This window comes from Coenobita brevimanus, chromosome 23, assembly GCF_032717465.1.
Source record: "Coenobita brevimanus isolate Jiangsu-jjx chromosome 23, ASM3271746v2, whole genome shotgun sequence".
Classification (NCBI taxonomy): domain Eukaryota; kingdom Metazoa; phylum Arthropoda; class Malacostraca; order Decapoda; family Coenobitidae; genus Coenobita; species Coenobita brevimanus.
Genome location: NC_136976.1, coordinates 57,559,949 through 57,632,037, shown reverse-complemented (window position 1 = coordinate 57,632,037; position 72,089 = coordinate 57,559,949). Strand labels below are relative to the sequence as shown.

The 72,089-nt window shown below is 44.5% G+C and overlaps 1 long non-coding RNA gene across 1 annotated transcript; it reads right to left on the bottom strand.

Annotated features, from left to right (window-relative positions):
• Positions 1-17,704: 17,704 nt before the first annotated feature.
• LOC145392917 (uncharacterized) lies at positions 17,705-59,238 on the bottom strand. The gene is made up of 3 exons (XR_013896080.1): positions 59,115-59,238; positions 45,937-46,106; positions 17,705-17,804 (listed from the first exon to the last, which is right to left on the bottom strand). It is a non-coding gene; the product is annotated as an uncharacterized LOC145392917 (long non-coding RNA).
• Positions 59,239-72,089: the final 12,851 nt, after the last annotated feature.

The following is a 72,089-nucleotide window of genomic DNA, read 5'->3' as shown; positions in this document are numbered from 1 at the left end:
AAAGAATGGGACTGAGGGCAGAAAAGATGTGAGAATGAAAAGTGGCGGGATGGTAAAGAGAAATGGCGGGAGAAGGAAAAGGCGTGGGAGGGAAAGGTGACGAGATGGGAAAAGGAATGTGTTCAGGCATCTCGAAATGAAAGGACCTTGTATCTGAGTGCGTTTTGTTCACTTTTTTGTGGAAAGAACACTTTTCAGGCTTCTAGCCCCTGGTTCTTTGTTCTGTGAATAAAAAGGGTTCGAGTCCTAGTGCAGGCAGCTGGCACCATCAGTGCAGCAGTTCATCCACCCATTATGGACCGACAGGTATAAATAGCGCGTGGGGTACCACCAAGGGGAGATAACTGTGGCAATCTTGATGATGCAGTGGCGGCCTTGTGTCTCAAATTTTAATGGATGAATAACCCCCCACAGGCTCAATGGCCTAAATTATGGGGATCAGACAGGCGACCTCATGATATCTGCCCTCACCTTTACCTTTCAAAGCAAAGCAATTAAACCACTTCCATGGCGAGGATTTAATATACTGTTTATAGACCATAGCGTGGCTTGGTGTGAGGGGATGAACCACAACTGTGCCACCTGGAGATGATGTGGCGGTAAACAAAAGTGGTTGAGCGACAGGAACAAGGCCGCCTAGTGGCAGAAACGGAAACCAGAAATATATGGTGACAACTAGCGGATCAACAGACCTGCTCGTAAATGATAATACCTGATGTCAAAAATATTAACGTCATTATTCTTATTTTAAGGCAAAGACTGTAAGTCATATTACCTGCGTAATGATATGTATGATATGTAAGAGCGATGCCTGTTCACTTTTTTAAAGCTGTTCTTGTTCTTCGAGAGAGTTTTGCAGTAAACCATATCTGTAATGCAACCGGCCACTTTTCAGTGCCCATCTTCACAGGGCGTCTTACTTCTACCTTACTCCATCACTCATCACCATCCCCGTCCATCGTCCCTAAATCCTTCACCTGTCCAACAGTTTTGTCCTACTCCCGCTGCATTGACCTCCTTCGAGAAATTTCATCCCATCGCCCGATGTCACGCCTTCTACAATGTCCACATGCACGTAGCGTACTCCTCCCGCTCTACCCCATCACCGAACACCATCCTAGTCCATCGCACCTACTCGTTTCCTCCCAAGCTACCAATTTTGTCTTATCTCAGCCGTATTTATAACCCTCTCCCCCACACCCAAACCAGCAACCTACATTCCCCATCATCAAAGGAGCTCTTGCTTCCACTTCGCCCCGTCCTTACAATCCTCCTTGCCCATGCCACACAATCTTTTCCACCTACCCCCTCCTTTTTGTAGCCCAACAGAGCCGAACTTTTAAGAAAAATCTATTTCCACCCCTGATGCTATTCCTTCTAAAACGTACGTCTTTACTCTGTGCAGCCAACTTATCCCTCTCTGCCCTGCAGCCCAGGAGCATTTTAACTCATCCCACTCTCTCCTCTCTGTCCACGTCTCCTATTTTCTTTCCTCCCCTACCTTTGACTTGAACCTTACATGGCAACTAGACAACACACATCTTCACAGCATACGCTTCCCAAGCATGCTTCACCAATCACTGCCATCCCAGACCATCATGCCCACCCCTTTCCACCAACCCCACCTATTTCTGCTCTGAAGCGGTGAAAAGCATAGCAACATACACAGTGTCGGTTATACATCTCCCATCATCCTTCACCATCTCGGCCCATCTCATCCAGTGCTGAAAGACCTGCATTGTCATATCTCAAAACCCATTGCACCAACTGGTTTGATAATTATTGACACGCGCATTTACAGACATGACCTGAATCAATTTTTATTAACGTCAGTGTACTTGGTGGACCAGAAGTGACCCGAAAGGATCTAAACTCCTTGAACGCTTCCTCATTTGATTGTATATACTTGGGCACGAACATAGATAAAGTGAACTATAGCGACTAGAATGGATCTAAATTGACTTTTATGAACGTGACTAACCCTGAATTGATCCAGTTCAATCCGACTGGATATACAGACCATGAATGGACCTAGCTGAACCTGGATGACCCTGAAAGAACCACAGTTGGCTTAACTTAGTCTGAGTGGATGTGAAAGACCTGAACAGAACTAGATTACATGCATGAACCACAATGGATTTGAACTGATCAAAGTGGACCTGAATGGTTCTGAACCGACATGACAGCCAAAACGGATGAGAACAGTCCAGTTTAACCTAAATGACTTGTATGGATAAAAATGGGCCTGAGTTGCCATGGGCAGGCCTAAAGGATCGTATTTTGCCTAAGTATACCTGAAAATCCATAATCAAACCTAAATTGACCGCACTGGCCCTGAACGAATCTGAGGATGTGGCCTTCTCCTAGCCGCAAGACAGCACACGTTGCCAGGATCTTCAGTTCACTCGGGACTTCATGCAAGGGCTTCAGAATCAGAGATGATTAATTTTGAAGCTGATCCCTGAAGGAATTAAAGGCATCACAGGCCACAGGCCATGTGGAGAGGATGGAGAGCGAGAGACTGGCGAGGAGACTGTATGTTAGTGAGGTGGAGGGGAGAAGAGGGAGGGGGAGGCCAAGGATGAGATGGAAGGATGGAGTGGAGAGGTATATGAGAAAGGGTGTACTGTAGTTACAAATCATAATAGATAGATAGATAAATAGATAGATAGACAGCCCTATGCGAGCCTGGGAAAAGGAAATGAGCTTGCAAATTACATTGAGGAAAGCTGACGACAGCGGCCAGTAAGGAGATGATGCAGTTAGTTGTCAGCAAACCACCCGGGAACAAAGCCCTGGTGACCATACACACACATACACACATACTCACACACAGGCTTCTTAAACTTTCCTTCCACGAGGAACACATGTGATACGTCTCCTGTTTCACCAGAATTTAGGAAAGAGAGCTCAGAAGGAGACAAGCGATACAAGAGGCAGGTCGAGGGAGAAGGGCTTGGCAGATAAAGAGAGAGACAGAGAGAGCGAGACAGAGAGATAGCTAGCGGGACTGGACTCTATACTCCGCTCTGTGTGAGAGACTTGTTAATATTTCCAAGACAAATAAAAATAGTCCCATACTATTCTTTACCTCTCCAAGATATAAAAACCACTCGTCCACAAGTCTAATATATATATAAATCAACCACAAAGGAACCACAAAGTCATTTTATGACATTTGGTAGCAGCGAATCTACGGACATCGTCTCCGAATCAAAAGCAAATTTCTACAAAAGCAGGTGAAACTCTACAAGATTAGCTTCAGTTCTACAAGTGGATTCCTACAAAATACAGCCTACAATGCAAATAGCCTACAAGTCTACAAAACAACTCTATAATCTTCACGTAACTTCAAGCAGCAACAAGCAGAATATAAAACAAAGCAAGTAAAGAAGAGGAAAGACCGAAGCAACAAGCACACAAGCCCCCACCACTCTCCCGCCTATGCTGACGCAGAGGTCAAGACACGCAGCAAAACACCAAGTCCATATTCACAACTCATCTTACTCACCCGTCTTCACTCAAGTTACTCATCGCTACTCATTCACTCACCACAGCTACCAGTGTGGGAAGCCGACGTCACCATGTGCTGAGATGACATCACAACGCGAGTCTGTCATGCCAAGCAACGTGTGACTGACACCAGGCACTTCTCACCCACTACTCATTACTCATTATTCACATAGCTCCTACTCATACTCATTTATTTTCACAGTTAAGTTGGAAATTCGACGTTCTATGCTGAGGTTTGCCTGGGACAACTGTTAACCACCACAAGCACCAGGCCATGGAATTTCCTGAGTAATATCGTCCATCAACACACCACTAGAATTATCAAGAGATCTTCAACCAAACCTGTATTTTTCTTCCGAGATCGACTTTTGTATCGACACACCTCTACGATCTGTATCAAGTGGGTAAAATTATACTTACTCATTTCTTCTCAGTGCTAAAATTAGCTATATTCAACTTATTTACTCATCTATTTTGCTAGGACATAAATACACAAGAGGCGTATTTCATAACACCATATCTTAATGACAGGAATATTTTCGCCACCCCCCACGTTAATACCAGATGACACACAATTTGCCACAACAACAGACTCACAATTAAGAGAGCCCCAAGGCAACACACCAGATAACACACAAATTGCCACAACATCAGACTCACAATTAAGAGAGCCTCAAGGCAGCCTACCCCTTGTACAAACCTCACCACACACTAAATATCGAGAAACAAATACGGCAGTTTCAGATGATGAGTGGGAAACCACCTCTGACGTAGGAAGTGCGGACCTTGCCGCTGCCTTGCACACGTATGCCAATACACTTAACAGGGTTCACCGGTCCGGTCGTACATATTCCACCATTCCCTCACACAACGATAAATACGTCCAAGTTGAATTAACAGGGCAAACAGTAAAAATGGATCAAGAAACAAATACCGCGGATCTAACAACCACACCTCACGTGTTTGTGTATCACGAGGGTAAAACTGCCCCAAAATTCTCTGGCACAGACAAAGATCGCATTGATGTCATTTCATTAGTCAGTCAGTGCAAACAAATGTTCATCAAGCGCCACATACTAGATGAACAAGAGAAAATTGCTATTTTTTCATCTTGCATAAGCCAGGAAAGATGTCCAGCAAGCAATTTATTGCGCTCAGATAAGCTCCATCGTGCTAGGACATATGATGAATTTAAAACTGAATTTCTGAAGAAATTTTCTGGAGGTATGAACTTCTTGCCAGGTATAATTCCAGAATTACATAAAATTGTAGATCTTGTAAGGGAGCACACTACAAACCATGTGCTCAGTGAAATAACTGCTGATGTCTCCACAATCAAGAGAACTTTATTAGCTACATTGGAGAATTCTAATTGGATAACAGATGATGGAAAGATGTCCCCAGACCTCGTCGTGGACATCATTGGTTATGTAGCTGCCTTGTGTAAATTACCTGATAGGACCCTTAAGATCGCCAAGACGATCGCGTACACCCCAGGAATGTGCTTGCTAGACTTAATGAACGAGGTAGAGATGCAGTGCAGTAAAGCAGGTGTGGTCGACACACATGCACATTCTGGTAGAATCAGGGTACCTGAGACAGTATCAGCTGTGAAAACATCTACACCGACCCCAAACAGAGAACAAAATCGATCGCGACCAGAAATCAGGCAGGCCAAACAAACAAAAACGCCTAGACCTCGTTCCCAGACGCCTTCCTACAGGCAGTTTCATAAGTTTTCGCGCAGCCCGAGAAGGTCTCGCGCCATAAACAACACTTCTTATGGGAAATCACCTCGTAGGTCACAGTCAAGGAATAGGTCCATTCTATGTCATTATTGTGCAAAACCAGGACACACAAGGTATGAATGCTTTATCAAGGCAAAAGAGGACAAACAAAAGATAAGGATTTGGTCCTTACTGTAGGCATCATAGATACCAAGGGCACTGGACTAGTGATTGCAAAACAGTAGAAAAAATTGTGTCTATGTTCAAATCGGGGGAACACCAAGTCATGACAAAAAACGAACAAACGTAAAGAAGAACAAGGCTAAACTTCACATAGGAGGCATGTTGGGAAATGAGTGTATCTTGATACCAGCTGTATGTGAGGATCAAAACGTTTCCTTATTTTTAGATACAGGCTCTCCAGTGAACTTAATAACACATGAAGAACTAAATAGAATTCTTAAAAATAAAAAGAAAGTAACTTTTCTGGATGAAGCTGATTTAGATTTATACACAGTAGATGGACAAGAGATTACAGTGAAGGGTATGATACGATTAAATCTCAGTTTCACAGAAACTACAAGACCATTCTCTGCATTTTTCTATATCGTTGAAAACTTAGCAATTAAAGCTCATATGTTACTGGGCTTAAGATCCATGAGAGCTGAGAACATAACTATACTCCCACAAATGAATGGAATAGACTTTGATAATGAATTCATAGAGGAAATAACTTCAGAGCCCTCACCGATTGGTAGAAGAGAGCCAAAAAGAATTGGTAATATTAAAGGCTTAAACAAATATACACAAACAGATGAGTGTATAGATCCACTCCCACCACCAACCCCATCCTCCAGAATTAGTGACCCAGATAACAGTACTGATTTATCAATTTTTCCAGCCCATCTCACTAATGATTTAGTTATACCACCTAATTCATACATGAAGGTTACCATAAAGAGCAAATTACGGAATAGTACTGTTCTTATCTTAGGGAGAATTATGTAAAGGGATTGTCAGTAGAAAACGCATTATGTCATACGAACGACGAAGGGCAAACTCAGATATTCATAATTAATCACATGAATGGGGAAGTTCAGTTGAAAAAGGGAACTTGCATAGTTAATATTGAAAAATGTCCCGCCCCTGTGAAGGAAATAGTTATAGCTGGAGTAACAAGTGAGATAAAATCTACGGATAGAGAAAGAATAAAAGAGAATTTAATTCACTCAGGTGAATTTGATGAAGAAAATGATTTGTTAACCCTGCTGGAAACACACAGGGACACCGTAGCATTGCCCGGAGAACAATTAGGGTGTACTAACTTGATTAATCACATGATTAATGTGCACCCAGAAACACCACCAATTTTCGTACCAGCTTACCGCATACCACACTCCCAACGTACACTTGCAAATCAGTATGTTGATGAAATGTTAAAACTTGGAATCATTGAGCCTTCAGTTTCCCCGTGGAATGCCCCCCTATTCTTCGTGCCCAAACGAAATGGAGAAATGCGTGCGGTAGTAGATTACCGTAAACTAAATAATCACACAATCCCAGACAGATTTCCCATGCCATTGCTAAGCGATGTTCTACAGAATATTGGTCCTGAGAATAATATATTCTCGACCATCGATCTCCTAAACGGCTACTATCAGATTCCGGTATCTAAGGAGTCACGTAAATACACTGCCTTTTCAACAAACAGAGGCCATTATCAATATACAAGAATGCCAATGGGACTGAGGACAGCCCCAGGCACATTCCAGCGTCTTATGAATTAAGTATTGTCCGGAATTTTAGGACAAGGAATATTTGTTTATCGACGATATTATAATCGCAACGAAGAATATTAAGGATCATCTCAGGAAATTAGACTTACTCTTCAAAAGCTTAGTGATGCTGGATTAAAAATTAAACTTTCTAAATGCAAATTTTGCTTTAAGGAAATAAATTTCTTAGGCCACAAATTAAGTTCTGATGGTATTCACACCACTGATGACAAAATACAGGCAGTGAGAGATTTTCCTGAACCCACTACGACTGACGAAGTTAGACAATTTTTAGGTCTGGCTGGGTACTATAGGTCATTCGTACCACAGTTCTCTCATATAGCCTTTCCTCTATTCCAACTACTCAAAAAAGATGCTGTATTCCAATGGGAAGAACAAAAAAGGGCATTTAACAATCTAAAAATTAAACTAACAAATGCACCTTGTTTAGCATATCAGGATTACACAAAATCATTTCTTATTTGTACAGACGCATCAGTTAAAGGATTAGGGGCTGTACTGATGCAGGAAGATAAAAGAGGAAAGAATCAACCAATTGCATTTGCCAGCAGACAAACAAGAGGTGCGGAGAAAAATTATTGCACTACAGACTTAGAGGCACTTGCAGTGGTTTTTGCATTACAAAAGTTTCGAGATTTGGTATATGGTTACGAAATCCACTTATTCACCGACCATAAACCACTGGTGGGTATGTTTAAAGAAAAACTCCTTTCTGGGAGGAGAGCAAGATGGAAGTGTACAGTTGAAAACTACAATGTACAAAATCATTATATACAAGGTAAAATGAACATAGTAGCTGACGCATTATCTAGGAACCCGAACACAATTCAGGTCGCGGCGTTAGATCTCAAAGGAAATATCCCAAACCACGAGGATATCGCAAAGGCACAAAGACTTGACCCAATATGGTCTAAAGTAATATACAAGTTAGAAAGTGGAGATGACATACAGTTACCCAAACTGCATATCCCACTTGAACAATTCACAGTGGTCAATAATACGTTATACAAAATTAAATCTAAACAACCAAAACGCCAAAGAAATACTAACCAGTTGGTAGTACCTAATGACATGATACCCCAAGTATTACGATTTATACACGACAGCCCACATGCAGGACATCCTGGAAAGGATAAGACATTCAACCAAGCCCAGCTATTATATTACTGGCCTTCATTACGAAAAGATATAAACAATCATATAGACAGATGCGAATCATGTGCGAAACACAAAGGATACCCAATCACACCTGCACCGATGGGTAATTACCCTGTACCACATCAACCATGGGACGTTGTCGCTGTTGATTTACTCAAGATGCCATTATCATACAATAATAACCTATACTTATTCGTTGCAACGGATCATTTTTCCCGTTATGTCATTTTAGCTCCAATTAAAGGTAAGACAGCAGAGACAGTAGCAAAGGCAATAACAGATAATGTAATATGTCGCTTTACTACCCCAAAGGTATTAATAAGTGATAATGGAGGAGAATTTAATTCTGAGATCTTACAAGAAATATGTAAACAATACAACATCAAAAAGGTTAACGTTTTGGCCTGTCACCCAGCATCGAATGGGTTGGTAGAGAGACAAAATAAAAAGGTATTAGATGTGCTACGACACATTCTCAGTGAAAATTATGCAAGCTGGGATGATTGGATTCCCAGAGTAGAGGCCTCAATTAATGGGTCTATAAATAAATCCATCGGTGACACCACATTTCATTATATATGGCACAGATAAAAAATTACCATATGAGCTCCTAGAAGGTGACAGCATGCCTATATACAATTACGATGATTACTCTAAACTCCGTTTACGTGAATTCTAGGACATTCACAAGAGTCAAAAAACAATTAACGATGTCCAAGGAAGAAATGACGGAGGCATTTAACAAGAAGGCAAAAGATTCACCTATCAGCTTAGGAGACACTGTTTACGGTGTCATTCATACGAGAGACAATAAATTATCCCCAAAATTTGAGGGCCCATACAGAGTAATTAATATAAAAGCAAACAAAGTTTTAATTAAGTCACTTTCAAGTGGTGAGGAGAAACAAGTTCATATTGACCATTTAAAACGAGTTTCAAGGGAATTATCACATAATTATTCAGCCTCGGATACAACCGAACAGGTGAACGTACCTCAAGAAACCAAGCAAGAACACAACAATGATTACAAAAAGAAATTAAGGTCATATACCAAACAATCGAACATAGGTGCAACTGTTCCAATCAAATCTACAGTACATCATTTACGAGAATTAAATATCGATTTAAACTCCTTCTATAAATGAAATAACAATCAACTGTAACGCACATCATCACTATCATCGACCACAGCATTATAGGAAATTAATAGATTTTTTTTTTTTCGGTAGGTTACGATGAAGGGACTTATGCTATGGATTCTCCTCTACATAGCAAGAGGATATGCGCACTTAGACCCCAAACATATAGTACGACAAGGATGCCTCATAGCTCCAACGGCCACGACTACAATCGTTAAGGACGTCATGAGTACTGAAATAAGTCTAGATTACTTGTATGACTTACCTACTTATCTAGACAGACTTGCGACGCCGATGCGAACTCTGGACTTCATGATAGGAAATTATGTTTCACAAGCACATAACACCAAGGAAGTGAATGAAATGGTGAAGTTAGCGAAATGGAAACTAGAACAGGCGAAGTCAGCTATGCTCGTCATGATCCAAGATCTCCCATCTTATGGAACGGAGGTACTGAGCGACAGGAACAACATCACACGTACTCGCCAAAAGCGCAGTTTGTTCCACCTGGGTGGCGCAGTTCTTGGGAACATCTTTGGATTGGCTACAGAGGATGACCTTAAAGAAATAAACAACAAATTTAATAAGATAGCTCAGGTACTAACATACCAAGATAAATTCATCACAGGACAGAACTCAGCAATGAAGACAATTGTGAAAAATCTGAAACAAGCAGAAAACGTAGCTCTCGAGAGTGTAGATAAAATAAATGAATTGGAGGGCAACGTTACCCTTTTCCAGCACTTCTCCATCATCACAGAACATATTGACACGATTCTACTACAATTAGAGAACACTAGAGATCGTTTCAGGGCACTTATGCAAGGAATTTCGAATGCTGGTGATGGCAAGATCACAATTGACTTACTCCCAGTTCATGAGCTACGTCAGATAGTCAAGGCATCCATAAACATAAATTGAAACCGTTGTTCCGCAGTAGGGAATTTATGCAATATTACCCGTATTTAGAAGCAACACTAACACCAACATCAGTGGTAGTTCATGTACCATTCATCACTGAAGACCTGTTCACAGTATACCAAATACACCCCTTCCCCTATAGAAATAACACTACTTTGGTCATCATCAACATCAACACAGACACCGAACTCATCATGGTCTCCAAGAGACGGGACACTGTCACTTTCGCAAGTGAGTCAACAATTGAACGAAAGTGCCGCACATCCTTACATGCTGTTCATCTTTGTCCTGCGTACATTTTCACGTTTCAGCCTACTGATACAGTCCCTTGTGAAATGGCTATCATCAGAAATGACAATATTCATCATCATTGCAACTTCACTTTTGCTCCAGATAAACTTGTACACCATCAACGCATTGGACACTCACAGTTTTTTTTATTTTCCTCATAACACATCAGTTTACATAGTCTGTCCAGATATACCACCATCTCATACATCAGCATCAGGATTATACATAGCACCAGACTACTGTGCGGTATTTACACCAGCCATGTCTACTTTATCCACCATCAGTCACTACGCCATTCTCAATCATACACACAAACATTTCCACCCACTGCCTGATATGAACTTAAACATGAGCACAAGTATTAAGCTGACTTCACCTAAGTTTGAAACTATGCAGCTGATCAATGAAACAATGAAGCCCTGGGAAGATTTGAGTTTGAGTATGTTCAACCCATATTATGTGTATAGCCCAGCACCTACTGTCTTTATAATCGTCTGCATTGTAGTTGCAGTACTGCTGTTCGCAATGCACAGAATGCATGCAAGAATTGCTAATTTGGAGTCATTATTTAGTGGGGGGAGAGTTAACATCACAGTTAACCACCCTGAATGAAGTGTATATATTTTGTATATAGTATTAATTATATATATATATATATATATATATATATATATATATATATATATATATATAGATAGATAGATATAATATATATATAAAGAAGAATGACCCATATATGGCAGACCAGTACCATTATCTTTAAATGAAATATTAATAACTCTTACCATAATCTTAATTTTAAACTATTTTTTATTCTTGCATGTATGCATTTCACTATAATAACCCAAGTACATACTGTATTACAGTTAAATAATTTACTTTAATGCATTTATTCAAATATGTATACAACTTGTTTAAAATGTAATATTACTGAATAATCACTATTTACTATGAATATTATATGTATACAATATTCATACAATTATGTTACTTTTACAATATTATATATTTCACTTAATTAGCTTATAAGTTCATTATAATGTATATATAATGTGTATTAATATGTTAGAACTATTAACTGTCGATGGTACGCCATTTTCGCGTGACCGAGCAATGTATTGTAGTTACAAATCATAACAGATAGATAGATAAATAGATAGATAGACAGCCCTATGCGAGCCTGGGAAAAGGAAATGAGCTTGCAAATTACATTGAGGAAAGCTGACGACAGCGGCCAGTAAGGAGATGATGCAGTTAGTTGTCAGCAAACCACCCGGGAACAAAGCCCTGGTGACCATACACACACATACACACATACTCACACACAGGCTTCTTAAACTTTCCATCCACGAGGAACACATGTGATACGTCTCCTGTTTCACCAGAATTTAGGAAAGAGAGCTCAGAAGGAGACAAGCGATACAAGAGGCAGGTCGAGGGAGAAGGGCTTGGCAGATAGAGAGAGAGACAGAGAGAGCGAGACAGAGAGATAGCTAGCGGGACTGGACTCTATACTCCGCTCTGTGTGAGAGACTTGTTAATATTACCAAGACAAATAAAAATAGTCCCATACTATTCTTTACCTCTCCAAGATATAAAAACCGCTCGTCCACAAGTCTAATATATATATAACTCAACCACAAAGGAACCACAAAGTCATTTTATGACAAGGGGGGGGGTGATCTGGGAGCAGGGCAGTGAAATGGCGGGAGAGAGGGCGACATGGAGGGGATTTCTTTGCGGCCACCCCTTACAGAATTAGGGCGTCTGCCAATAGGTAGATAGACTTAAATACTGGTATGCAAATATTACTTAATTCTTGTGGATTTTAGTCAGCAGCATGGCAAGACAGTTCTTTTAATTGATGAAATAGGAAGTGTTTTTCTTTGCTTTAATTGCTTGATCAAAGCTGTTTGATTTTGGTAGTTACAAAAACTATTTACTGTGCATGTTATTCCTTCTCTATATGTGAAGAAACAGTACCGGGTAATCATATAGCGACAAAACTGTATTATTTAATAAGTGGCGTATAATAACTTCGTCTTTGGTATGTGCTTAAAATGCTCCAAGGCGAATGAAATAGCCGAATAAGGCTTTAGAGATAACTGAAAATATAAGCCCATAGCTTTGTCTTGTCCCCCGATAAGCCACACATCCACCCACAAAGTCCACCAGGCCAACCTGGTCACTCACCTGTGCGCTCTGCCAACCCTGTCTACTGTACATCGAACACCCTGGCCACTCCACCCATCCACACCACACCATTCACTCTCCCCACCCCACCTGTCCACATACTCACCAGCCCACTTGGCTCCTCCGCTCACCAACCTATCCATCCACCCACCAAGTTTCACCAGTAGGATGACTTACTAATTTACACACACACACACACACACACACACACACACACACACACACACACACAATTTCATAGTATGAGATCTACTTCACAGTGGTATTTGAATTTATATAACATTATATTGTTTCAAAAGCAATGACAGTCATTACACTGCTTCGAAGGCAGTGGTTATCATTTCCTTCGAAAATATAAACGCACAACAAAATAAATTTACACAACTTAGAGTGACCTAACATTTAAACCGCATCCGACTGTAGTATCCGTCGGGAATTTCCATCAACAAAACTATTATCCAACTGTTCAGAAATAAGATACTAGAGACTATTTGATTGATCTGTGCACCTGAGATGTATGGGGCAAGTGGGGTGTGTTTGTTTCGCGGCTGCTGATTGGCCGCCGATGATGTCACTGAAGGATATGCTGGCGTGCATTGTAATGCAACATACGGACGTAGGTGTACACCGTGAGTGTATATTATACTGCAACATGTGGTCGTAGGTGTACACCGTGGGTGGATGCAGTGCGACATGCAGACGTGGGTGTACGCCATGGCTGGATAATTTCCTTCAAACATCACTCATCGTTATATAAAACTTTAAAATCAGCTTGAATTATCTTTGATATCAGTAAACTCTTAAAGCTAATTTTGACCTCTTCAGCTTCGGAAATTATTCCGTATTTAATTTGACTGCTTGTATTGAAAGCAATTAAAACATATACATATACATGTGTGTTAAAATAAAATGAGATGTAGATTTAAATCATCGGCGGCCAATCAGCAGCCGCAGTTCAAACACACCTTACTCGCCCCATACATCTCAGCTGCACAGGTCAATCATATAGACAATAGTAAACGTGTTATTACAGATATCAAACAATGATGTAATAGCAAATGCAGTAACTAATTAAAAAAATATATAAAATACAGATATCAAGCAATGAAGTAATAGCAAATGCAGTAACTAACTAAAAATATATATATATAAAAGAGTAATAGCATTTTACCATCTTTGCAAATAAACGAGAGATCATTTGAAATTCTTAATTCCTTGCATGATGTCCTGGGTAAATAGAAAATCCTGAAAACATGTGATGTCGCACGACAAGAAGAGAAAGTTGTGGCTGCCTTCCCATTCCTATTCCCCCTTCCTTTCCCAGCCCCCCCACCCCTCCCCTGGTGCGTGGGTTGCCACATCTAGTTCACAACTGGAAGAGCTCAAGTTCGATTCTCGGGCAAGTCAGATTCCTGGACAAAGTTAATCCCTTTGTCTACAGTATATTCACCCAGCATTATGACCTGGGACCTGGATATAACATCGACTGCTGCCGGTCATGTTCTGGGGGAAGACATAGACTGAGCAACTGATTCTCTGCCTTAATGACCTTCATGTAAATGACAGGCATTAATGACAGCCTTTTCTTCTTCCCTCTCATCTTTCCTCCCCTACTTTCCCCTCCCCTCTACTTCCGACCCTCCTTCTTCCCTCCATCTCTCCTTTTCCTTTTCTCCTCTTTTAAACTCCACTCTCCCTCGTACTCCTCTCTTCTTTTCTACTTCCCCCTCCTCTCCCCTACTCCCATTTCCCTCATGTATTTCGCCCTCTTCTGTTCTCCCCTTCTATTTTTTCCCTGCTCTCGCCTCTCAACCTCCCTGCCGCTTTACCTTCCTCTCAGTCTTCCCCTCCAGTACTCCCTTTCTTTGTTCCGCTCCTACTCCCCTTCCTCTCTCCTTCCAACTCTCCGTCTTCTCTCCTCCCTTCACGTTTTCTGTTGATCTCTTTTTCCTAGTTTATTCCCTTATCTTTTCCCTTGTTCCTACCTGTCCAACCCTCCCCATCTTCCCCTTCTCATATACTCCTACCTCCTCTTCCTCTATTCTACTGTCTCATCCCCTTCCCTTCAATCTCCCAATTCCCGTTTTCTCCTCCTCTCCTCTACTCTCCTTTCCTTCTCCCCTTCTGTGCTTTCTCATCCCCTTCCTTTTGTCCCACCTCCCTCATCTCTTCTCCCCTCCCTTTCACTCCGTCATCCCTCCCTTCTCCAACTCTTTCTCCCCCCCCCACCCTTTCCTTCCCCTCCCCTTCCCTCTACCACTCCCCTACTCCCCCTTCCCCTTCCCTCTACCACTCCCCTACTCCCCCTTCCCCTTCCCTCTACCACTCCCGTACTCCCCCTTCCCTCTACCACTCCCCTACTCCCCCTTCCCCTTCCCTCTACCACTCCCCTACTCCCCCTTCCCCTTCCCTCTACCACTCCCCTACTCCCCCTTCCCCTTCCCTCTACCACTCCCCTACTCCCCCTTCCCCTTCCCCCTACCCTCCCTTCCCCTACGTCCCTCCCTCGTCCCCCACCCGCACGTCCTAATGAGCTTAACATGCAAATCTTACCTGCATATTTGCACTATTTTTTTTTTTTTTTTTTTTTTTTTTAGGCAGCGGCCAGGGATTTCAAAGTTTTGCCTTATCTTTTTATCATTTGTTCATCCTTTGCGTGTTCGTTGACCAGGGTAGCCTATTTCATCACATGTTAATATTTACCATTTCTCCTTCACCTGATGGGAAGCATTTTTCTTCTAGTTTCTTTCTTTCTTCTTCTTCTTGTTTTACATTTTCACTGACATTCTGATTCACTCCTCATGCACACATAAGCTGACATATGCAATATCTAACCATGTGACTGCGTATACTTTTTCTCTGATGAATTAAATCATTAGTAGTAAACCAAAATATAATACTTAACAAAATATACAATCCTAATTCAACTGCTGGATGTATCGTAGTGTCTGTCTGTTGAATAAAAATGCTTAAAGATACAATGTCTCGCGAGATATGTGAAAAGCTTTATTGAGTAATTCTTGGATTAATTTCCGGTAAATATTCTATACCAACATGAGTCTCATTGATAGCCAATAAGGAGCTAGGCCTATAGTTACTGATGACTTATGAATGACCTGTAGACCATTTTTCGCCCATAACGCCATCAATAACTCTAGCTTCGTAACAGTTGAGAATTGGACCCATCCTGAGAAAGTATCTTTTACTCAGAATCAACTGAAGTTTCCCACATACCTCGCGGGACATTTTGTATACAGTTCTTACCTTCTTAAAGTAATGTTTCTCAGAAATGAATAAAATCGTCAAGGGTTAACCATAATACCTAAAATATAAAGCACTTGTCCCTTGACTACGTCGGATTTCTGTCAAAAAAAAAAAAAAAAAAAAAAAAGTTTAATCAGAGCATAATACCTGAGTTCTATTTAGCAGGCAGTGACAGCTTTATGTACTGAATTTTGATCGCTTTCCTTCCTCCCCTGATATGTATGGTTTATTTATTTGTTTATTTATTTATATGTGTTTATTTACTGACAGTGTTATCTTGTTTTGGAGATGGTTTCAAACAAGGGGAGTTAAATGTGTCCTCCATGAACCCCTTCGGTACGAGAGTATTTCGCAAGTCCAATAAAATCAAGAGGCAGCGAGAATGAACAAGAGCATGTGTTACCAGACTGGAGTTCGTATAAATAACTTCATCCTTATGGTCGGGACAACTCCGTTACTGCATGGCAACTAGCGCTAGACGAGCTTATTCTTGTGTAAGTGAGTCATAGGAGCATGAGTTACGCATACCATTAACTCTCACATGGTAGGGACAACTATAGTAAAGTCTTCCAGGTAACGCCTGACGATTTTCTTCAACTGAGTAAGTTATAGGAGTCTGAGAATGCTTTGTAAATACGGTAAAATTATTGCATTGAAAGGGATAAAGGATTTCGGCCTGATTTTAGTCCTCGATAGTTTAGCTGCAAACAGTATCAAACTAACACAAATCAGGAAGTCTTTGGTACTGTTTTAGCTCCTTCAGCATGAGAGGTTTTCCAAGCAGATTAAAATCGCTTGGAGGCTGCAAAAAATATTTTGAAAAAGACATCGTGCTACTGTGAAGACTTAGAGATGCTGGTAACTTTGAGCAACAAACTTCTTTCCTAAGCCGAATACACTAATGTGACGGAAACAAGACAGAAATATACGTGGCTCCTTCGATAAGTTTCATATATATATATATATATATATATATATATATATATATATATATATATATATATATATATATATATATTGCTACTACCTGACATTTTACTGATCTTAGGAGTGTCTTACTAGTGAGGACATTAATGCAGGCCATATCTAACCCTTACAGTTCCAAAAATCTCTTCTAAACTGGATAATATCGCATGAAAATAGCAAGATAATACAAAATACTTCGCCGTGCTGAAGGAGTTAATCACACTAAACATTATAAGCCAGGGCACAAAACATTTTATTCTAAAATTGGTGATAAGTTGTAGGGATAAACTGCAGATACAAGATGAAAAAAAAAAAAAAAAAAAAAAAAATCAGACAAGATGGCATTTGGGATGGGAAGAGATTCAGAGTTTATATCCATCACTACATTCTACCAGCTAGAAGTGTTTTGTGAGTACAGCGTGGAATGTGATAATGAGTACTGAACTCTGAAATTCCTCCCATCCCAAATGCTTTCTTGTTTCTGTTTTTTCCACCTCTTGTTTCTCCACTTTTTCCATCCGAGTTTTTCTTTTTCATAACTCATTGCCAACGGCAAAAACTCAGTGATGGTACACTGGCGTCCACCCACCACCTAAAAACTGGCTAGCTAGTGATTCTATAACAATTCCGGCGTCATATTACGAGTACGAGTAATTCCTTATTCGAGACTCACTCACTCTCTCTCTCTCTCTCTCTCTCTCTCTCTCTCTCTCTCTCTCTCTCTCTCTTTTAACCACAATATCCGAGGTGTGTGCAGACCTCCAGCAGTTGGAGTCACGGCGGCCGTTTCCAGGGATAGAATTTGACTGCTCCAGGGCCACCGAAGATGCAAATTTCTGCAAATGTAAGAAAAATAATTATACGAATTTCCTACATTGCATACACAAGGCTTAACTTACTTGAGGCTTTTGAGAGTAATACTTAAATCATTGTATTCGTATTATCTCCTATCAATATTTTTTTTTTTCAGCTAAGGAAAGGGATTTAGCGGGCCTATATGGCAACTATGGCCATATAGGCCCGCTAGGTTACAGGAGCGCGCTACCACTCCCGGCACGGCAGTCCTGGGCGAGGCTCAAACTCACGACCCCCGCGGCCACGAGCTCGATGCTCTATTTCTGAGCCACCGTGTCCTCACCTAAGGAAAGCCTTTTCCAGTTTTAGGGGTTAGATACAGCCTCCATTTAGGGAGGGGGTGGCTCAATCGGTTAAGAGGTAATCCCCGCTGGGGCAGGGAACGGTTTAAGGATTTGAATTTCATGTAAAGCAGACTTTACCAATCTACCAGAAGACCCGCCGACATGTCGTAAAAATACCCCCGCTAATACCAATACACCAGTCCTGTATGATACAGCCCTAGCATGTATTCAATATGGACGATGGGTGTTAGCGCCGAAGTGGTGACATGTAGAGGTGTATGATATGTAGGTGGACTACTGGGCCTGGAGAGCCGAAATGGTGACATGTAGAGGTGTATGATATGTAGGAGGACTACTGGGCCTGGAGAGCAGGCTGTGAAGCCTATGCCCAGAGTCGAGCACACACACACACACACACACACACACACACACACACACACATATATATATATATATATATATATATATATATATATATATATATATATATATATATATATATATATATATATATATATATATATGTATGTATATTGTTACGGAACAGAGAAAGATAATGTACACTTTAAGTGAGAATACTAATAATCACTACTGTCCCGTAACGTTCCAGGTTCAAAACAAAAGAGGTAAAATTACAAGTTAAAGTTTAATGCTCAAACTAACAAAACATTCAGGACTCATAAAGATAATGTAATGGCAAAAAACAGGTTAAATATATGGTTAACTGCAATAGCCTCTATTAACACGAAATTAGCATGAGTAAATTTACCTAAGTCAGCCCTGATAAAATGAAAAATACACTGGGTAATGCTCAGTTAATGCAAGATAAATTATTACAGATACAAAATATTATCAAAAATGACTGACAAAAAGAACCTTTACATAAATCACAAAAAACCTCACTAGGCCTAAGAATTAACCCTATGCTACACAGCACAAGAAAAAATGCAACAACAGTTATACTCAAATTACACAGCTGCTAGATGGTTGGAGACTTCCTGAACACTCACAAGAATAATAACTGTACAGGGGAGGACAGAGATGTGAACGAAATGAGGAGTAGATCTAAGTGGCCATGATACAGAGACTGAGCTCATTATATAGGGGCACGCAGAGCTTGATACAACTTGTAAGAAGGACGCGCAAATGAAGCCATGGGGACAAAGAGCTGACAATCCCGCTCTGAACAACAGAAAGGACGACTTACTCTACTATAACGGTAGAAGGGGGGGACTGAGGCAGAACACGCTCGTGATCAAACATGCAGCATACTGTGCGTTAAAATTACACAAAGGATGATGAAATCATAGGCTATGTAACACCTCCCCACAAAGAAAAAGAAATTTACAAAGGAAATTTCTTATTACTCTAAAATAATCTGTCTAAAGTCTAGATAAGCAATCTGCAATAACATTTTCTTTCCCCTTGACATGTTGTATGTCTAATGAATACTCCTGAAGAAGTAGACTCCATCTTGTCAATCTCTGATTTTTATCTTTAAACTTACTAAGGAATTTCAGTGGGTTATGATCGGTATAAATGACTATGGGGTCAAAACCAGAACACAAATAAAATGAAAAATGCTGTAAACCCAAAATCAAGGCCAAAAGCTCTTTCTCAATAGTTGAGTAGTTCTTTTGAGGTGGAGTGAACTTCTTACTGTAATAAGATACAGGGTGTTCAATACCCTGATCATCCTCTTGCAGCAAAACAGCCCCAGCTCCTGTATCACTTGCATCAACAGCCATCTTAAAAGGCTTAGCAAAATTTGGAGTAGCGAGCACTGGCTAACTTAATAGGATAGCTTTAAGTTTGCTGAAAGAGGATTCACAGTTATCGGTCCAGACAAATTTAACTCCCTTTTTCAGTAGGTCTGTAAGTGGTGACACAAGAATTGAAAAGTTAAGAACAAATCTCCGGTAATAACCTACCATTCCCAAAAATCTTTGTAGCTCTTTCCTACTTTTAGGTCTGGGAAGATCACTTATAACCTGAACCTTAGCTGCTGCTGGTGCAACATGTCCATCACCAATTACGTACCCAAGGTACTGACCTTTAGCTTGACCAAACTCACATTTGACAAATTAGCTACAAGATTAGCCTGAACCAAACGCTCAAGAAATTTACTGACATGGCATAGGTGATCTTTCCAGTTGTCACTGAAGATTAATACATCATCAATATAAACAACACACCCTGCCAAACCCTCTGTTACAACATTCATGAGTTTCTGAAATGTGGCTGGTGCATTCTTCATACCATACGGCATTACAGAACATGCAAAAGCCTTTCCTAGTGTTACAAAACATGAGATCTCCCTAGCACGTTCAGTCATAGGTATTTGCCAGTATCCCTTTAACAAATCAAACTTACTTATGTACCTAGCCTTTCCGATCTTGTCTATGCAATCTTCCACGCGAGGGAGAGGGTAAGTGTCTGTTTTGGTTATCTGATTAACACGTCTGTAGTCAATGCAAAGCCGCTGTGACCCACCTGGCTTAGGGACTAGAGTGACAGGAGAACTCCACTCGCTCTGACAGGGCTCAATCATCTTGTGGTCCAACAGGTAGCCAAGCTCCTTCTGGATGAGAGGAACTTTCACTGGGTTCACACGGTAAGGAGGCAATTTAATTGGCTTTGCGTCTGCAACATCGACATCATGCATCAACACAGTGGTTCTTCCTGGAGTGGCACGGAACACTTGCGGGTACTCCTGCAGTAATGCCGAAAACTCCTGCCTTTCCTCGGGAGGTAGATGAGAAAGCTTAGTCTGGAGATCATTCATGATATCAGGATTCTTCCCCAAACTATCACTCAGGCTCATACTGCACAGGAGAGCTTCACTTGCAGACTCGGGTGGAACAGCTACAGTGCAGACTGGTTTATTTTCGTCCCGCCTGTGATATAACTTTAGCATGTTGATGTGACAAAGTTGCTTGCTCTTTCTACGATCTGGTGTGGCGATGACATAGCTGACATCACTGAGTTTCTTCTCCACGAAATAAGGACCACTAAACTTGGCTTGAAGAGGTTGCCCATGAACCGGTAGCAGAATCAAAACCTGATCTCCTGGCTGAAAGTGGCGTAACCTGGACTTCTTATCATACCAAGTCTTCATCTTCTCCTGAGCAGCTCCTAAATTCTCTCTCGCCAGCTGTAAAGCAATGGACAGCCGTTCTTTGAACTTCATCACATACTCCAGCAGGTTGACGTCATCTTCCTCCGACAGCCAGCATTCCTTGAGTAACTTAAGGGGTCCTCTTACTTCATGGCCAAACAGTAGTTCAAAAGGTGAGAAGCCCAGTGATTCATTTGGAGATTCTCTTGCAGCAAATACAACGAATGGAAGACCTTTATCCCAGTCTTTCTGATGTTCCAAACAGTATTTCTTGAGCATCGATTTGAGTGTTTGATGATATCTCTCCAACGCTCCTTGAGTCTGGGGATGGTAAGCTGAAGACGTGATCTGGGTGATGCCCAAATCTTTCAGAGACTGCTTGAAAACATTTGACACGAAATTACTTCCCCGGTCGGACTGTACCTCCTTGGGCAGACCAAACTTTGTGAAGAACCCTAGCATTTCCTTAACCACGTTCTTTGCTGAGATATTTCTAAGTGGAATGGCTTCAGGATAACGAGTAGCCATATCAATCAGGGTCAACACATAAGAAAATCCTGAAGAAGTCTTAGGAAAAGGGCCCACAATATCCACCAACACATGGGTGAAAGGCGCCTCAAAAGGAGGAATGGGAACTAGAGGTGCAACCTTTTCGGTCTGATTACACTTCCCCACAACTTGACAGGTGTGACAAGACTTACAATACTAGGAAACATCCCTGAAGATACCTGGCCAGTAGAAGTGTTTCAAAATGCATGCCACAGTCTTCCTCACTCCAAGGTGTCCTGCCAAACTGGAATCATGAGCCACTCTAATGATATCCTGCCTACAAACACGAGGGATGACAACTTGATGTACAACCTCCCATTCACAGTCGGCTGATGCTGTTGGGGGTCTCCACTTCCTCATAAGTACTCCTGACTTTATATAATAACAAGTAGAAGCACCAGCTGACTCTTCCTCACTGCAAGCAGAGTTAGCTAGACCTTTCAACTCAGGGTCAGCAACCTGCAACTCAACCAACTCTTGACGAGACAAATTATCAACACTACGGGGTACTGCCTCATCTGGTGAGTGGTCCAAATTAGTAAGAAAAGTGTCAGCTAGGATAACATCATCATCATCATTATCCTCTAAATCACTAGTAACTTTAGACTTAGCCCTAGTGACAGCACATGCAGGGAACACATCAGGGACATCACAATCCTGGGACGCAGTCACTGGCTCACTAGACAACTGAGGAGCTGGACACACTTGACTTCCACCAATATCATTTCCAAGTAAGAAAGTTACACCTGACATTGGGAGTGTCTCAACCAACCCAACCATAACGGAACCATTAACAAAACCAGACTCTAAATTCACTCTGCACAGAGGGACAGAGAAGTAATTATTCCCTACACCTTGTAAGATTACAGTTTCATCAGAGGAATTAACATTAGAGCCTAGAACACTGGTCAGCATAAGGGATTGGCAAGCACCTGTATCACGATATATTTTAACTGATTTCCTATCATTATTGTCCAGAGGACTGACAAAACCATCAGACAGGAAATTAGCACATGAACTCTTGAGAGTGTCACCCACGTTACTGCTCAAAAGAGGAGCTCCATCATGAGAATTTAAGTTACCCCTCAAAGCAGGTTCAGTTAACTCAGTTAAAGAATTCTGGGAACTCTCAAGGGTGGACACTAGACCAATTGACTGAATATTTAAAGACTCCTTTTTGATCACATCACGCTGTCTCCTGAAACATTTCTCCGTAGTATGACCAAGCTTACTACAATAAGTACATTTACTTTTCTGAAATCTAGAGGTGAAGCTGGTATTTACTTCCTGAGAAACATCATCCTTATTCTCTTTCCCGTTACCTGTACTCTGAGTAGAGGCAACGTACTTACTCTCAGCTTTCCCTTTTTCTTTAGAATATCTCTTGTGAGTGAGAACATATTCATCAGCTAAAACTGCAGCATCAGACAAATTATCTATTTTTTTCTCATCAAGATATAGGCTTACATCTTTATAAATACACCTCTTGAAGTCCTCCAGCAAAATCATCTGCTTAAATTTACCAAAATCAGAATCCACATTCTTAGAATTTAACCACTGCTCTAACAGATCTTCTTTGATTTTTGCATACTCAACATGGGATTGCTTATCTTGCTTATAGGTTGTCCTAAATTTTACTCTATAGGCTTCAGGAACAAGCTCATAGGCCTTAAGAATCAAGCTCTTAACTACATCATAATTATCAGATTGATCCTGAGACAAAGATGCATAAGTTACTTGAGCTTTACCGGTGAGAACAGTTTGAAGGAGTACTGGCCAATACTCCTTGGGCCAACTAAAACCTGTAGCTACCCTCTCAAACAACTGAAAATACTTTGTTAAATCAGATTCATTAAAAGGAGGGACAAGTTTAACATTTTTAGCCACATCAAAATCATCAGAGCTAGATGATCCAGTTCCACCTTGTTTCATGCGATACTCATGGTCTGCCTGAATCCTAGCAAGTTCAATTTGTACCTGTGCCTCTTGAATACGAGCATTTCCCTGAAATTCAGCCTCCTTAACACAAGCCTCCTTAGCCTGAGACTCAGCCTCCTTAGCACGTGCTTGAAATTCAGCTTCCTTCACACGAGACTCCGCCTCCTTAGCACGAGCCTCCTGCAGGGCTAGCTGTAACTTAGCTAATTCAATCTGCGTTTGCTCATTTGGAGGAGTTACATTAAACAAGCTCTTATTAATCATGCCAACAATTTGATCTTTAGAATGATGAGAGTGAACTGCAATTCCCAATTGTTGAGCAACAAGCTTAAGTTCATTCTTTGTTCTGTTTTCTACATCACACACTGTTTGCACATTTGACAAAAAATCTTTGGCTTCATCAAGTGTAGTAATAGTAGACATCATGAATAAGTAACAGTCACAAAATATCAAGCAATATCCTTATGATAATATCCTGAATATCCTGATAAGAGGTCGCCAAATTTATGTTACGGAACAGAGAAAGATAATGTACACTTTAAGTGAGAATACTAATAATCACTACTGTCCCGTAACGTTCCAGGTTCAAAACAAAAGAGTTAGGTAAAATTACAAGTTAAAGTTTAATGCTCAAACTAACAACAAAACATTCAGGACTCATAAAGATAATGTAATGGCAAAAAACAGGTTAAATATATGGTTAACTGCAATAGCCTCTATTAACACGAAATTAGCATGAGTAAATTTACCTAAGTCAGCCCTGATAAAATGAAAAATACACTGGGTAATGCTCAGTTAATGCAAGATAAATTATTACAGATACAAATATTATCAAAAATGACTGACAAAAAGAACCTTTACATAAATCACAAAAAACCTCACTAGGCCTAAGAATTAACCCTATGCTACACAGCACAAGAAAAAATGCAACAACAGTTATACTCAAATTACACAGCTGCTAGATGGTTGGAGACTTCCTGAACACTCACAAGAATAATAACTGTACAGGGGAGGACAGAGATGTGAACGAAATGAGGAGTAGATCTAAGTAGCCATGATACAGAGACTGAGCTCATTATATAGGGGCACGCAGAGCTTGATACAACTTGTAAGAAGGACGCGCAAATGAAGCCATGGGGACAAAGAGCTGACAATCCCGCTCTGAACAACAGAAAGGACGACTTACTCTACTATAACGGTAGAAGGGGGGGACTGAGGCAGAACACGCTCGTGATCAAACATGCAGCATACTGTGTGTTAAAATTACACAAAGGATGATGAAATCATAGGCTATGTAACAATATATATATATATATATATATATATATATAGATAGATAGATATATATATATATATATATATATATATATATATATATATATATATGTAATGCTGGGTTCAATTAGGCTCGACTTCTCGTCCCTATTTCACCCAACGTGGAGCGGGGTCCTCTTTCGAGACCGGAGCTAGTGCAATAAAGAGAGGTAGGACATAAAAACCTTCGGCAACACCATACACGTATATTACCACAGTCAGACACAGGACACTTCAGCAGATATTACAACACAATATAGAGCAATACAAAAACCTTATCTAAAATATTGTGTATCTCGCAGGATACTAGTTTCCTAGATACTAATGACAATACAACAAATCTTAGTACTAGGAGGGCAGTAAATACAGGTGCGCACGGAGCGCGTGAGGGAGGGGGGGGTTTCTGATGCACCAGGAGGAGGTAGGGGAGACACGGAGAGTGACTTAAAACGGCGAGGAGGTAGTTATGGTAATATTGAAGGATGCCCGATGTTAGCAAGGGAGTTTAGGTGTTTTCTGTTGGTGAAGATTCTTTGACAAATAACTCTGATTCTTATTTTGGCTTTAAGAGCGGGAGCGAGGAATGGAGAGAGTTTTAGGGATAGCGTGCGGAGGAGGGGAATATCGCTAATACTCGCCTTCCTTGATATTTTGGTGGGAATATGGTTTCTGTAGGCACAACTTATTCGTTACACATCTCCTCGGTATGATATGTAGACTCTCGCTTCACAACGCGTAACAAAGTCGGAATATTCGTAAATATTATTTCACCATATTACTTAGAGACTAGCCAATAGAACTCCAGTAATATTTTAGTCTTTCCTCGGGTTCTAGAGATATGTCTTTAGAAAGATTCGGGGTGGCACTCGCACGTATTTACACTTTAGGTCTCAACCCACATTCTCGTCCTTCAACTGTATATTGTGTTCTGATTTACCCCAATGGAGATTACATAAAGTCACTGCACAATACTTATTCTAAGAGACAGGGAGTCACACTTAACCTACTTCACGATTGTTACAGGGTCACTCGTATTTCCTCATGGAGAGAAACAAGGACACGTCATCGGCGATCCGGTCGGACTGAGGGCGTCGTCCGGGCGGGGCGAGCCGAGAGGGCACGGGGCGGCTCGCGAGGGCGTCCTCTCGCGTCCGGGGGTTTCCGGACTGGGCTCCGGCGTAAGGCCCGTAGGACTGGGGCCGAAGAGGTCTAGGAACCTCTGGGTCAGGTCCCGGCGTCGCGGGGGCGTGGTGAGGTCTTACCCGGGTGTCCTAGGGCGGGCCGGAAGAGGCGACAGACTGCGGTCTCCCACGACCAGGGGCGCCGTCAGGGGAGGACTGCGGCAGCGGCTGTCACGGGGGCCCGACAGGTGTGTCTGTTCGAGGGCCACACGCAGGGAACAGAGGCCGGGGGAAACAGGGAGGTCTCTCCAAGATATTTTGGAGCGAAACCCCTGAAGCTCAGCCTCCGGTTGTGGAGACGTCCCTCTCCTCACTACACCCTGGGAGCGACCATCGATCGTCTCTACCTGGACACTGGGGGAGCGACCATTGATCGTCTCTACCCGAATATTGTGGGAGCGACCATTGATCGTCTCTACCGGAGTGCTGAGGGAGTGACCGTTGATTATCTCTACCTGAGCTTTGGGGGAGCGACCATAGATCGTCTCTACCTGTTCACTGTGGGAGCGACCATAGATCGTCTCTACCTGTTCACTGTGGGAGCGACCATAGATCGTCTCTACCTGTTCACTGTGGGAGCGACCGTTGATCGTCTCAACCGGAGGGCCGAGGGAGCGACCATTGATCGTCTCTACCTGGGTGTTATGGAAGTGACCATTGATCGTCTCTACTGGGGTTTTAAGGGAGCGACCATTGATCGTCTCTACCTGGATGTTGTGGGAGCGACCATAGATCGTCTCTACCTGTTCACTGTGGGAGCGACCATAGATCGTCTCTACCTGTTCACTGTGGGAGCGACCATAGATCGTCTCTACCTGTTCACTGTGGGAGCGACCATTGATCGTCTCAACCGGAGGGCCAAGGGAGCGACCATTGATTGTCTCTACCTGGGCGTTAAGGGAGCGACCATTGATCGTCTCTACCTGGATATTATGGGAGCGACCATTGATCATCTCTACCTGGATATTATGGGAGCGACCATTGATCGTCTCTACCTGGATATTATGGGAGCGACCATAGATCGTCTCTACCTGTTCACTGTGGGAGCGACCATAGATCGTCTCTACCTGTTCACTGTGGGAGCGACCATAGATCGTCTCTACCTGGAGTATTGTTTCTGACTCCACCCCTAGCTAACTCGGTGATTCCGCCACGCGAAGGTAGTGTCTTTCGCCTACGGTGGCGGCGGCATGGTGGTTGAATGTCGCAGGGGCGCACGGCCCGGGCTGACATACGTCGTTGTTGCTCGGAGTGGTGGTGGCTGGTGGCGGCTACCCCGTGGGGTCCGAGTGGGGGTGTCGGCATTCTTGAGGGCGAACTCCGCTGCTTCTGGTTCGCCTCGTTGTTGGGGATACTATGGTATTCTCCGGAATTTTCCGGAGTGCCGTATGTGTGTCCGTCAAAGCCACGCATTTCACCACCGTGTTCTTGAAGAAAGTCACGTCCCTGTGGCTGGAGGTGGAACGCTAGAGTGTTGGGGGTGGTGTAAATGGGCTGGAGGTGTCAGAGTGTGTTCTGCCAGGCGACAGTGTAAGAATTTTCCTCTTGTGCTTGGTCATAGGTGAGGAAGAGGGCGGAGGGGGTGGTGGTGTGTTGGAGGATATTTAACAGGTGGTGTGGCCCGCGGAGCCGGTGATTCTTGGTAAAGGAAGGGGCCCATACAGCCCGCTTAATCCTCATGTTGCTTGGTGTGGTTGTCGGTGTGGTTGGAGGTTGAATGCTGGATAGAGTGGGCGAAGGCCGGGTTTTGTGTGGCAGTAATGCGGCGTTGAGTCTCTGGGGAGTACAGGTAGGAGGGATTTGGGCCCGATGTAGCTGGACGGTGTGAAGTCCCGGGGAGGTGGGTGGTGTAGGGGTGTGGGAATATCGGGCGGGTGGGCGTGAGAGGCGGCCGGAGCGGGTGGTGGTGGTGGTGAGGGTAGGGGTGGGGGGGAGGGGGGCGTTGGGTGTGGGCGTGTTGTCTTTCGTGCCGCAGGCGTGGTAGAACGTGGTATTGGTGGAGTGGGCGTACGGGTGGTGGGCAGGGGAAGGGGGGTGGAAGGGGGGGTGGCAAAGGGGTGGTGGTGCGGGCGGATGAGGTGGTGGTGGGCTGGGGGGAGGGGGTGGTGGCAGGGGCTGGAGATGAGGGAGTGAGGACTGAGGGGGAAGCCATGGACGGGTGGGGCGAGGGGGAGGGGGGGTGGCGGGGGAGGCGTCAGGTGAGGCGCCTGGGGCAGGTGAGGTGGAGGTGGTAGGGGGGGGCGAAGGTGAGGAGGAGATGTAGCACTCATATGTGGTTGTAGATTGTGGAGCGGGAGCCGTGGGGGGTTGGGGGGGTGGGATCGGGGCGGGGGGAGTGGGCGTGCGGAAGGGGCGCACGTGTCGGTTTCGGAGGGTACGGGGAGTGCCATGGTAATCCACGACCACCTGGTAAGGGTTGGGGATCTTGGTGATGGTGTGGGGGCCCGTGAAACGGGGGGCAAGTTTGTGGGGAGTGGGGAGTTGGGCGACGACTACAGTGTCACCCGGCTTGAAGGGGTTGGTGGCTGTGTCGGGTTCAAGATCTAAGTTCCGCTGTAGGTGGTATATCCGCCTTTTTAGCAAAGTGTAGCGGGTCCATGGCGGGGGCGGAGGTGGGCGGTTGCAGGTGATGGCGTAAAGGTAGTAGGAGGGGGGTTTTGCCAAAGATCCTTTCGTGGGGGGAAACCCCGTCCTCTCGGGGGCACGAATTCATGCCCCACTGGACGATTTTGACGTGTGCTGGCCAATTGTTGTCTTTTGTAGCCTCGATTCTGGTCCGTAGCTGATTTGCCAAGGTACGATGGCTGCGTTCACACACCGCGTTCCCTTGAGGCCAATGTGGTGAGGAGTGGGAGATTTCGTATCCAAAAATCCTGGCCAACTCTTCCCAGACTTTTCCAGAGAATTCGGGGGCATTATTGAAATGGATGGCTCGGGGAATGCCAAAGTAGGGGAAAACGTGTCGGAGTAAGGCATCGGCGACAGCGACGGCGTGATGTTCTTTAGCGGGGCAGGCTACTACGAACTTGGAATACATGTCGACAAAAGTGATCACGTACTTATATCCCGATTTAGGAGGGAGAGGCCCTACCACGTCGACTGCTAGGAGCTGCCAGGGTTTGTGGGCGGTGATATGGCCAGAAGGCCCGGCGGTCCGGGTAATGTCTTTCCCGAGCGTGCAGGCGCGGCAAGTTTGAATAATTTCCTTGGCGAGGGTTGAGGGGTTCGGGGCCCAGTAGACGTCGTTAAACACCTGTAGCAATTTTTTGGTGCCCAAATGGATGCCGTTGTGGGCGTGTAACTGGCGCAGGGTGTCACGTGCCGCATCGGGGGCCAAGAGGATGTGTCCAGACGGGGTTAAAAGGTGGTCGCCCTGTCGGCACAATTTGGGAAACAGGTGGGCTGGAATCCAGGGGGGGCATTCTTTGTGGTGCCAGAGTTCTAGCAGGTCCCGGTCTGGTTGGATCGTGCGGATGGGAAGGCGGGAGAGGGCATCTGCGTTGGTGTGGAGCTTCCCGGGTCTGTACAAGATCTCATAATGGAATTCCTCTAGGGTCACGCCATCAGACGATTTGAGCGTTCTGGGAGTCCGATTGTCGCAGCCACTGGAGTGATTGGTGGTCGGTTATTATAGTGACTTGGGTCCCGGAAAGGTAAGCCCTAAAATATTGGAGGGACCAGATTATGCCGAGGCATTCTCGCTTGGTGGCGGCATAATTTTTCTCGGCCGGGTTCAGTGTGCAGCTGGCACAAGCAATAATGTGTTCCCGACCGGCCTGTACCTGGGCTAGAACAGCGCCAATGGCGTCAAGAGAGACGTCCGTGTAGAGGCGAAAAGGGAGGGCATAGTCGGGGAAGGCCACTATGGGGGCCGAGATGAGCTTGTCTTTCAGCTGTTGGAAAGCGGTTTGTCGGTCCTCTGTCCAGAGGAAAGGTTCCCCTTTTCTCGTCAGGTCGTGAAGAGGTTTAGCAATCTGTGCAAACCCCTTCACGAAGCGGCGATAGTAGGACGCGAGCCCCAAGAAGGCACGGACGCCGTGGACATCCTGCGGAGGTGGTATGTCCGCTATGGCACGCAGCTTGTCGGGGTCTGGGGAAATTCCTGCTTGGGAAATTGTATGGCCTAGAAACGCGACGGTTTTTGCGGCCAGGACACATTTGGATGGATGTAACTTGAGGCCTGCCTGGCGAATTCGGGTGAAAACTCGGCGGAGGCGCTGCAAGTGGTCGGCCCAGGTTTGGCTAAAAACAATGACATCATCAAGATAGGACAAACATATCTCCCAAGTGAGGCCGCTTAAGACAGATTCCATCAGCCTGGAAAACGTGGCAGGGGCATTGCAGAGGCCGAATGGCAGGACATTAAATTCATAATGTCGGCCATTACTGGTAGAGAAGGCCGTCTTGCCTCGATGATCCAGGTGGACGGGGACCTGCCAATATCCAGATTGGAGGTCAAGGGTAGAAAACCAAGACGCCCTGTATAGGGAGTCTAGGGAATCGTCGATGCGGGGGAGAGGAGTAGCATCCTTAATCGTGACGTCGTTCACGCGGCGGTAATCGATGCAAAACCACATCGTGCCATCTATTTTTTTTACTAGAACGACGGGGGAGGACCACGGGCTGGTGGAGGGAGAAATAACACCCGCCTCTTCCATTTCGCGCACTTGGCGGTCCTCCTCTTCTCTCTGTCGGGGGTTCCTACGTCGGGAAGGTTGTCGTATCGGAGGGCCTGTCGTATGGATCTCGTGAGACAGGTACATAGTGTGTCCTATATCTGCGGGCCCTGTCGCAAACAAATCCTGGAACTCCAGGAGGAGGCGGCGTAAGGCGTCTGACTGTTGGTCGGAGAGATGGTCAGGGATGGGGGGAAGGGGGGCGGGGTGGTGGTGGGGGGACGGGATGCAGGGCTCGGCTTCTTCCATCTCTCCGATGATAAGCCCTTTGGGGAGGGTGAGAGGGGATGGTGCGAGATTGGCGATGCGAATGGCAGCGCGGTGGGGGGGGAGAAAGGTAGGGGAAACGAGGCAGGCAGAAAGGGGTCCGGCAGGGAGGAGGGGGGAGAACAAAACGGATGGGCCTGAGGGCCTGTTCAGGGGCACCCATGCCTCGTGGTGTGAGGGGATGGTAACGGCGGCGGAAATGGTGGCAGGGAAGGAGGGGGCAAGAGTGGGGTGGGGCAGCGCGGGGGAAGGAGGGGGCGAAGAAGGGGGGGAAAAAAGAGAGAGAGAGTGGAGGGGGGGTTGTGTGGGTCCTCCGGCCGGGGCTGCGGCGTGCAGGTACAAACGGCTGGAGCAGAGCGGGGTGGGGGGCGGAACTGGAGTTGTCGGTTGCGACAGTCGATAGTGGCTCCGAGTTTTTGAAGTAGGTCTAGCCCTAAATATCCGTCATAGCTCCGGCAGGAGGAATCAAAAATGATGAACGGGTGCTGGGTAGATACTGGCTGGTGGGTGTCGACCCGTAGGGCCCGAGTCTCCCCACGGATGGGCAGGGGGCCATCCCCCACGTCTATAAGGTGAGTGGTAGTGGGGCAGAGCGGGCCAAACTGTGATTTGTAACGGGAGAAATAATGGCTGTAAAGGCAGGATCTGGCTGCTCCCGTATCAACTAGTAGTCTGGCCTTCACGCCGTTGATTTTCATCTTGTGGTATACTGGGGGGCGATACTTAGGGGTGATGGCCCCCGCCACCGTGGGTTGGTGCGGGGGCGGGCCTAAAAATCCAGCTGGCTAGGGCTCTCGTGCTCCTGTTCCTGCTCTAGTCCTCCTGGTGGGGGGTCATCCGCCAGCGCCAGCTCGTCCCCTGGGGCTTCGCCTTCTAGGGCGGAAACCTTACGCGAACCCGGGGTTGTGCTTTTGCGGCGAGCAGCTTTCAGCTGGTCCCGTATGTCATGAAGGGGGCAACGGGAGTTGCAGGCTGTGAATTCCCATGGGTTGATCAGAATTAAGTTTGGGTTTTCTCGCGGGGCGGGGCGCCGACGAGAGCGGTGCGCCCTGGGTGGGCTAGGTGTCGGGGTCGGGCTGGTGTGGCTGGGGGAGCCGGGGGTCGGGTGGGGAATTTCTTGACAACATTAATTTGTTGTGGAGGAGGACAGGTGGTCAGGAGGCGCCGTATCAGCTGTATATCCCTATCCATGTCTCCTGTTGGGTCGTGGATAGTAAAGTGTTGCTTCACAACACTTGGGAGTACTCGGAGCAGAGTATTGAAGGTGTGCTGATCCCGGGTTTCTTCATCTGTCTCCGGGTAGGCAGCAGTAATCAGGTGTCTTGCCTGCAACAAGGTATTATCTAAATCCCCGTCATAAGTAAAGCTATCCAATTTGGATAGAGCCACCACTTTCCCTAGTGATGGGGTGATGGCTTGGACCGTGAACTTGGTAAAGTTCTGCCAGGTGAGTTCTGGGACAATTTTTGGCGCAATATTTGCTGCGGCTTTACCCAGTAGTGGTACTGTGACTGCAATTTTTTGTTGGTCATTATCGAAGCCAATATCTAGTAAGGGTTTAACTATTGCAAGATATGTGTGTATGTCATACTGGTCAGGGTCAAACTTGGGTAACTGAACGTGCGGTTTAGTTGCCATTTTCCCAAATATTTCCTATTTACCTCTCTTCTACGCTCGGATCTAGAACCACTGCTGGCCACCAGTGTAATGCTGGGTTGAATTAGGCTCGACTTCTCGTCCCTATTTCACCCAACGTGGAGCGGGGTCCTCTTTCGAGACCGGAGCTAGTGCAATAAAGAGAGGTAGGACATAAAAACCTTCGGCAACACCATACACGTATATTACCACAGTCAGACACAGGACACTTCAGCAGATATTAAAACACAATATAGAGCAATACAAAAACCTTATCTAAAATATTGTGTATCTCGCAGGATACTAGCTTCCTAGATACTAATGACAATACAACAAATCTTAGTACTAGGAGGGCAGTAAATACAGGTGCGCGCGGAGCGCGTGAGGGAGGGGGGGGTTTCTGATGCACCAGGAGGAGGTAAGGGAGACACGGAGAGTGACTTAAAACGGCGAGGAGGTAGTTATGGTAATATTGAAGGATGCCCGATGTTAGCAAGGGAGTTTAGGTGTTTTCTGTTGGTGAAGATTCTTTGACAAATAACTGATTCTTATTTTGGCTTTAAGAGCGGGAGCGAGGAATGGAAAGAGTTTTAGGGATAGCGTGCGGAGGAGGGGAATATCGCTAATACTCGCCTTCCTTGATATTTTGGTGGGAATATGGTTTCTGTAGGCACAACTTATTCGTTACACATCTCCTCGGTATGATATGTAGACTCTCGCTTCACAACGCGTAACAAAGTCGGAATATTCGTAAATATTATTTCACCATATTACTTAGAGACTAGCCAATAGAACTCCAGTAATATTTTAGTCTTTCCTCGGGTTCTAGAGATATGTCTTTAGAAAGATTCGGGGTGGCACTCGCACGTATTTACACTTTAGGTCTCAACCCACATTCTCGTCCTTCAACTGTATATTGTGTTCTGATTTACCCCAATGGAGATTACATAAAGTCACTGCACAATACTTATTCTAAGAGACAGGGAGTCACACTTAACCTACTTCACGATTGTTACAGGGTCACTCGTATTTCCTCATGGAGAGAAACAAGGACACGTCATCGGCGATCCGGTCGGACTGAGGGCGTCGTCCGGGCGGGGCGAGCCGAGAGGGCACGGGGCGGCTCGCGAGGGCGTCCTCTCACATCCGGGGGTTTCCGGACTGGGCTCCGGCGTAAGGCCCGTAGGACTGGGGCCGAAGAGGTCTAGGAACCTCTGGGTCAGGTCCCGGCGTCGCGGGGGCGTGGTGAGGTCTTACCCGGGTGTCCTAGGGCGGGCCGGAAGAGGCGACAGACTGCGGTCTCCCACGACCAGGGGCGCCGTCAGGGGAGGACTGCGGCAGCGGCTGTCACGGGGGCCTGACAGGTGTGTCTGTTCGAGGGCCACGCGCAGGGAACAGAGGCTGGGGGAAACAGGGAGGTCTCTCCGAGATATTTTGGAGCGAAACCCCTGAAGCTCAGCCTCCAGTTGTGGAGACGTCCCTCTCCTCACTACACCGTGGGAGCGACCATCGATCGTCTCTACCTGGACACTGGGGGAGCGACCATTGATCGTCTCTACCCGAATATTGTGGGAGCGACCATTGATCGTCTCTACCGGAGTGCTGAGGGAGCGACCGTTGATCGTCTCTACCTGAGCTTTGGGGGAGCGACCATAGATCGTCTCTACCTGTTCACTGTGGGAGCGACCATAGATCGTCTCTACCTGTTCACTGTGGGAGCGACCATAGATCGTCTCTACCTGTTCACTGTGGGAGCGACCGTTGATCGTCTCAACCGGAGGGCCGAGGGAGCGACCATTGATCGTCTCTACCTGGGTGTTATGGGAGCGACCATTGATCGTCTCTACCGGGGTTTTAAGGGAGCGACCATTGATCGTCTCTACCTGGATAATATGGGAGCAACCATAGATCGTCTCTACCTGTTCACTGTGGGAGCGACCATAGATCGTCTCTACCTGTTCACTGTGGGAGCGACCATAGATCGTCTCTACCTGTTCACTGTGGGAGCGACCATAGATCGTCTCTACCAGAGGGGCGCTGCCTGGAGTATTGTTTCTGACTCCACCCCTAGCTAACTCGGTGATTCCGCCACGCGAAGGTAGTGTCTTTCGCCTACGGTGGCGGCGGCGTGGTGGTTGAATGTCACAGGGGCGCACGGTCCGGGCTGACATACGTCGTTGTTGCCCGGAGTGGTGGTGGCTGGTGGCGGCTACCCCGTGGGGTCCGAGTGGGGGTGTCGGCATTCTTGAGGGCGAACTCCGCTGCTTCTGGTTCGCCTCGTTGTTGGGGATACTATGGTATTCTCCGGAATTTTCCGGAGTGCCGTATGTGTGTCCGTCAAAGCCACGCATTTCAATATATATATATATATATATATATATATATATATATATATATATATATATATATATATATATATATATATATATATATATATATATACCTCCTCAATACTGGTGGATCTCTGAATCTAAATGAAATTGCTTGGCGGTACCAAGAATAATATAATGCTATGTCCTTGGACTCAAGAGGTTAACACTTTGAAAAATAAATAATCTTCATACATACAGAATTATTTTGCAGAGTTGGGACTGATGGCATAAATTAGATTCGATAAAAACCTTAACATGTAAGCCATAAACAGAAGACACTCCTACTCTTTAAACTATACTCACTGTCACACACAAGACTGCAGCACACTCAGCATAAAAACATTAAATGTTTAACTAAAAATAGGTACCCGGATGTAAAATCGACGGTTGCGTGTTGTATTCCGGGGGAATGTTTGGGAGCTTACTTTCCTTATCTGTTCACCATTGTTGTATGTTTGTGTTGGCTCCTGTCCAGTGCAACTGCCCAAAATAACTGCCCACGCATGTTGGGTTAAGCCCCGACGCCTATTCCTTCAACTAAAATTCACTTCCCCACCAACTGATACATCCACTGTCCCCCTCCTTCCTTTTGACTTGGTGGTAGTAACACCAACATTTTGGGAGCTTACTTTCCTTGCCTGTTCACCGCCAAGGCCCTTACCGGGCTAATTTATGGCCCGGCCTGCACTATAGGTGCAGGAAATCTTTAAACGAACGAAACGAAAGGCCCTTCGTTTAATTTCAGACCGCTTTAGAGCTCAAAATTATCTCGTGCCTGTCATACTGGTAATCTGAGTTCCATTCATCCAGCAGTGTATCGTTTAATTTCAGACCGCTTTAGAGCTCAAAATTATCTCGTGCCTGTCATACTGGTAATCTGAGTTCCATTCATCCAGCAGTGTAATAGGGAACCTGGATATAACATCAGCTATTGCAGATCGTGCTTTAAGGGAGGACCAAGACTTAGCAAAAATGGACTGTCTTCCTGAATGATCCTTGTGTAGCCACAACGCATTCATCTCAGTTTCTGTACTCTCCTCTCTTTCCCCGGCCTGCAATAACAGAACACAGCTCATGGTATCTCGCAGGTAAGAGTTCTGGTTGTAGGAAGAACAAGAGATATGTAAAGGTTTCGCAATCTCTCTCTGCCCTACCAAATAAATGAAAATCAGTGTTACGAGAGGAAATTCATCATCAATCTGTTTGTGGATCCTGGCTCAAGTTGCTTCTGCCTGTCATATCTTCCGTGGTTCAACTCTCCCTTTATTCACATCCACCGTGGTTCGGCTCCTGTGTGGTTCATTTACTTCTCCTGTGGTTTAACAGACGTTCAGCTATACTCCATGGTTCAACAAATTCTCTCTCTCTCTCTCTCTCTCTCTCTCTCTCTCTCTCTCTCTCTCTCTCTCTCTCATACCAGTTTTCATGCAGTTTATTTCTTTCTTTAATTCTTTCCATCTTTTTTCCCTGGTCCAGGAAATATATCTAGTGGAAGGAAAAGGCTCAAGTGAATTACGACATCGCGCCACCTGTGAAAAATAACCTAATTCATTTTCATTTATTTTGCCCGACCCTGTGAAAAATGATGGGGGCTTGGAAATACACGGAGTAGAGGTGGCAGGGTGTCCTGGTGTGTAGGGTATGGTTGTCATGGTGTATGGTGGTGTGTCCTGGTGTGTAGGGTATGGTTGTCATGGTGCATTGTGGTGTGTCCTGGTGTATAGGGTATGGTTGTCATGGTGTATGGTGGTGTGTCCTGGTGTACAGGGTATGGTTGTCATGGTGCATGGTGGTGTGTCCTGGTGTATAGGGTATGGTTGTCATGGTGTATGGTGGTGTGTCCTGGTGTACAGGGTATGGTTGTCATGGTGTATGGTGGTGTGTCCTGGCTCGGGTTGTCTTGGTGGATAGCGGAGTGCCCTTGTGTGTGTCATGCATAGTTGTCCTGGTGTGTCTGGTGTGTCTGTGGTGTGTAGCTGAGGGGAATGGTGTATCGCTCTGGAGTACAGATGTGGTTGTCCAAGTGTATGATGTATGGTTGCTTTGGTGTATGGTGTTGTGCCCGGGTGTATTGTGTACTGAATAAATATCGTAATACAGTATGACACAGTTGACCTGGTGTATGAATAAAGTACCGGTAGTGTGTGTGTGTGTGTGTGTGTGTGTGTGTGTGTGTGTGTGTGTGTGTGTGTGTGTGTGTGTGTGTGTGTGTGTGTGTGTGTGTGCCTTGTGGTGGTGTTAGGTGATGTGCGCTAGAGTGGTGGTGTGGACTAGAGTATGGTGGTGTGTGGTAGAGTATGATGGTGTATGGTGGTGTGTGGCGGTGTATTGTGGTGTTTAGTGATGTATTGTAGCGTGTTGTGATGTATGGTGTTGTGTGGTGATGTGAAGTAGTGTGGTGGTGTATTGTGGTGTTTGGTTTTGCGTGTTGGCATGTTGTGGTGTGCATTGGTGTATGTTAATGTGAAGTGGTGTGTTGTAGTGTATAGTGATGCATGATAGTGTGTATGGTGTTGGTGGACTGTGGTGTGTGGTGGTGTGTCCTTGTGTATGGAAATGTGTAGTCGTGTATAGTAATGTATGGTGGTATGTGGCTGTGCATAGTGGTGTCCTGGTGTATAGTGGTGTGTGGCTGTGTATTGTGGTGTATGGCGTTACGTCGTAGTGCAAGGTGGTACATGAAGGTGTGTCCTGTATTATAATAGTGTGTATGTGGTGTCGTCTTGGTGCATCGTGGTGTGTTGTGGTGTATAGCGGTGCATGGGTGTGTAAGGTGGTGTGTCACGGTGTATGGCTGTATCTTGGCATGAAGTGTGTGATGATGCATGGTGGTGTATAATAGTTTGTCCTGGTGTATTATTAGTATACGCTGGTGTCTGGTAGCTTATGGCGATGCATGGTGGTGTCCTTGTGTACAACGGCACTTGGTTGTGCATGGTGGTGTAGTGGGGTGTATATGGTGCTTGGTGGGTCTAGTGGTGCCTTGGTGTATGGTGGTGTTTGGAGTAGACTGTAGCACCAGTCGAGCAGGGCAGTACTCCCAAGGTGGATGGAAAGCTGATGATAGGGAGAGCTGGAGCTCCCGTTTTATCAGCCCTCAGGACTAGTTCCTGACCATCCCCCTTTGCTGAACTTTTTCAGTGTTTCAGTAACACAGAGTAGGCTAGCATGCTCTCCAATATAAATTTCTTTAACTATCATCACTAAACTACATGCACAGTACACACTACACTTCCTTTTCAAAATTAAATAAAAGAAAAATGACGCAAAACAACAATGGCTCGGAGTCCCCAGGGGGGGCAGGACCATATGTGCCCCCACCATCCGCCCCTTTCCTGGTAACGACTCTGAGTTGCCTGGATCCACTGTCTGACTCACTTCTTCATTTCTGCAACATTCGCGGCCTTTCCTCTAACTTTCTGTCTGTTGAACACAACCTCTCCTCCTCTAAACCTCACCTTCTGTTTCTTACTGAGACTCAGCTGTCTGAGGCAACTGACAGCAAACCCTTCTCTGTATCCTACTTTCTCTATACTCATTTCAAAGCCAAATGTACATGTTGCATATATGTATGCAATGACCTATCTTGCTCTCGTGTTCCTGAACTTGATTCTTCTGAATTCTCCACTCTCTGGTTCGGCTCTTCTGTCATTCTCTGACTAAATATATATAAATATATCTGCGCTGTGTACTTATCTCCTAATTCTACTGTCTATCAAAAATTCTTCGACTGTCTTACTTCTATGATGGAACACATTCTATCCATTTCTCCTTTCTCTGAAATCTCCATTCTAGGAGATTTCAATGTTCACCACCACCTTTGGCTCTCCTCTCCTTTCACTGATCCACCTCGTTAACAAGCCTTCATTTTTTCTATCCTTAATGACCTAGAGCAATTTGTACAGCACCCTACCCGTATCCCTGACCGCCTTGGAGAGAGCTCCAACATACCTGACCTCTTGTTACAGCTAATCCTTCTGCTTACACTGTTAATCTTTTCTCTCCGTTGGGCTTCTCCCATCATAACCTTGTTACTTTAACCTGTCCTATCGATCCGGTACAGCCTGTGGACCCTCCAAAGAAACGTCGTCTGTGGCACTTTGGAGCTGCAGATTGGGAGGCCCTCAGGCAGTACTTTTTATTTTCCATGGAATGATTATTGCTTCCGTGGCCGGGAGCCATGTGAGTGCGTCTTGCGGATTATGGAGGTTATTCTCTCGGGCGTGGAAGCATACATTCCTTTCTCATATCCTCTGACTAATGCAAGAAAGCCTTGGTTTAATCACGCTTGTTCTAATGCTGTCCGCAACAAGGATAGGGCCTATAAAAGGTTCCGGAGCCAGCTAACCACCGAATCACATCTTTTTTATGTTTCTGCTCGGAATCGTTCTAAGTCTGTTCTTTGCTCTGCTAAAAATAATTTCATCCGTTCGAAATACTCTCAGCTCTCCAACTCGAATTCTTCCCGCTCCTTCTGGCACCTTGCCAAAAACCTCTCTAACAACTTTACCTCATCATCCTTCCCTCCTCTTTTCTACTCTGATGGCTCTGTAGCTATTTCTCCTACTGATAAAGCAGATCTTTTCGCTCAGACTTTCTCCTTCAATTCCACCATAGATGATTCCAGTGCAGTTCCTCCCTCACTTCCCCCCTCTGACTTCCTCATGGCAGACATTAAAATTTCTTCAGCTGATGTATTTTCTGCCATCACTGGCCTCAATACTAGCAAGGCATATGGGCCTGATGGGGTCCCTCCTGTTGCCCTCAAGAACTATGCTTCTGTGCTTACACCCTGCCTAGGTAAACTCTTTCATCTTTGTCCTTCTACTTGTACCTTTCCTTCTTGCTGGAAATTTGCTCTCATTCAGCCGGTCCCAAAGAAGGGTGACCGTTCCAAACCCTCTAACTATCGTCCAATTGCTTTAACATCCTGTGTTTCAAAAGTTTTTGAGTCCATTTTTAACAAAATTTTTAAAGCATCTTTCCTATTACAACCTTCTTTCTGATCGTCAGTATGGGTTCTGTCAGGGACGATCCGCTGGCGATCTTCTCACCTACCTTTCAGATTCCTGGTCATCCTCCTTTCGGGACTTTCGCGAAAGCCTTGCCATTGCAATTGACATCTCAAAGGCTTTTGATCAAGTCTGGCATAAATCTTTAATTTCCAAACTGCCCTCTTACGGTTTCTATCCTTCTATCTGTGCCTTCATCCATAGCTTCCTTTCCGGTCGCTCTATAGCTGCTGTTGTAGATGGCCATCGTTCTCCTCCTAGATCTATTAACAGTGGTGTTCCTCAGGGCTCTGTCCTATCACCAACTTTCTTCTTTTTGTTCATCAATGATCTTCTAAGCTGTACATCTAACCCTATCCACTCGTACGCTGATGATTCCACCCTTCACCTTCCCATTCGGTTCTCGCAACTTCCATCTCAGCAGTTACTTCAACAAACAAGGGATGAGACTATGGCAAACCTAATGTCTGACTTGGCTCGTATCTCTGACTGGGGTAAAAATAATCTTGTTTTTAATGCATAAAAGACTCAAGGCTATTCATCTCATCAACTCTCCTCCTCTTACTGGTTCCCTTCAACCTCTTTATTTCTTTTCTATCGCTACTTCAATGGTCACTGCTCCTCTGAACTGTCTGCTTGAATCCCTCCACCTGTACGACGGGCGCGTAGCACCCGTCTAAGAACAAACTCTCATCCCATTTCTGTCCAGCTATCTAACGCAAGAGTTAACCGTTACTCTCAGTCCTTCATTGATGCAACAGGTCAACTCTGGCACTGTCTCCCTCTGTATTTCCTACTTCCTATGATCTCCCGTCTTTCAAAAGCAGTGTGTCCAGGCATCTCGAAATGAATGGATCTTGAATTTGGCTCTCTTTTGTATTGTTTTTGTTTCTTTCTTGGAAGGAACGTTAATGCGGGCTCAGCCTTTGGTTCCTTGTTCCTCGCATTAAAAAAAAATAATCTATGGTGGTGTCCTGGTATAGGATTGTTTATGATGGTATATGATAGTGTGCCCTAGTATATGGTGGTGCATGTAGTGTCCTAGTAAATGGCGGTGCATGGTAGTGTCCTAGTATATGGTGGTGCATTGTGGTGTCCTAGCATATGGCGGTGCATGGTAGTGTCCTAGTATATGATGGTGCATGGTAGTGTCCCAGTTTATGGTGGTGCTGGTGGTGCATGGTGGGGACCTAGTATATGGCGGTGCATGGTAGTGTCATAGTATTTGGCGGTGCATGGTAGTGTCCTAGTATTTTGGCGGAGCATGGTAGTGTCTTAGTATATGGTGGTGCATGGCAGTGTCCTAGTTTATGGTGGTGCATGGTGGGAACCTAGTATATATCTGTGCATGGTAGTGTCCTTGTACATGGCGGTGCATGGTGGTGTCCTAGTATATGGCGGTGCATGGTAGTGTCCTAGTATATAGTGGTGCATGTTAGTGTCCTAGTAGGCTATATAGGTACAGTGCTGTAATTCGTTCACCGTAACTTGGAGGAGATTTTTTTGTTTTGCAACCTGTTTCCCTTACCTGAATGTCAGAACAGGACAATACTGTGGTTCTGCGTTCTTTCCATAGCTCTTTTCCTTGTCTATCAGCATATCAAGCAACTGGTTAAGTTTTCGTGGTTTAAGTATTTTTTAGCAAGCATTTATTGAATACTAAGAGAGAGAGAGAGAGAGAGAGAGAGAAATCAGTCAGAAATCATCATTGAGCTTAACACAGTGGTCAACCGGTAGCAAGAATTAACTGAGGATGCCATTGTTGCCATCCTTGTTGCCAAGAGGTGCCTTAATTACCCGTCCCCGCCCCGGAGAAGCTTGGGGACGGTTATTGTTTTCACTCGGTTTGTTTCTATTAACAACTTTATGCGAAAACTACTAGTGCGATTTTCACTAAAATTACAGGGATGATGGGCTATAAACTCTGATCACCTGATTATATTCTGGGCCAAGGCTCAGGCTGTAGGCCTAAAACATGCAAAAATAAAAAATGTTAACAAAAATCATTTTTTTCGCCATAACTCCTTTCAAATTCGACATGAAACCAAAACCTAAAGGTGCATCTTTCAAATCTGCATCCTATAACATGTCTCATTACATCAGGTGGGGCAGTATCAGGTGGGTCGGGCCTAAAATTTCAAATGAGCATAAAATCATCAATTTTAACCCGATTTACTCCAACTTTGATATGTGACATCTTTGACTAGATATCCTTTCGTGTTTAAACGTCAGCAGTAAAATGAATGCTGGGGACGGCTTTGCTGTGCCCAACACCGCTTCCTTGTTTTTTAATGATACCGAAAAGGGGGACAGGTTGATCACCTACGCTAAAATGTTGTAAACTACGGTAGACTAGCCTAGGTTCCCAGTACCACGATGTCATTTTTTTTTTTTCTTTTTACCATCATCATAGAGAACCATTTCACCACAGTGCCACTTTTTATTATTCCATTCTCGCCACCAACAGATGATCTTCTACGAGTTAGGAAAGCGCTCAACATGTAATGATTTTAATGACGCATGGATCTATGTTCAAGCTCGAAAAATCACTCCTAGACTGAAAAAAGTTTTTAGAGGCATCAATAATAAAATATTAAATGCGACTTTTGATTCAAGGGGCTAATGGCTGTGATGAGAGGCTGAACAGGATCGTCTGGAGGTATCAAGAACAAAATATAAAATAGGGCGTGAGACCAGAGGGGTTAATGGTGATGAGAAGGAAATTGTGATTGAGACGACAAAATGTTGTGGAATGGTAGTGGCGCTACGGTCGCTGGTGTGTGTGTGTGTGTGTGTGTGTGTGTGTGAGAGAGAGAGAGAGAGAGAGAGAGAGAGAGAGAGAGAGAGAGAGAGAGAATTTTTCTTATCCTATCGGCTGGTTCTCTTTGCAGGTTGTCAGGGAGAGCCGAGCAAGAAGACGAGTGAATCCCCCGCAGGACCAACAAGCAGACACCGTATTCAGAAAACACCTTAACCAATTCTCATCACAATAATACCACTGCCTATATAAGAAATTGTTTTGTCATATATTTCTCGTCATTATTCATTCTAGTCTGGTTTTGAAGTTTGAGAGCTTTATCGAGGTACGATAAAAGCATGAACAACTGATTTTTTTTAATGCAGTTTAAGCTCAAAGCTTTAAGCATACGGTCCAAGGCCCCGAGCAGCACAGCCGCTCCCTCCACAATGGCCAGGTGGGAAGATACCGGGGGAAGGTCTTTGTTACCAGCGAAATATCTGCGCCGTTCCTCTCGCCGGCCCTCCCCAAGAAATCAGCACCCGCCTCTTTAATGGTCTCGTTGGATGATCTATTTGGTGAGTGAAAGTTACCCTTGGGCCCCGCCAGTCACGGGCTGGGAAGGACGGGGAAATGGAGGGGATCTGGGGAGAGATGAATGAATGCTGTGGACAAACGTGCCAATCAGGATTAAAGGATTTGCCATTCAGTGTCTGTCTGTCTATAGCTATCCGTTTCTCTGTGTATCTCTGTCTATCTACCTGTCAGTTTCTCTCTCTCTCTCTCTCTCTCTCTCCAATATATATATATATATATATATATATATATATATATTATGCAGCGTGTTCTGAGTCCCGACTTCTTGGGCACAGACATGGTGCGGTCCTGGGTTCTTTGTATCTGACCGGGTCAGTACTAGCAAGGAAGGAAAACACAAACCCCACTGGTCAAAAGGCACACTTATATATTATCAAAAGACAAATACACACACCGTTCTACGAGCAAAACTGAGGAACTTACAATGGCTTAAAATAATGTTTAATCACTTTCCACCTAGTTCAGCAAGTCTGACCTATACACGGATTTACACCTTCCCGAGGTAGGGTTATGTCCACAGTGTGTCACAAACAGTATTTCACAAATATGCCAGGTACATCATATTCAACACACACAGACAGCATAGTACAGTATACTCAATATACCAGGCGCGTGACATGGAAGACAACATATATTCAAGCCCTTAAGCCTAGGTATTAGCCTGACGCAGACGAGGTCCAAGCTAATACAATATATCCGTGTGACATAGACGAGGTCCTAGCCAATACAATATATCCGCGTGACACAGACGATGCCCTAGCTGATCTTAGGCTATGTACACGTCACACAGAACGAGAGTATATAATGTCCCACACTTGATTGAGGGGGGGAGGGGGGGTATTAGTGAGTCTAGGATGGGTTTATTCACGTAGGGACGGGGCCTGGGGCCTGGGGAGGCGAGGGAAAGCATACTGGGGGAGGGCCACACTGATGTACCGGTATGTTGTCCTGTGGCGGCGACACTGGGGGAGGGTTGTCACTGTCGAGGAACCAACCCGTTTGTGGGGATTGAACACTCCGCGTGTAAGGTCACAGGTATAGTAGGACTCGCGCACGCTCGCGGCCGTGGCGCGGCCCGCACCTGTGTACAGTGTTGCCACGTTTTCTATACCGTTGTCTCTCTCTCTCTCTCTCTCTCTCTCTCTCTCTCTCTCTCTCCTGGCGGGAAATGTGAGCCACCCTGAGTACTTTTGATTCTTTTATAAGTTATTTATAATTGTGCTTTCATTTGTTAATTTGGTTTTGTCATATTTAGTAGTAGATGGAGTGTCAAAGTTACTGTCTGCTGAGAGGTTTGTTACGTTACTGATTCATACACCCCGACGTAGTGGTCCAGGGGGGAGGGGAAGTGTGAAGGGGGATTTGACCTGAGACACCCAGGAGGGATTAAGAAGGGAGGAGAGGGGAAGGGGGGGCTGGATTCACCTACCAAGTGGTCAGTATTAGAAGAGAGAGAGAGAGAGAGAGAGAGAGAAATTACGTGTATAGATATATGTGCATCAATAGGAACAATGTATATCAGTGTGTGCAGTATGTACAAAGGAACAAATGAATACAAAGAAGGCAGTGACAGACCTCTCTCTCTCTCTCTCTCTCTCTCTCTCTCCTGGCGGGAAATGTGAGCCACCCTGAGTACTTTTGATTCTTTTATAAGTTATTTATAATTGTGCTTTCATTTGTTAATTTGGTTTTGTTATATTAAGTGATGCCGACAATGCATTCAATGCATGCCTCTCTCTCTCTCTCTCTCTCTCTCTCTCTCTCTCTCTCTTGGGACATTGAATCTCCTCATTCTCCCTTGGGACATTTATTTTAGGCCAGATGGATGTGTATTGCCACTCACAAGAATTACATGAATTATTTCTTTTACTTTGGATATTGGCATATTTCTTCTTTTTTCAGGCTCATTCTATTATATCCATAACTGTGATATTATTACCCACCCTAAAACTACGCTAAAAACCATTAAAAGTGACTACAATATCTTTTAGCAACACTGTACAATATGTGTGCCATGTTTCTGTGTTACTGTATAAATATTTTATGCATAATAAGATTACTGTTGATTCATCCATCAAAATACACAAGTGTAAGTTTTATTCATCTGAATTTATCGAATTTGTGATGCCTTGTACATAAATAGCTTCCGTTTCACATCGCAAGTTGGGGAAACGTGGCACCATTGCCCACAGGTGCAGGCCACACCCCCGCCGCAAACAGGCGGGAATCCGACTATAGTAGAGTTCACTATGGCACACTGGGGGAATAACACCGCGGCTGCCGGGGAGGGGGAGAGGGGGATAGAGCACTGGGGAGGGATGGGCAACACTGGGGAGATGCACCGCGCATACAGGGGAGTCACAGGGGTTGGTTCACTGAGGGAGGGGTCCAACAGCACTGGGGAAGTGTACAATCATAGGATCTAGTACTCACGATTCTGGCGGAGTGGAGGACATGGCCCATGGGGTGGGAGGGCCAACGCCAGGAGCTTCAGATGGGGAGGGTGGTCCGTGAGGTCGCCACTATAGTAGGACTCACGTAAATTTGCGGCTTTGGTGTGGCCCGCACCTGTGTACAATGGTGCCACGTTTCCCCAACTTGCGCTGTGAAACGGACGCTATTTATGTACAAGGCAACACAAATACGATAAATTCAGATGAATAAAACTTACACTTGTGTATTTTGATGGATGAATCAACAGTAATCTTATTATGCATAAAATATTTATGCAGTAACACAGACACATGGCATACATATTGTACAGTGTTTCTAAAAGAAATTGTAGTCACTTTTAATGTTTTTTAGCGTAGTTTTAGGGTGGGTAATAATATCACAGTTATGGATATAAGATAATGAGCCTGAAAAAAGAAGAAATATGCCAATATCCAAAGTAAAAGAAATAATTCATATAATTCTTGTGAGTGGTACCACTGACACACCCAGTCTGGCCTAAAGTAAAGTACGTACCCCTCCATAGACCCAAGCATAGCTTGTACAGGTGTTGCTAGGGAAAAATGCTAACATTTACTGGCTTTTACTGTAATTTTACGGGTGAGGAATAATCACACTTATAATCATAAGCTAATATGTAGGACAAAATAGTAGGCATATGCCAATACCGAAGTAAAAAAAAAAAAAAACATTATTCACTTGCGAGCGGCAACACTTCCACACCCAGTCGGTGGCCTTGATCTCCGGGGTGGTGTGGAAATGATGTCAAATTTACAATATATACAATATTACGTAAAAGAAAATATCCAAAATGTCTCTTGCAATAGAGAGAGAGAGAGAGAGAGAGAGAGAGAGAGGCAGGCAGGAGAGGGGCAAGGTTGAATGCATTGTCGGCATGACGGGGGGTGGTGGTGGTGGAGGCATTGTCAGGCTGAGAGAGAGATGGAGGAAGAGGAAAGAGAATGAATGAATGAAAATCAATCATGGTACTGCAATAACGGGTCATCTGTCGCCGTATACAAAAAATGATAAATATCACTAAATATAACAAAACCAAATTAACAAATGAAAGCACAATTATAAACAACTTATAAAAGAATCAAAAGTACTCAGGGTGGCTCACATCTCCCGCCAGGAGAGAGAGAGATAACGGTATAGAAAACGTGGCAACACTGTACACAGGTGCGGGCCACACCACAGGCGCAAATTTACGAGTCCTACTATAGTCCTGGAGGAGTGGGCGGGTGGTGTGTTGGGCGGCTCCCGAGCCGCTATGGTCCGGCAGAGGCAGGGCTCTCCGGGCTGGGGCCGAAGAGTGACAGGAGACGTGATGCTCAGTGCTGGCCCTTAGTTGTCGTCGGGGTCCTGGGAGAGGACCTGGAGAGGCCCAGGGCTGGGGTCAGGCATGGCGAGGGCAGCTCCCGGGGTGGACTGCTGCCTTGTTCTGCAGGGGCGGCTGTCAAGGAGGGTCTGCGGCCGCCATCACTGAGGGAGTCTCAGCCACTGCAACAGGCACTGGGGGAGGCCTGCTGTCTCCGGGGGCTGCGGTCTCGCTATCAGGAGGAGGCTGACAGGGGTGAGCTGTGGCCTCTTGTCCGGGAGGAGTCCAACAACAATACCTGGGGCTGCAAGGACAGGACACCAGGCCTCGGGGACGTCACACCCACTCTGGTCTCTGATGGGGTTCCTGAAAAGGAGCAGAAACTGCCCTCTCATGTAGAGGGGCAGAGAGAGACAGGAGGGCACGAGGAGTCGAGGGAGGCTCCTCTAGGCACTACAGACCCTGGCGATGGGAAGAAGGTGCTCGATGGATACGCCCGGCTATTGCCACAGCTCCGACGGAGGCTGCACTCTGAGCGTAGTTCTGGTGGCGGGAAGGTGCCCGATGGATACATACGGCTATGGCCACAGCTCCGACAGAGGCTGCTCTCCAGCCGTAGAGTCTGGGGCTCCTGTCCCGGAGTCAGCACTGGGGGATGGTGATGTCTTGCCCCACATGGTACCTCGGTTAGTGAGTACCCAAGGGCCTCCCTTCCTCCTTGGGGCTGCCGACAAGGGTCATCTGGTGTACATGCCGACGTGCTGGCTCCCAAAGAGGGTTTTGAAAATGTTGAGAGGCATCCATCCCGGATTTAGTTTAGTTTCCTATTGCCACATCAGGGTGTTCTCTGGTGTGTTGCTCCCCTTTTGTTGTTGTTTGGTGAGAGACTTGAAGGGAAGCCTCAACAACGCGTCTGCATCGGTGTGATGGGGGACAATTGTTGGGAAGGCTAGGAAATCTGCAGGAAAAAAATAGTGAATGCTGAGCCACAGTACAGTACTCGGTGGTACCCTGGTGGTGGTGGGGCTGGAAGGTGGTTGTTTCTTTCGTGATGGCCTGTACAGTATGCAGGCCGGCCAAGTGATTGTGGGCCCCAAAATAGAGGTGCCGGTGCTGGCAGTTGATCATGGCTCCCAGCTTTTGTAGTAGGTCCAACCCAAGATAATCATCATGCACTGTACACCTTGAGTCAAACACAATGAAGAGGTGGCTAGTATAGACTGATGGCTCTGGGGTGGTAACTAAGAGTGAGAAACCCTTCAGGGCCAAGGGCTCGTCCCCTGCCTCAATTAGGTTGGTGGACGAGGCCTGGAGGGTGTTGAAGGCTGCCTGATTCTGCTGGTAGAACCACGTGTACAGGCAGAAACACCCAGCACCAGTATCCACTAGGAGCCGCACTGGGACTCCCTAGAGTTTGATTTTTGTGTAGACTGGCATTTTGAGTTTGGTGCACCTTGTCCCTGCCAGGGTCAGAGCTGACTGGGGGAATCCTAAAAATTACAGCCCAGCTTCTGAGGATTTCATGGTCTTCAGCTGTTCTTTCATGCCATATAAGGTGGCTGCTGGTTCCACCTCACCTTTGGGCCCTAGTTCAGTGCTGTTTGCTAGGGTGTACTTACTGGCTATGCGACACTGGACAGGGCAGGGTTGTGATGGTAGGCCCCGTCGGTTAGATCTGTCACGCTGAGCTTTAATTTGTTCCTGCATATCGTGCACAGCACAGGAAGCACTACAGGCTTTGAACTCCCAAGGATTGATCAAGATTAGGTTGTCTTGCCACAGCAGACTGTCCTGTGGAAATGGGGAGATACAAGGATAGAAGGGGCGGTTGCATCTCGCCACTCTTCTGTCCTGTGGAAATGGGGACATACGAGGATAGAAGGGGTGGTTGCATCTCGCCACTCTTCAGTCTTTCGACTTGGCTGGTTTGGGACGTGGCACATGGCCCTGATTAGTTTCTGCCTCCCTGTGTACTGTCACCTCTGCGATCCAGACTTTTACATGGTCAAAAGGGGCAGAAAACAAGTCACTATTGATGACCACTGTGTGCTGGAACGGTCAGGAACTCAGATTGATGAAGACTCTCTCCCATTAGCGGCCTCTTCGGTTGCGTTTATTATATTTCAAGTGGTCAAGTTAAGAGTGGTAGCATGCCAAAATGACGAGGCCAGTCTCCAACTAGGCCAACCCAAGCCCAACCTTCGCAATTTCCCAGAATGCTTCTAAGTTACACATTAATAAACTACTAGGTAAGCTCTATACCACCAGTTCTCAAGGGTTATCCAAACAATAAAGTTCGAGTGGGAGGGAAAGTATATTAACAAGACCAAAAAGTAGAAACCTTCCCCACCTACTTGCTTTACAGATTAAACATGAATTAGTTGGCACATTGTTTGAAAAATATATCTCTATATGGTCCTAATATCAAATCCACAAAACTTAGCTACTCTGTCCCAGTCCAATGTGTTTCTTCATAATCGTCCCTCTGAGCACAAATTTAACTGGTCCAGTCCTCTGCCACTCCCGACCTTAACTTCCACACTGGGACCTTGCTTCACTGGGACTTCGACCTCCACGCCTGGACTTGGACTTTGACCTCCACACTTGGACCCGAGAATTCCTTGGAGGGGGGGGGAGGATGATGACAGTACTGACCAACTACCACCTACCACAGCCGGTGAGCGAGTCAGACACGCCAAAACTGCGTGTTGCATGAGGGAGCGGGGGATGACAGCGTACGCAATTTAAGATCTTTATTGTTACAGATTCGTGATAGACTCAGTGTGATGTCTTTCCCCTTACAATCGATTACTAAAAAAAAATAACATTCTTTAGTTACAATAAATACTCAGCAACTTCTCTCTCTTTATTCCCTTACATCGAAAAACCATAAAAGTTATCGTGCTTTACATCACTTTGCGCACGCGTACATTATGCTGGATCACGTGACCAAAGGCACATGTTCCCATCTCACTCGAGTTTTCATATTATAAAGAGACTTAATACTAGTAGATTACAGTAGGAAAAAAAAAAGTGACTTAGCAACTAGGTAACTTAATCTATGTTCTGGTCACATCCGCATGGTAACAGCCACGTCTCGGTCACACTCTCTCACTTAACCGAACTTCTGGTCATATAAAATAAACTAGATACAACTCATTATCATTTCCGGGCATTACATCCGCCCACGGTTAGGGAAGACCAAAAGTTCGGGCGACTGGACCCGTACTCCTCAGAAATACCCAGTACCCATACTTAACACACACGGTACGTAAGTTCACCTACTTGACCAGTCTCCCTCAATACTGCTACTGTGGGGTGTTTCACACGCTCCTTGCTCGTGAGGGGAAAACGCCTCCAAAACACCAGCCAACGTGTCCTATATTGCAACTGTGGGATATTACATAAGCTCCATGCTCGAGAACAGTCGGCGGCTATCATGTCCACAAAAAAAAATCCTCTACCACAAGTAAATTTTCTCCTGCTACTCACTATATGCAACTGACAACGTATGCCACTCACCAAGCATGTCACTCATAAGGAGAATGTCCTGCTACCAGGAGAACCTTTGTGCTTAGTTAGGAGTAACACGAGTCACTCCACTGCGTTCTGTCCAGAGAGACCGAGCGAAACCTACCTACCTCTCCTAACATGCGAGAGCCCCATAGTTCAACTTCTCCAAGCCCTATAGAGAAACTGGAAACTTCCCCTCTCTCTCTGAGCAATCCTATACTGCAGTTTGGGTATTACATACACTCAGTGCTCGAGGTTCTCAAAGCAAGTAGGAAACCTCCAGGTGGAGACCTTCAGGTAGAACTGCCCCTCACATGTACAGTTCCCTAACTTTGGAAAAAAAAAAAATTAAAGTCCTAACTGTGAGAGCTCATTTCCCTAACTAAGCCTAACAATCTAACCTAAAGAAAAAAAAAGAATCGAGGTAAGGCAAGAACGACGGTCTATACACAGAGGTGCACTTGATTTGACAACACGCAGCTTCCACGCCTCATCTCTCCAAAAGCTGGACATACCCTAAACAACTACTGAACCCTATTAATCCAAGATTACAACTCATAGGTACTGGTAGAAAAGATAAATACGCAGGTACAGTCTGGAGAGACCTGGAAGGGCACACCTGACTCCATGTTCCCAGCCAGTTAAGGCAAGGACAAGACGTGTTCAGAGAGAAAAAAAAATTGAGTACTGTATATACAATATATACACCACACACCCATCATCTACGAGTACTGCAACCTCTCTGGAGGTCTCCGGGATCTTACACTCTAGTACTACCGAATTTCCCTGATAGCTCTGCACACCTCCTACAGGCAAATTTGACCACTGTGGAGATGACTGCCTAAACGGATTTCCAGACTTAACAGGAGTATACTGTGATGGACTTCCAACCTTGGTCGGGGTGAGTCCGGGTGGGCCTAACATGTCCTCCAACGCTCTAATATGCTCAAAACACTCATCAATTATGGATGGTTCCTGTTTCACCTCTACTCCCTCAGGCATGTCAGTTTCAACGTCAATCAATTTTTCAACATGGGACTCCATCGTGAATTATACAAACGTATGCAACCCCAGGAGGTGAATGCTCAACTACGAAAATGCCCCAACTGCAACTTGAGCAACCCCTGGAGGTGAATGCTCAACTACGAAAATGCCCCAACTGCAACTTGAGCAACCCCAGGAGGTGAATGCTCAACTATGAAAATGCCCCAACTGCAACTTGAGCAACCCCAGGAGGTGAATGCTCAACTGCAACACCAAAATAGTACACACTACAAATACACATACCTTATAATTCTACACATAATGCTAAGTACATATACCTTTGAGAACTGGGGGATGAGCTATTACCTTAATTTCAAGTTAAATTACCCTCACATTAATAGGTCATCCCAACGCTGTGCCACCACTTGTACTGTCACCTCTGCGATCCAGACTTTTACATGGTCAAAAGGGGCAGAAAACAAGTCACTATTGATGACCACTGTGTGCTGGAACGGTCAGGAACTCAGATTGATGGAGACTCTCTCCCATTAGCGGCCTCTTCGGTTGCATTTATTATATTTCAAGTGGTCAAGTTATGAGTGGTAGCATGCCAAAATGACGGGGCCAGTCTCCAACTAGGCCAACCCAAGCCCAACCTTCGCAATTTCCCAGAATGCTTCTAAGTTACACATTAATAAACTACTAGGTAAGCTCTATACCACCAGTTCTCAAGGGTTATCCAAACAATAAAGTTCGAGTGGGAGGGAAAGTATATAAACAAGACCAAAAAGTAGAAATCTTCCCCAGCTATTTGCTTTACAGATTAAACATGAATTAGTTGGCACATTGTTTGAAAAATATATCTCTATATGGTCCTAATATCAAATCCACAAAACTTAGCTACTCTGTCCCAGTCCAATGTGTTTCTTCATAATTGTCCCTCCGAGCACAAATTTCACAGGTCCAGTCCTCTGCCACTCCCGACCTTAACTTCCACACTGGGTCTTTGATTCACTGGGACTTCGACCTCCATGCCTGGACTTAGACTTTGACCTCCACACTTGGACCCGAGAATTCCTTGGAGGGGGGGGGGGGAAGGATGGCGACAGTACCGACCAACTACCACCTACCACGGCCGGTGAGTGAGTCAGACACACCAAAACTGCACGTTGCAAGAGGGAGCGGGGGATGACGGCGTACGCAATTTAAGATCTTTATTATTACAGACTCGTGATAGACTCATTGTGAAGTCTTTTCCCTTACAATTGATTACTAAAAAAAAATAACATTCTCTAGTTACAATAAATACTCAGCAACCTCTCTCTCTTTATACCCTTACATCGAAAAACCATAAAAGTTATCATGCTTTACATCACTTTGCGCACGCGTACGTTATGCTGGATCACGTGACCAAAGGCACATGTTCCCATCTCACTCGAGTTTTCATATTATAAAGAGACTTAATACTAGTAGATTACAGTAGGAAAAAAAAAAGTGACTTAGCAACTAGGTAACTTAATCTATGTTCTGGTCATGTCCGCATGGTAACAGCCATGTCTCGGTAACACTCTCTCACTTTACCGAACTTTTGGTCATATAAAACAAACTAGATACAACTCACTATCACATCCGGGCATTACACATGCATGTACTGCAAACAGCTGTTGGATTGTTTCTCTCTATCAAACCCTTGGGTGTTGTGGATGATGAAATATTCCTGTACAGCACTGGGTAGGACACATATCAGGTGGGTGAAAATGCGCTAGTTACGCTGTTCCTCCATACGCTGGGCATATATGGACATTATGAATTTCCACAAATCCACTAAGGTAGTGTCCAGGTCTCCCTCAAACTGTACGCTGTTAAGTCGTGATAGTGCGACGACCGCCCTGAGGGATAGTTGGACAGCGTTGAAAACTATTTGTTTGAATTCTGCCCACATTAAGGCTGCATTAACTTTCCCGGCTACCAAGGCAACCAACTCCCCTAAGTGGGGTAGTAATACCGTGATCTTTTGCGCATCCTCCTCGTAAACCAAGTCCAACACCAGCTTGACCATTTCCATATAAGTAGTGATATTATAGAGTTCAGGGTCATAGCTGGGGACAGGAATGTGGGGCCTCAGTGCTGCCATGTTGGCATCTGTGTACAGCGTACCTTGGTGACCAAAACTCCGCTTTGCCTTCCCTCTGTATTTAGAACCACCGCTAGCCACCTGTGTTATTCTAGGATTTTCCTTGTCCAGTGGGGTTCCTCTAAACAGGGAGGAACACCAAAGCAAGACTCGATACACCTTAAGAGTATAGGGTAAACACAAACTCCAGATGGCAAGATGAAAGATTTATTATGACACTAGCTTTTACACACAGCTTTAGATCAAAGATCGTGAGATCTAGCGGGAGGAAATGGTCAACTGGGGCGAACAGGAATTGGGGAGGTGGAAATCTGGAGGGAGATATCCTGGATATGACTCTTCCTTGCAGCCAGGGTATTCTCTGGAAAAGGAAGGGAGCCGGGATTTTACCCTACCGTGGCCGTAGGTCCGGAATTTTACGTGTGCCCCTGGCTGACGCTGGGGCCATTTTCTGAAGTTTCAAAAATTGATTTTTTTTTTCATTGCCATATTGAAGAGGAAGTTCGGATGCACCTAACAGCACAAATCCCCCCCCATTCTGTGGCCTGCAATGGAGCGCGGAATTTGCAGAAATATCAGCAACGGATGTCCACCACAGTGATGTATTGCCGTGGCTCAACTTCGCACATTATTATTATTTTTTTTTTTACTCCCCACACAATGTGAATGGTGCTGAAATGTTGTGCATATATTAGATATGATGATATCGAATGATTTCAATATGTAATATGATAGGATTGGCTAAAAAAATATATGTACAGTATATGAATATTTTTTCATATTTTTGATATAAATTATGTTTATGGTAGTTTTGAATTATTTTGCATGTTAGCGTTGTGAATATGGTTGGAAGAAGGAGTGAAAGTGTTGAATATTCAGTCCTAAATGAGAAAATTGCCAGTCCCTCAAGAGTAGACTCTCCTACGGGGGATGAAAGTGGAAGGTTGGGTGGATTAGCACCTGGTCATCTCCGATTAGAGGTAGGGAAGTGGAAGCGCTTTTAACTGCTCCCACACCACCTGCATGGCTAAAATACAATCATAATGCAGGTTCAAAACTATGAATAAGTCAAATTATTAGGAACAGAGAGACATAGCTGAAATATGTTCGTATACAGATGGGAAAAAACAAATTTTTCCAGTAATAACATGTTCATGTTTCTCTATCATTTTACTTTGTTATTTTTGCAATATATGTTGCTGTCTGTGTGTCGTGAGTGTGGGAAAGTATGATATTTTCTGCCTGGGTAAGGATAAAGGGTAAAGCTGTATGTCTGCCTACACTTCACACGGTCAGAACACGATAAACTCAGAGTATCGCACGGTAATTGTGTGCGATATCATACTCACATCCTATGCGCAATTATATTGCTTTCAACGAGATTCTGGAATGATTGCGAGTAGTTCAAATTCATAAACAGGAAAAAAATATGTGTATAACAATACAGGAACATATACTGATGCTGGCATGGCTGGCAGGGAAGGGTGGAAGGGGCAAGCTGTTTGTTGGGGCAACCTTCATACAGTCAAAGTATGATAAAATCGGAATATCACACAGTTGCCTTGTAAGACAGCATTTTCCGTACCCTATGCCTGTTCACTTACATTACAAACAGAACCTGCAATGATTGCCACTCTATCTAGGGCAAAAAGATCGTAATAAGCATATAAGGAAATACATGGGGGCGGGCATCTGAGAAATAATTACAGAGAAGAATAATTACTCACCTCAAGTGCATGATGCGATGACAGGAGTTAGTGCAGGTGAACTTTTACTCAGCTCTGCCCTTCCCTGGCAGGTCAAAATTCAATAGAGATGAGTCAATGTCTGGGAAACAGTCTTTGTACAAAAGTCACTTTCCAACCATAATCTACTTTACACACTACCACTATCTTACACTTCTATATCTTACTTCATAACACTACATTAGGTAATATATACTATATACACTGTAATCGTCCACACAGTCAGTACTTAGCAATAGAATGATACTCGGTGGGGATGGTGAAGTGGCCCGTGAAGTGGTAGGAAGTGGTGAGGTGGCACGAGAGGTGGTGCAGGATGGTGGCGAGGGGGTGCAGGGTGAGTGCACCTGCACTCCAGCCTTCCCTTCCCGCCCCTCCTCTCAGTGAAGAGCCACTTCACCATCGTCTGTCTCCTCTTCGGTGGTGGTGGAGCTGTACGGCGAGGTGGTGGTTGCTTCTCCTCACTCTCTGAGGGGATCTCACTGTTGTCCTCTTCGGTAGTAAGAAAGTGATACTAATCATCACCATTCTCGTCACTACTCCCCACCATACTCTCCACTTCCAGGTCAGACCCAATTCAGTCCTTGTCACTCTAACCCCCCCATGGGGAAACAGCTCTGCCCTGATCTCGGGGCTGGTGAGCGGCCTACGGGGCTGGAGAGGGCGGCGCTGGGTGGGGGTAGGGGCAGGGAGAGAGACGGCAGTCGGACGTCTACTCATCACGGAAGTGTGTGGTGTACTGACGAATGTCGTGTATGGGAGTGTAGGGTAGATCAGTCTGAAGATGTTCAGAACATTTGTTCACTTCCCAAAAATTTTCACCGCCTTTTTATAGGCAGTGCTCAAACGACGTTTTCGGCCATTTATCGGCTAAACGTCATTTGACACCAGCAGCCACGGAGGGATTAACTTAACGTCTGTACAAGTGTTGTAGTGTAGTGAATTAGTGGTGATAAGGCTAAGGGGGAGGTAGGCTACGACCCTGGCTCTGGAAAAGTGGAGGCCTGACGTCTGGCTCATTCTCCCTCTTAGTCTGGCGATAGGGTTGTGTGATTTGTGCCCATAGTGGGTTTAGTGAAGTTAGAAGGGACCCAGAACAATCAGGACAAGTTTATGTCACCAGACCCAGGATTCGTTTTCCAGGAGTAGGAGGGCACTCTCTACCTGTGGAAGGGGATGTGTGTATGTGGAGGGGACTGGCTCCAGCTTCAGCGTCACACTGGGGAAGCCTGCCAGACTCCGGGAAGTGCATGGTTTAGAACTGCTTCTGGATTGCCAAGCTGCCTCTAGCAACCTTGGGGGTGCTGCATCTGGCGAGCACACTGGAACACAGGAACTCCTGTGTTGCCAAGCCACCTCTAGCAAGCTCATGAGTGCCATATCTAGCAAGCACACTGGAACTCTTTGTGTGTTGCCAAGCCATCTCTAGCAAGCTCGGGGGTGCTGCATCTGGCAAGCATGTGGGAACACTGGAACTCCTGCATGGCCAAGCCGCATCTAGCAAGCTCAGGGGTGCCGCATCTAGCAAGCACACTGGAACACCGGAAATCCCTCTGTGTAGCCAAGCCCCCTCTAGCAAGCCTGGTTGTGCAGCCTCTAGCAAGCATTAAGTTGACAAGCCCTTGCCACTGCTGGCACTTGTGGCTCTCCGATTAGCAAGCCTGGTTGTGCAGCCTCTAGCAAGCACTAAGTTGGCAAGCCCTTGCCACTGCTGGCACTTGTGGCTCAATCGGAGATACGGGCAGTGTGACGGTTTTAGGCACGAGGGATTCCTGAATGTGGGGTGCGCCGTCTCCCTCTGTCCTTCTTGGGTAGACACCCATACCCCCACAACTCAGCTGTGGCTGCACATATTTTCTCCTGTCCCCACTTTAGCCAGAACTGCAGTTGATCTTTCTACCTGTCATGTTGAACGCAGGGGTGGGCTTGTGCAAGGGCAGACAGGGTAGCTACCCAAGCCCAGGTTGAAAAGGCTGTTCAAGGGAGGATCAAATGACATGCATGGAGACCTGGTGGGAATGACAGAGAAGCTTGGGCAGTTCATGAAGAAATCTGAGACCAATGGTTAGCTCCATTTGTACTTTTCTAACATAGACTGTAAATGGCTTACAGAAACACATCGCTGACCTGCACTCTCATGTTACTGTACACAAACCAGACTCGATTGCTTTGTAGGAGGTAGACCGTCATGTGTCCCACCAGAGAGGTTACAATGTTTTATAACTTACTATGCTGACTGAGCAAATCTCATGGTTAGGCCTAATCAGTGAAAATCTGTGACTTTCCATTCTCCGTAAACTCCCTCAAATTGTACCGAAGTTCTAGAAAGCACTACACTTATTCAATGTAGAGTTATACAAATAAATGTTATTCTTCAATCTATCTTACATTTCTCGGCAACACTCACTATGTTACGCAAAACTATACATGTGGTATTTTGCTTGTATAATCACATCATAGTCTGACAGCCCACATCTTCCACAACCTACCCATTGACGCTAACAAATATAACACTCAAGTCACTGTAAAAGAAAACACTATAGTGTGTACCACTGACGGACTTGAATAAAATAAATAACTAAAAGCAGTGAAGTTCTGAGAGAGGGAGACAGTGGTGTTGTGTTGGTGGGTGTTTTGGCCATCACTTACGGCACTGACCCACTAAGGTGTCATGTCATCATCTTAGGCTGTAGCAAATGCTGCCTTGTCGTATTTCTATACTACTCTGATACTACGTTTTACTCCTGCATGTAATAATCTTTTATATTCATTTACATTCAGGAGCACTTACTATAGCTAATATTTGCTACATAACGTGTGGTTACACCCACGAATTTATAACCACTGCCTGTACTGTATGACACTGTATTTGCTGAAGGTGTGTGGCAAGATCCACCACCTTCTTTTATTGTATAAATACTCTGTATACCTTTACAACGATATTCAATCAAAGTTTAGGGGTCTTATAATGAAGCGATTTATTACCGCCAATTTACCATTACAAACCAAGTTACTTCTCATTAATCATACAACTGTTTTTCCCAGACCATGAAGGCCTATGGTATTTATTTCCTTTATTGCTGTTTCTTTAGCAGGCAATCTTACCATACCAGTGGATTTGTGCTGTCATATAGTGTATTTTTTTTTTTTTTTTTGTACAAATGAACATTACCGAATCTTGTTCAACATACTGAAAGGTGGATTTCGTTTCCCTACTTCCCAGCTGGATGCTGGGTTGGGTTGGGTTGGGTTAGAGTAGATTAAATTATTAGGTACATTTAACCAAGGTTAGGTTGGGTTTAGCTAAACAGATTAGGCCGAAAATTGTCATAGTCATATTATAGTTATTATTCGTTTGCATAACAAATGAGGCCTCAAAACACTCAAATGAAAAAAAAAAAATCAAATGGAAGAAAAAAAAACACACCAAACAATAGGAAACAGAAATAAAGGAAATATTTACCCCATGTACCACTTAAATTTAACAATGAGCACCGTACATGACCTCTCGGTATCTTTTTCATCCCCATGGTGCCCTCATTCTCCCTCACGCACTGCCGTCGTGCTGATATTAGTTGAGTTACCCTTCTACTGTGATGCAACGGCGAGATTAATCTAAATTTGCGTACTGTTCTGTACCATTATAGTTCATAGGATGTTACCGATAGAGCTACATTCGCCACTTCGTAGTAATAATAGGGTTTTTAATTGTACGTTACATATATATTCAATATCAGTGCCTTTATACGATGTACTATGAAACTATACAGCGTCACCGTTTCATATTTCTTATTACAAATGTGCCCAGTTGTAGTTTTGAAATGGCCAGGATCGAAATGCATGTTTGCCGAACTTGTTAAATTATGGTATATGAGTTGAAAGAACATACAATATTTAGAATGAGTTCAGTTCAGAATAGGCTTCATGGGCACTCTGATTTTTCGTAAAACCTGAAGATTAATGAAAACGTGTTTTGAATTTCGATTTTGTGACTGAGAAACTATAATTCTTCCGCAACAGTTCCTAGGGGGAGAGTGTTAGAGTAACGTGTTTACATGCTGTTCGTCCAGACGCTGTATATTCTTCTCCAAAATTAGCAGGTGGGAATGCTGCATTATTACGTACAGCTGTGTTCTTAGTCCGTAATTTTCATTTGTAGAGACATTACGCACAAAAGCTTGGAGTATGGTGTACACGGAAACACAAAACTAAAATTGTAATTAATAGCTTCGAGAATTTTTTTTGAAGGCCATGTTATAAGTACGTGTTACGCACAGTGCAGTTGACGTGAATTATATAGCTTATTTGAATAATACAAGGTTTAGTAAATGATAAAACACAAGTCTACAGAGGTTTACATTTTTAAATGAATATCAGGTAAGATTTCTTGTCCAGTGTGCAAGGTTACATTTGGTATACTGTACAGCACAATGTAGGCAGTATGATGGTATTTATTTTTACCTATACACTGAACTAGTGCAGGGAAAAAAACAAGGCTTAATTATGGAGCTGGTAATTCTAAGCAGCTTTTTATCATTGCCATAGAGAGCAGTCTAATTTCATGGTAAAATTTAAGGTGACAGAGCCAATTTATTTTGATTTTTTTTTTCTACCTTAGCTTGTCATGGGATTCTTAAAGTACAGTATACGATGTATCTTCTTATTTTGTTTCCAAGTTTTGATGTTTTTGTTTTTTTTGCAAGTGGTGAAACATTTAAAAAGCAATGTTTGTATACAATCCCTATCAGCACCAGAGATACCATTTTTTAATGTTATCCTTATCAGTGCCTGTTTCTCCAAACCAATTTTTGTAACGTAGCCCAACCATATTATTCTAACTTAGCTAATCCAATTAAATGCTAGCCTAAAAACGTATCCTAACCTTCCTTCTTCTTTACATTAAAAAAATAAATCTATCTATCTATCTATTGCCAGACGCCTCAATCCCGTTTCGGGTGGCCACAAACAAATCGCCTCCAAGTCGCCCTGTCCCCCGCCATTTCACTGCCCTGCTCCCAACTCACACCCCCCTCTCTCATATATCTCTCCACCCCATCCCTTCATCTCATCCTCGGCCTCCCCCTCCCTCTTCCCCCCTCCACCTCACTCACATACACTCTCTTCGTCAGTCTTTCACCCTTCATCCTCTCCACATGGCCAAACCACCTCAGTGTGTTCCTCATAACACTTCCTATCACATCCACATCCACACCACAACGCTCCTTTATATCCTCATTCGTCAGCCTGACTTTCCACATGACTCCACAGGCTCCTCTTAAATAACTCATTTCCACTGCTCTCACTCTTTTTTCTTTTATGCACGGATGAAGGAACCAAGGGCCAGGAGCCTGCAAATTATTCCCTCCTTGAAAAAACAAAAACACGGTAACAGCAAAATTCATGATCCATTCATTTTGAGATGCCTGGACACATTGTACTTGAAAGAATGGAGACCATAGGAAGCAGGAAGTACAGACAGAGGGAGACAGTTCCAGAGTTGACCTGATGCATACATGAAGGACTGGGAGTAACAGTTAACTCTTGCATTAGAGAGTTGAACAGAAAAGGGATGAGAGCCTGTTGCAAGATGGGCACTATGTGCCCAACAAAGTAGAGGAGGGATGCAAGCAGACAGTTCACAGAAGTAGTGATAGGAAAAAAGATAAATATACAGCACTGCAACAAAGAGACAGAGGTTGAAGGAAGCCAGTAAGAGAGGAGAGTTAATGAAAAGCCTTCAACTCCACCTTGTTGAGAAGAGCTTTACGTGGGGAACCTCCCCACAAATGAGAGTTGTACTCTACATGGGCCAATAAACAACTGTGCAGGGGTAAAGAAGACATGGAGTTGGCTTAGCACACTTAATCTCTTGGAAGCAGATTTTACAAGATAGGTAATATGATCTTTCCAAGATAAATCTTGAGAGAATGAAAACCCAAGTACTGTTACTGTACTGTATGTTTAAAGATGATGCAGGATTGAGCTAGATATTGTTAAAAATTAGGGGGTACTCCTGCGGAAGATTTTGTCAGGTTGATAGATTTAAGAACCGAGTTTTTAATGCATTAAAAGCAACAAGATTATTTTATCCGAATGAGAGATATGAGCCAAGTCAGACATTAGGCGTGCCATAGCCTTTTCCCTTGTTTGTGGAAGTAACTGCTGAGATGGACACTGCAGGAATAGAATGGAAAGGTGTAGGGCAGAGTCATCAGCATATGAGTGGATAGGGTTAGATGTACTGTACTGCTTAGATCATTCGTGGATAAAAGGAGAGTGATACGACAGAGCCTTGAGGAACACCAAAATTGATAGCTCTAGGAGAAGAACGGTGGCCGTCTACAATAGCAGCTATAGAACAATCAGAAAGGAAACTAGTGATGAAGGCGCAGATAGAAGGATAGAATCCGTAAGAAGGCAGTTTGGAAATAAAAGATTTATATCAGACCCAATTGAAAGCCTTTGAGATGTCAGGTGCAGTGGCAAAGCTTTCACCAAAGTCCAGAAAGGAGGATGACCCAGAGTCTGAAAAGTAGTTGAGAAGATTACTGATGATCAGAAAGAAGGTTGTGATAGGAAAGATCCATCCATCCATCCATCATCCAATCCTACGTTGCCCCATGAGGAGCGTAGGAGCCCAGGGCTAGGCAGTTGGTCCTGACATTTAAGATGAGAGTGACCAGCCTCACTCATCCCTGAGTGGCATTACGTGAGCAATAAACCCCAACCATCCCTTGGATATAAACCTTCACCGGCTCAATCCGATTGGTGCACAATAATTACCCACTAAACCACCAGGCGCCAAAGTTTAGTTATATGGTTACCACCCAGCGTAGTAAATGATGCTTAACATTTTTTTTATTTTTTATTTTTTTTTATTTTTTACTTTTTAGACTAAGGTTGAAAACTTTTGAAACACAAAATGATAAAGTACAGTAATTGGGTGATAGACGGATGGGAATGGTGAGCTTTCTTGGGGATAGGCTGAATTAGAGCAAACTTTCAGCATGAAAGAAGGTACAAGTTAACAGACAAAAGTGAAAGAGTTTTCCTGTGTAGGGTGTAAGCACAGTTCTGGAGGACAACAAGAGGGACCCCATCAGGCCCATATGCCTTGTTACTATTGAGGCCAGTGATGGCAGAAAATACATCAAATGAAGAAACTTTAATGTCAGCCATGAGGAAGTCAGAGGGGGAAAGTGATGGAGGAGCAGCACTGGAATCATCTAAAGTGGGATTGGAGAAGAAAGTCACAGTGACGAGTTCTGCTTTACAGGGTTGGAAAAATTCACTTTTTTTTTTTTTTTTTTTTTTCCCCAACCCTGTTTGTGCCTTTGGGAATTCTGTCAAAAGAGTACCATACTGGGTCTTTTTTCCTCTCACTTGGTGCAGTGCATCCATTAGGCATGATTATATATATCGCTGTTCAAAGAAACAGACTTACAAAATTGAAAATAATAATGTGAATGGGAAGTGGTAGTAAGGCAGTGCACCACAGGGTAGCACTTCTTGGTATGGGGGAGATTACTCACAATCAGGGTTGGAAAAAATGGCATATACAGTATATATATATTTTTTAACCTGTAGTATTTTATTGAAATCACATTTTAAAATTTAAACTGATTGTTTTACTTAATTTGTTTTTTATTTTTTTTTTATTTTTTCACTTTAATGAAGACTTTTTCGTACTAAGCCTTAATCAGTGTGAAATGAAACCGTATTATGGTATAGTATCCTACATTTATTACCCAAAAGTTGCTATACAACTTGAAAAGACCTGAGGCATTAAAGGCTTTCCTAACTAGAGCATTTATTTTTATTATCAAGGAGCCTTCTTTCCTCTGTTTTTAATATTTGCCTTGTAACAAAAGGCAGTCACTAGTGCCTGACTTGATCAAGATCAGTACAGGAAGAGTACAGGCCAAGCAGACTTGATGCATCTGTACAGTACACATCCATCACATTCTGTGTCTTCTTCATTTTTACTGTATTTATGTAAAAAAAAAAAAAAAAAAAAAAAAAAAAAACAGTGTTGATTTAAATCATATTTTTTTTCACTCTGATTTAAATTGATTTAAATTATAACAACCCTGCTGCTTTATCAGTCGAAGAATTAGCTACAGAGCCATCAGTGGAAAAGAAGAGGGAAGGATGTTGAGGTAAAGTTGTTAGAAAGGTTCTTGACATTGTGCCAGAAGGATTAGGAAGAATTTGAGTTGGAGAGTTCAGAGCATTTAGTATGAACGAATTTTTTTTTAGCAGAACGAAGAACAGATGTAGCACAATTCTGGGCGGTAACATATAAAAGATGAGATTCAGGGGTGGGTTGGCTCTGGAACCTTTTGTAAGCCTTCTCTTTGTTGTGGACAGCATTAGAACAAGCATGATTAAACAAAGGTTTTTTATGCATTAGTCATAGGATATGAGAAAGGAATGTATGCATCCATGCCCTAGAGAACAACCTCCGTAATGTGCAAGGCACACTTAGATGGCTCGTTGCCATGGAAGCAATAATCATTCCTGGGAAAATCAAAGAAGTAGCTACTGCCTGAGGGCCTCCCAATCAGCAGTTCCAAAGTACCACAACCTTCACTTCTTGGGAAGGTCCACAGACTTTACTGGAGCAGTAGGACAGGTTAAGGTGATAAGGTTATGATCGGAGGACCCCAACAGAGAGAAAAGATTAACAGCATTAGCAGAAGGATTAATTGTAAGGAAGAGGTCAGGTATGTTGGAACTCTCTCCAGTGGGGTCAGGGATATGGGTTTATTGATGGGCACTTCAGTACTGGTACACTTTTACAGAGTCAATCAGTTCAAAGTTAGATAATGTGAGTTGGTTCTGTGTCTCAAGGATTACCTATATATATATATATATATATATATATATATATATATATATATGTACATGCAGTAGGTACGCATAGTTCGCGAATCTCGTTGTACGCAAGGACCTATTTTTTATCAAATTTTAGTGTATTTTTTAATAGTACACGAATTGAACTCGTAATAGGCAAGACCGCAGTGAAGAGTGGCCCAAAGTTGGGGCTGAGAGCAGGAGACCACAGCAGAAGACCACAGTGGTGGAGAGTGGAGACTTGTCAATGATGGAAATCAGCCAGGTACTGTGTGCCCTAGATAAATTCAAGGAAGAATTCAAAGACTTTGAACACTGTCAGTTGCAAATGGAGGAAGTGATGACCACTGGACAGAATTTTCTGCTACTACACAGACAGGCTCAACCAGGAGGTTAACAGAAGGAAGCAAACCCTCATCACCCGTTACCTGCGGCCTTGAGAAAGTGAGGAATCACTCCCTTCAACATCAGAAGAGCCATTTCCTGGGGAGGATCAAGAGGATGATGCGATGTCTGAGGTGTCAGAAATAGACTTTGAGGGGTTTATGAACGAAGTGAGTGCATTAGCTGGTGAAAGTGTTGAAAGTGCTGGTGAGGAGAGTGGTGAGGAAGGTGATGTGACGGGTGGTGCAGGAGGTGAACGCTAGGTGCCTCGCCCTGTCTCGGATCCCCTTCTTACGTCCATCAAGGCTGTTGTCCTCTTGGGTTAAGGTGAGCAGCTATATTGTTGGTTTAGTTAAGCCATATCCTTGTTGATTTAATAAAGCCATAATCTTGTTGGTTTACTTTATCTTAGGTAATATGTCTTAGATAGTTTTCCTGTACAGTAGAATACTTAGGTCTGAAAGGAGTCTCAAGGGTTAGCGATGAAGGGGGGTGCCACCCATATGTAATTTTCCCCATAACTTTATGTATTCACAGTACGCTAATTCCTAGTAATCGACCTCCTCTGCCGCCCATAACTTGCGTACTGTGCGTACCTTCTGTATGTGTACAGGTGTTCCTGCCCTAACACGGGTATTTGTTTCCGCACCGGCCTCGCGTTAGGCAAATATCACGTTTGAGGGACTCTTGAAAACCCCTATTTCCTCCTGCACCCCTTCCCAGAGCCCACTTTTTCCCCCCTTGTGGTGCAAAATTTTTTTATACCCCCCAATATAAACCTCCTAAAAGCATTAATAAGAGCATTAACAAGATGGTGCAAAATTTTTTTATACCCCCCAATGTAAACCTCCTAAAAGCATTAATATGGTTATAAAATATACCTTAGGTCTATACAGGACTAATTTATTTATTGTACTGTACCTTATGTGAGAAGAAAAGCAGACACACGTCGCCAGAGATGAGGTAGAGGGGGGGAACTCACACTAAAATCCATCAAAGTCTGTTCCGCTAGCAACACTCCAAACATCACTTTCTAGGTCCTCCATAGCTTCATCCTGCTGTCACTGGGTATCCTCATGCTGTAGACCAGCGGCAACTTGTTTGGCGAAGTGACAAGTGATCAGTGACTGTTTACGGTGCGAAGCACACGGCATCACAGCCCGCCCAGTTCAAATTACCGCGTTACGCTAACAGTGCCCGCGTTAGAATGTTTATTTCCTTCTGCAAAATCGTGCCGCATTAGAGCAGTATCGCACTACAGCAAACCGCGTTAGGGGAGGAACACCTGTATATTATATATATATATATATATATATATATATATATATAAACTAAGAGTGAATGGAGATTTGAGTGATGAGTTTTCCATCAGTGTTGGTGTGCATCAGGGGTCAGTTTTGAGTCCCATGTTATTTATCATGGTTCTTGAAGCCCTCTTACATGACTTCAGAAACAGACTCCCATGGGAGATGTTGTATGCTGATGATTGGTGTTGATTGCAGAGAATGAAAGGGAGGCAGAGGAAATATTTAAGAAGTGGAGAGATGGTGTGGGGCACAAGAGCTTAAGGGTAAATGCAGATAAAACAAAAGTGATGATACCCAGGGTTGATTGCAGTAGAGTCAAAGAAGAGGGAGAGTGGCCATGTGCAGTTTGCCACAAGGGTGTGGGAAGTAATTCCATCTTGTGCAGTGTTTGTGATAGGTGGGTGCACAAGAGATGTAGTGGTATTAGAGGTACAGTAGACTGCGAGATAATGCTGATTTTATGTATGGGGTGTGTTGAGGAGAGCAGGTGGAGATTGTCAGGCGTGAAAGGATTGAACTTGCTGGTGAGTCTCTTGAGTGTGTGGAAGAGTTTTGTCACCACTTGGATCCTCTGACCACAATCTCATCAAAGCCTCATTAGTTAACCCTCCCACACCACCCCGTTCTGAACCTGTCAAGGTGACCCGATGGCACTTTGATAGGGCAGACTGGGATGGATTTAGAAATCATCTTGCTGATGTTCCATGGCAGTCTTTTTTCTCTAGTGATCCCAATTCTATCCAGTCCCACATTTGCGACTTAATACTAGCTGGTATGGATTTATTCATACCAAGTCAACAGTTCACTAAAAGATCGATCTCTCCAAAATGGTTTGATGGCAACTGTGCCAGAGCAACAGCCCAAAAGTCATTAGCATATAACTCTTACTTAAAATAAAAAACCTGAATCACTCTCCCAATTTAAAATTGCTAGAAATCAGGCAAAAGCTGTATTAAATCTTATCTAAATCAAACTTTCTTCAAAAGCAAGCATCAAAACTACTTAACAACCCTAATGACAATAGAATATTCTGGTCAGCTCTTAATTCTTTCAATAATAACTTTAACAAGTCATCTTCCATTCCCCCACTAAAATCTTCAGATGGCGACATTACAAATGACCCACGTGGGAAAGCAGATATCTTTGTCAGTACCTTTGCCAGAACTCTACCATAGATGATACAAGCCAAAATGTCCCAGTACTGGAACTTGATTCTCCCGAAATTGCCCCACTTAACCCGCTCCGTCCCATCGACGTATGGGTACGTTGCAACATTTTGCATTTGCTAGTCCCTGCGACGTACTGGTACGTCGTGCAATTGCAAGGTCCCTAATTTGCACAATTTTCAATTTTCACGTGTAATTTTTCGTACGTATACACGGGATACCTTCCTCTATTCCTCTTCAAGATGCCAAGCAGTGACAATGCCTTACACCGGATAACCTCCCCCCTCCCCCCCTCACACCATTGTCTCGGCAATTCACCTGTTACCAGTGACCTGGCCAGTAAAGACATTCAGGGCCAGAGTGATTCCCCAATCGATGACAATGTGGAGGACAAAGTTTACACAGCATTAGAGGAAGAAACAGTCAGAAATAATGATCAGGTAATGTGGCAAAAGAAGGTCAGGTATGGTGATGAGTTAGTGAGTGAAACAATGCTTATAATGCTAATATTACTGTTTGAAAACCAATATACAGTAATCACTCTAATATCCGGACGCCCAATAACCGAACATCCCCACTAACCGAACCTTATCGTCCTGGGATCAAAGATTCCCAAAATGGTCCGAAAATCCAAAAAAATAAAAAAAAAATCGATTTTTTGCTGTCAGTAATTTGAACTTGCCGCGCGCGCCGCGTGAGAGCATTGTTTTGGTTTGTCATTCCTCCGACGTCCGATAGAGCGCCGCTGCATCCTCCCCACTTCCCGCCTGTCTCTCACCGCGACGACCTACGCTGTTCGCTATGGCTGCCCACGTGCTCGCTTTTGTGGTGGTGCCGTACTTGCTGCAAGGCCTCCTGCTGCTCTCTGCCCTACTCTTAGTGTGTGTGATGATGGCCCCACCTCCTGAGAAAAGGAAGAGAGTGGTGTTGACTCTGGAGAAGAAACGGGAGATATTGGAGAAGGTTGATGCGGGTTGGTCTTCTTCACGCATTCTCCGCGAGTTCAACCTGGCCCAGTCGACTTTGTTCGATATCAAGCGTTCCCGAGACAAGCTCATGCAGCACACGGCTGACTTCTCGTCGAGAAGCAAACGCAACGTGGAGAGGAAGGTTATGTTTACCCCCAAGTATGCAGAGATCGACCGCTCCACGTTGATTTGGTATCGACAGCAACGTGCAGCTGGTGTGATGGTACGTGGAACGGAGCTGAAGGCTGCTGCTGAGAAGTTTGCAAGGCTTCACGACGCCCTTGACTTCAAGGCATCCGAGGGTTGGCTCTTCACGTTCAAGTTACGACATGGCCTTACTAACCATAAAGCACATGGCGAAGCATTGGACGCTAATGAGGATGGAGTGGACGAGTTTCGGCACAAGGTGAAAGGCTTGATCGACAGGGAGGGCCTCACTCTCGGTCAAGTCTATAACGCTGACGAAACTGGCCTATTCTATCGCTCGGTGCCAACGAACACTCTAGCCAATGAGACGGAGAAGCGTGTACCTGGCCGCAAGCTTTCTAAGGAACGGATATCTGCTTTGTGTTGTGCCAATGCTAACGGCATGCACCGGCTTTAGCCCGTTATTGTTGGCCGTGCAAAGCAGCCTCGGTGCCTTCGTGGGGTGATGGATGTCCTTCGTGTCGTATGGTACCATTCTTTGAAAGCATGGTTCACAGCTGTGATTTTCAAAGACTGGTTTCACCGTCACTTCGTCAAGGAGGTCATCCAGTACCAGACGAAGACACTGGGAATTCCTCGCGACCAGGTAAAGGCTCTCCTTCTCCTCGACAATGCACCTGCCCACCCGTGCGACAAGGACTTGGTTGCTGAAAATGGCCGTATTAGGTGCATGTTTCTGCCACCTAATACGACTGCTCTCATTCAACCAATGGACCAAGGAGTGATCGTGGCAACAAAGCGCCTGTACCGTCGGAAGTTCCTGGACGAGGTGATGGTTGTTCTCGAGGACGAGGACGAGCGCAGGGAAGGACGTGACACTCGAGGCAAGCGGACTTTGGAAAACCTTCACCGGTACAACATCAAGTCTGCGCTGTACAACTGGGCTAGTGCATGGAAGGAAGTCCCTGTGAAAACTCTTGAAAATGGTTGGTCTCGTCTGCTTCTCGGAACAGATGTGGAGTACGATTTCCTAGGGTTTGACGTGGATGACTTCCATGCACGGCTACGTACGCACGGCGACGATGTTGATGTGGACGATGTTCGTGAGTGGTTGGACGACGACGAGGGCGATCCTTGGTATCAGACGTTGTCTGATATCGAGATCGCGTCTTCGGTTGCTGGTGTCAGTCCCGAACTTGAAGATTCCGACGACGAAGGCGATGATGATGCGGACTCCTCTCAGCAGGACACTACTCCAGCCATCCCCAAGCTGAGCGCACTCCGGGAACATCTAGAGTTCGTCCTAGACTACCTGGAACACCCGGACTGCGACAGGGAGATGGGGCCCTTGGGACTCGTGGAGGAAGTGCGTGCTTTCCGGCAGCGCATCGTCAATCGCCAGAATCGTCGGTCCTTGCATCAGTCAACAATTGACAGTTTTTTCAGGCCCGTGACCCCCGCTGTGCCAAGCCCTGGTTCCACTCCGTTGCCTCCCCAAGACAGGCCCTCATGCTCCGAGCCACAGCCCAGCACATCAGCTACAGTGGAGTCACCGCTCGATGTGAGTTTCCGGCTATCTTCAGAGTCTTCTGTAGTCGGTACGCCATCACCACGACCCAGCGATGCACCCCTTGGTCGCCTGCCAGTGATACTCTCGGACTCTGACAGTGAATAAACAGCAAGAACTTCTCCACTAGACCACACGGGAATTTTGAGTGTTGTGCAGTGAAAAAAACGGTGTGTTGTGTTAAGGTTTTCAAGTTGGGAGAAAAGACTCAGTAGAAAAGAAATTTAACGTAACTAACCTTCTTTGTTTTGGCTTTGGAAAATTAAAAAAACTTGGGAAAAGTTAATGTGCAACACTTAAATTAAATGGAACATTATTTGGACTAAAGTGAACACTGTGAAGAGAACGGACTTCTGTGTGTTAGTGACTAAGTTCAGTGCAAGACTTCAGGAAGAGTGTAGTGCAAGTGCTTCAGGAAATCGTTCTTACTGTCAGAGTCCGAGAGGAGGCGGTTATTCATCGAGGTGGCCAGGGACTTGCTGTAAGTAGCCAGAATGTTTCATATTGTACTATTTTCCATACTATACTTACCAGAATGTTTCATATTGTACTTTTTTCCATACTATACTTACCAGAATGTGTCATACTGTACTTTTTCCGTACTATACTTACCTCATGCATGTGCAGTAGGAATGTGTTTTTCAGAGTTAGGTTCGGTTAGAGTCCATAAGTACCATAATGTTTATTAATGTATGAACATACTTCTAAACCCACATTTTATGTTTCTTTTGCATTTATTTCAGTCATTTATGTGCCTTATTGGTGTGATTTGGGTGTTAAATAGGTGCTATGCATGTCCGGAGGGAGTTGTATAGGTGTTTCTCTGAGTTAGGGTCCATAAGTACAAGTCCATAAGCTGGGGCCCAATATCCGGACGAAACCAATATCCGAACCTACCGATGGCTCTATTGATCCGGATATTGGAGGGGTTACTGTACTCTCATACTACATATAAATTCGTACCAAGTAAATAAATACCGTTTATGAGTGGTGTGAAATAGTTTCCCTCCCATAGAACTCGTTTTCTTTGGTGCCAGCCTGTTAGAAAACCCACTCAGGTAAGGAGGTACTGGTACCTGGATTGAGTATTTTAAACCTCAGGTGACCGATTTCTCTATGAATTTTCGATGTTTCTCACCAAAAGCGGAGGTTTTAGCCAAAAAAAAAAAATCGAAAATACCTCGGGATTGGGGGGTGTCAGAGGTGCGAAATAGCTTGGGACATGACGGGTTAAAATACAGACAAGATACGTAAAATCCATGCTAGACAATTTACCCACCAACAAAGCTCCAGGCCCAGATGGAATTCTGCCACTTGTTTTGAAAAAGTGTTCCCCTGAACTTGCCTCTGTCCTAGCTAAATTATTCAGACTATGCATACGTACTTCTTTATTCCCAAATTCATTGAAAGAAGCCAATATCCACCCAATTCCGAAGAAAGGAAGTTCGTCTGGAACCTCCAATTACAGACCAATAGCTGTCACATCTTCTCTTGGTAAGGTATTTGAAACTTTAATTAATAAGCACATTGTTAAACAACTTGAATCCAACAACTTAATTAGTGATAGACAATATGGTTTTTGCCATGAAAGATCCACCATTGACATACTCAATCTCTTAACTCATACCACCGTCAATCAGTTGATCTTTTTAGAGAAACTCATGCAGTAGCTCTTGATATCTCTAAAGCTTTCGACAGAGTATGGCACTGTTCCCTGCTGTCCAAACTCCCTTGCTATGGACTAACGTCTTTTGTTCCTTTGATTTCTTCATATCTTAGTGACAGGAAAATAAGAGCAAAAGTAGATGATGTATATTCCAAATTCCACTCAATTAACGCCGGCGTGCCGTAGGGATCAGTTCTGGCGCCAACCCTATATCTGGTTCATATTAATGATCCCTTATCTGTCACCCACAATCCCATTCACTCATATGCAGATGACTCAACACTACATAGTTCATTCATACTCAGACATCCATTTACAAAGTCTGATTCTCCACCTCTCAACTCAGTACAGCCATTTCCATAAATCAAGATCTATCT